The sequence below is a fragment of the Botryllus schlosseri genome, chromosome 13 (assembly GCF_051294905.1).
Source record: "Botryllus schlosseri isolate E-star chromosome 13, Bs_hap1, whole genome shotgun sequence".
In the NCBI taxonomy this organism is placed as follows: domain Eukaryota; kingdom Metazoa; phylum Chordata; class Ascidiacea; order Stolidobranchia; family Styelidae; genus Botryllus; species Botryllus schlosseri.
This window is the reverse complement of record NC_137248.1, coordinates 6,316,876-6,388,964: the sequence shown is the minus strand read 5'-3', so window position 1 is coordinate 6,388,964 and position 72,089 is coordinate 6,316,876. Positions and strand designations below refer to the sequence as shown.

At 40.7% G+C, this 72,089-nt stretch overlaps 3 protein-coding genes and 1 long non-coding RNA gene across 5 annotated transcripts; 1 reads left to right on the top strand and 3 right to left on the bottom strand.

Annotated features, from left to right (window-relative positions):
- The first annotated feature begins 17,900 nt into the window (after positions 1 to 17,900).
- On the top strand, positions 17,901 to 19,286 carry LOC145454578 (uncharacterized). The gene is made up of 3 exons (XM_080332571.1): positions 17,901 to 18,093; positions 18,249 to 18,416; positions 18,736 to 19,286. The coding sequence occupies exons 1-3, from the start codon at positions 17,960 to 17,962 to the stop codon at positions 19,145 to 19,147; spliced, it is 714 nt and encodes a 237-aa protein (XP_080188697.1). The 5' UTR covers positions 17,901 to 17,959; the 3' UTR covers positions 19,148 to 19,286.
- Positions 19,287 to 31,747: 12,461 nt separating this feature from the next.
- On the bottom strand, positions 31,748 to 33,427 carry LOC145454360 (uncharacterized). Its single transcript, XR_013920105.1, has 2 exons — positions 32,707 to 33,427; positions 31,748 to 31,819 (listed from the first exon to the last, which is right to left on the bottom strand). It is a non-coding gene; the product is annotated as an uncharacterized LOC145454360 (long non-coding RNA).
- Positions 33,428 to 35,764: 2,337 nt separating this feature from the next.
- On the bottom strand, positions 35,765 to 42,567 carry LOC145454363 (uncharacterized). 2 transcript variants are annotated; one of them, XM_080332363.1, is made up of 3 exons: positions 41,388 to 42,567; positions 39,241 to 39,410; positions 35,765 to 36,287 (listed from the first exon to the last, which is right to left on the bottom strand). In XM_080332363.1, the coding sequence occupies exons 1-3, from the start codon at positions 41,972 to 41,974 to the stop codon at positions 35,932 to 35,934; spliced, it is 1,113 nt and encodes a 370-aa protein (XP_080188489.1). In that variant the 5' UTR covers positions 41,975 to 42,567; the 3' UTR covers positions 35,765 to 35,931. The 2 variants fall into 2 exon arrangements, with proteins under 2 accessions (XP_080188489.1, XP_080188488.1); XM_080332362.1 differs by having other exon boundaries at positions 41,331 to 42,559.
- Positions 42,568 to 54,500: 11,933 nt separating this feature from the next.
- LOC145453550 (uncharacterized) lies at positions 54,501 to 60,271 on the bottom strand. Its single transcript, XM_080331517.1, has 4 exons — positions 58,626 to 60,271; positions 58,164 to 58,345; positions 56,907 to 57,060; positions 54,501 to 56,188 (listed from the first exon to the last, which is right to left on the bottom strand). The coding sequence occupies exons 1-4, from the start codon at positions 59,437 to 59,439 to the stop codon at positions 55,359 to 55,361; spliced, it is 1,980 nt and encodes a 659-aa protein (XP_080187643.1). The 5' UTR covers positions 59,440 to 60,271; the 3' UTR covers positions 54,501 to 55,358.
- Positions 60,272 to 72,089: the final 11,818 nt, after the last annotated feature.

Genomic DNA, 72,089 nt, shown 5'->3' with positions numbered 1-72,089 from the left:
ATTAAAACTCCAGAAACGATTTCGGACTCCAGTGAAACTCCACGCGCACTTGCTGGGATTGGCGTCGCCACCAAACGCACGACCTTTTACTATTGAGCACTTTTAAGCATTCATGAGTCACTATGAATCATAAATATTCAACTTTTAGATATATCTATTTGATGAAGATAGGGATATGAAATTATAGTAAACCGTATATAATGCGTTAACTTTTTTTATCATCTCGATTGAATTAATCGTGCCGCACCGTACGTGTGTTGGATGTTCACTCTGTACTTACAGCATGAATCAACTAGACACTATCAGCCAGATCCTATATATGCTATATTACATAATGGGTCATAGCTCTCGCTGTGGTCGAATTCGTGGATATCGATAATGTATACGAGCCCCAAGCGTAGGCGCGGAATTACAACAGAAGTTGTGACCTTTCTAACTAGAATGCTTCTGTTTATTTATTTCGGAAAAGCGGCTCGCGTCACGATGTAAGATACTATGTATTCTCGCAATTATGTTGAGGGTGCGGCCTACTGCTGAATCTTAAGTGGCATCGCGGTGATTGCTACCCCTTACGTCAAACGAAACATCGTTTCTAATATCTCAGAGTTGAGACATAATTTCCCTTACATATAATTGATACGTTAGCAAAACACCCAAGGAAAAACTCTTCACTAATTTAAACTTCAGGTATGAACGTAAATACTTTTGTCTTCAATACGTTCTATACATAATTTACGCTTTTAGTTGAGTTAATAAATTCTGTATTGTATTGTATTGTATGTGGGTATTTTAGTTTTTCCTCAATTTTACAATACATGAATGGCATTGGGATTGTCAATTTGTCCATGTCCATTCAACTGCTGGACGACTACCCGGTAAAGCATGTTTACTACATCCCTCAATTATACAGAGATTCCGCGACACCCATAGCCATTACTGTGGCAACATGAAAAAATCCCTCTACCCATGACTGGCTGGCGCAGTTCGAATATGTTAAATCGGTTGAAACACTTGGCTGTGTCGACCGGTGCGATGCTTGATGCAATATCCCATTGCAGCACCCTTCGGTACTACAGTATAACAATATAAAGTACAATGGGAAGGTGCTGATTCAAAAACTAACACCGGGTTCAACCGGCACTTGCTCCCGTCAAGGACAAATCTTGGTGACGAGATTGCGAACATACTATCCACTTTGTCATCGGTACTAATTATAAAAATTATTTTCGTTCATGCCTCGTTCATGAACACCGAACAGATATTCGGGTTCTCTTACACAAAGCGCGTATGTTCCATAAACCAAAGCTAATTTTTGCGTTGGAAAATTTCCGGAGCGTCTTGTCATACTCAGATTATGGGGATATTTCGACGATGTGCATAAATGTCGCAACGTGAAGCAACTCGGATGTGGTCTAACATGGATTTTCACCATGATTTACAGCTATCTGATTAAGGTGAGGCGCCAAGTAACAGCCACACACCTTGTTCGCTACAGCCTGCCTAATTCGAAATCCGCACGTTTAACGGCAATTTCTCAGCGATCGCAAACTGTCTAGAATACCTCAAGCTATAATTAGTTAATAAGGTCATTTGAGATAGTTTGTTTGACAAATATAGCCCATAGCTCGGAATTGAAACGGCAAATATCTCAAATTTGACGCTTTCCAGGGACGTGGGCAAAATACCAGACAAATTTGGGAATAATTTTGTATGGACACGATTCAAATCTCAAGATTTTCAATGCAATTAATAAATATCCGTCCTGATAGGATCCGTCTCCTTTATTGCAGCAGATTGGGATTTGGGATTTTATAACCTTTACAGCGGGCAATGTGCATAACAAAACAACCTCCTTAGCATGCGTCAAACGGTTCTCACAGCATATATCTGGTGGATCACATGAGCTCGTGTCACATATTTTACTTACGATTAGCCCTGTTTGAAAGCAAAAAACAAGCAGATACCGTTCTTCCAACATCAAGTCACTATCTAATCGTTGGCTTTGAAAAGTCGGTAGGATTGGCAAGGCATTGGATTCGAAATCAGCTGGTTGAATTATTGGATCATCGTCAAATATTCGCAAGGCTTGGTTTGCATTTTGACATCTGAGGGTAAATTGACAAAGTTCGAAGAATGTGAAGGAATATTTTGCGATGAGTCTTTTATTGTGGGAAATGAAAGCGCACTGTAAATCCCCAAAGTGGTAAAATGATGAATTAATGGAGTTATTACCTTTCCCTCCGTTTTCTCGCCGTATATATATATTCTATCGGAGAATTTCCTGTGGAAAATGGAAGAAGAGTTTTCACTATTCTGACTAATAAATGATTTAAAACATCTTCCAATCAGCGGGCCCTTTTATTTTAGTTTACGCTTTTCCTGTCCACGGGATAACACCATGTCTATTTTTGAAACATCGTTACTTGTCATTTAAAAATATGCCTCGATTGATGGAATGTCCAATGCCTATAATGGCGCAAATCGCAATATTTTAGTACTACATATATATATATCCTTACTAGAGGTCGACCGATATTGATTTTTACAGGCCGATACCGATACCGATATTTCGACGCTCACAAGGCCGATAACCGATATCATAGGCCGATATTAATATGGAAGGAGCAGAGAACTATTTCGCCAAAAATATTATATATTAGGCAAGGTGGCACTTGTTCATGCCACAGAAAGGTGAACCACAAACGAGAAAACTGAAATCGAAAAGACTTTTGCTTAATTGTGAACATTCGTTGAAATTTGGGATAACCCGAAAATCAAAACATGATACAGAATTGCAGATCAGTTCAGAAAAGGTAGATTGTAGTTATATATAAAATATCGGTCGCGATATCGGCCAAGATTGGCCGATACCGATATTCGAGAAATTTCCAAATATCGGCGCCGATAATCGGCCAAGCCGATAATCGGTCGACCTCTAATCCTTACCACTTCTTCTATATCACTAAATCACGCTCACTTCATTAAACTTACTGAATGCGAGGCTGATTTCACGAGTAAGCGCATTTGATTTATACCCCCAAACATATACGTATCCGGTATCAGCAACCATTCATTATTCCAATTCAAAATCAAGTTGAAGCTATGCAAATAGGTGTTGGTCCTACATCGAGGGTTGCTCCTATTGCGGGAATTCTGAGACTCGGCACTTTTATGATTCCTAACTGCACATGATCAGCATGCTTCATACTATACTATTATCCTGTTAAGTAACGTTTAATTATTACGTTATATTGATAATGAAAATGCGATAACATCGGAAGGCCGATTGCTCGCGAAAAAATCAGTAATTCACGAATTAGTATAGGCTATATTTGCATTTTTCCAAATTCCATGATTTTTTCTGGAAAAATTGCTACAGTATTGGCAACATCGCCAATAACAGTTTCAAGTTTAGTAAGAATGAATTAAATATATATGTCATGACGTAAATTCAGAAGTGGTCAGCCACTTCATATAGTCAAGGTCAAGCAAATTACCTCAATTATCATACAGGGCTTGGCACGGCGATTCGAGCACCCGAATCCGAGTCGAATATCAATTGCAATGGCAAGTACTGAGAATCGATTTTGGCAAGAGAAAACATATGCACCTTTCATATACTATACGGGTTATTTCATCCGCTGAAAATGTAGTTCATATACTTCCCACTGTGGGAGCCGCGAAATCTGGGTTGACCGTATCATATGGTGCGCAAGCCCACGAATATTCATGGAAACAACATCTCCACGAAATAGCGATCGACCCGCGGTATTGCAATAAAGTCAGCATGGCAAAGTAATAAAAAGTATTATTAATGACGAGTAACTGGCATTATTTTCCTTGGGACCGCAAAAAGATACATTTTCGAACATCATTACTGATATGATGTCATAATGAAGGTGTTGGTCGGAACGGATCGACAAATTCTTTGGTCCAACTCTGATCGTGTTTTTAAAGCTCTGGTAGGATTCCGGTCCGACTCCTAGGCCGGATTTTAGAAATGACTGTGATCCGGTCCGAAAAATTCCGATAATAATTATCTATCTCACAGGAGCGTATCTAATATTGATTGAAACAATGCAAAAAGGACATTAAAGACTCAAAGATCAAACCCAACCCTTATCTGAAGTAATTATACCAACTTAGACTTAGAATCTGATATATTTCTGTGAACGTTTCACTTTAACTATTGATTCGAGGGTGGAAGAGGGTGAGGCTGTCATATTCTCTAGTAAAGAGTACTGATCCGGCTACGATACGAATCCGGCCATATAAAAAAGTTTTGATCTGGCTCCGAACCGCCTCCTGTCAAAGATGAGAAAATCCGACTGGATATCCAATCCGGCTCCTGTCCATCCTCCACCCTAGAGGTATACTCGAATGGACAACTTGAAACTTAATGGCATGGTTCATGGTTCCAGCGCAAGTGGCATAAATCACATGCCAGGGTATGAGTGAGGAAGTGCATTTCGTACTGCGGATAACGCGTCTTTGGTTATTTTGAGCTGTTGTTATATCGTAGAAACGACATGTATATGTCTCGATCCCTTTTGTATAGGTCGTCTGGATGTGCGCATCGTTCTGTTGTGTCCAAGTTTGTGCGTCTGCGGAAGATGAGTTGCACCGTGGACTGTAGTTCGTGTTAGTCGGAGTCACGAATCGGTCTCGGACAATTGCGGTACAAACATATCTTGTGAACCCCCAATGAACGTGAGAGGTTTATTACCCAACCCATACACCACGTGCATTGGTGTGTTACTGTGTATATATGACAGGGACCTACCCATAATGCGAATTAAAGCCCGTCTAATATCTTTGACTACGTAGCCCGATTCCTGAAAGTATAAACCATTATTGGACATTTTAAATGCAACCACTTGACCTATAATTGGCGACGGTACCGTACTTGCTTCGCTTTTCCGGGTATATAGAATCGTTGCAGGAAATTTTCTATATCGATGGTAAACTATAACGGGCAAATGTTGGATTATTATATTCATGACGCACATTCATTCAACTATGCGTTACATACTTTTGGGAAATTATTTGAACGAAAACAATCCGAGAACCGCTATCGTACACTGTAATTATCTTAACCCGGGATGGAAAACAATCGCTGGAAAGAACAGAAATCGATAGCTAATATAGGGTATTTCAGAATTCGTAATAGGCGAGCGTGGTATTGTATTATTGTATCATGCAAATATACATACAATATACATATATATTCTTTATGTTCATCCAGAGGTGGTCAAAGTAGTCAAGAAAGCTACTCAAATAGAAGTACAAGTAGCGAAGAAAAAATCTACTCAAGTACGAGTAGAAGTACTTCTTACACAAGCAACCTGAAACTACTTGAAGTAGAAGTAGAATTGACTGACTTTCAATCTACTCAAGTAAGTAAGTAGTTGTGAAAACGATTGTAATTCGTTCGCATGGATTGTCAGAAGCTGCGAAATTGAGCTATGCGGAAGGTGTAAAGAGCTTGATTCATATTGATGCATCCCAGGAGGTGTCAATTTTTGACATAATAAGCAGTCGTGCACATCATGGGATGTAAATGATAGTATTGATAAGGAAATGCGATACTAATCCTTTGTGTTATGTTCGTGCATTTTACGTTGGTATCGGTTGTCTCTTATTTGCCCATAACAATTGTCACGGATGGCGGGCCGCAATTCACATCGAATGAATTCGATACGTTTTGTTCGAATTTTGCAATCAGCCATATCGTATCACCGTCTTTTCACCCTGCCTCGAACGAGGAAGAGGAGCGTTTCGTCCAGACCTTAAAAGTTGGATTGATAAAAAATTGCGACGGGGGAAAAGATAAGATCTTAACTTCTCGCTCCAAACACTTCTCGCTACTTACCGATGTGCACCGCACCCGGGCATAGACTGGAAAATGCCTGCTGAGATTTTACATGGTCGGCAGCCGCGCAATTTGTTAAGTTTGTGCTCGCCCTTCGATAAATCGAAACCCGTTATGCCTGGACAATCAGTCACCCATTTCGAGATTGGTTCCTCGGTTTACGCTCGCAGTTACCGATGCGGACCAAAGTGGGTTGCTGGCGTGGTGACGGAAATACTGGGACGTGTTGTGTACATTGTAAAAACAGATCATGGGTATTGGAGAAGGCATAAGAACCAACTCCAACCAAGCTTGATTTCAGCTTGCAATAATACAGCCACACAGGAAGTTGCTCAGCCTCGGCAACCACAAGTTGAGCAACCATTGGTCAGGAATAGGCCACAACGTCCTGCAACTAGTCCTGCTCGAACGTCGGGCAGACGTTATCCGCTTAGAATTAGAAAACTAACTGAGTTCAATCGGCCAACGTGAATCACCTTGTACCCTGTAACTTACAGGGGAGGACTGTTATGTTCGTGCATTTTACGTTGGTATCGTTTGTCTCTTATTTGTCTAGGATTGATAATTACCGCCAATCATTATTTCCTCGTGTGTCGTGCTTTGTATTTATACCCAGTTTGTTGGTTTGTTTTGGGGTATTCATGGTGTTTGTCGACTACTATGGTCATTTACACCAGGCCGATATTCCTCTTATTTTCCGTAACTGCCGACTTATAGCACGGCCCACCTCTAGGCTCACCGCTGACGCGGATGAGGTGGCGAGGAGGAGCCTAGGTAAACCTCCAACACTTAGGTATCGGAATTCGGAAGTCGACCTCGGCACCCATTGGTGTTGCAGCCGCGGATTATACCACTGCGCTATCTCGCCACATTTATACCCAGTGTTCTGTTGTCTACTGTCTTTCGTTTAACTGAACTCTGGATCGTGTCGCCTGTCTTAAAGTTATTCTGCTGTATAATATACTGATTTCATATTGCAACCTCGTCGTATTGAGTTATTGTTCAAACAAGATCAAGAACATAACACTTTGTTTACTCGAAAACCCCGTTTTAGAGAATATCATGGTATGTCGCCCTTCCCCATATTATAACGCCCCTAGTTCAGTCGAAGAACAATACGGAGAAGTTGTGTCGGATGCGGCTTTAACACTTTTCGCGATTAGTATACAATAATTAAAAATCTGGCAGATTGTAAAAGTGTCATAATAGTATGTATACTGTATAGCTTTATTTTCGGAAAATACAAGGCATTACTACACTTGCTTTTATACTTCAACAGGTATGTTCTCCAGACAATAGAATAGAAAATATAATTAGAACTCACCGTATAATACTCGTAACTGAAAGAAAAATACAAATTATACTTCTAAAAAGCGTTAAAATATATTTCATGTCTTCTGTCCAGGAAATTTCAACGGTGATCTGTTAAAACAGGTCCAACGTTAATAAAGTCAAAGTCCACTTTTCCATATTAGGACACGTCATGGGCTGCTAGCTATAATGGATAATTGCTAGATTGCGAAACGATAGTTTCAAGCGTTATTGGGGGGGGAGGCATACTTACTGTGATATCTGTTGCGCACGAAGCGCAGCGAAAATTCTGCGCATTACATGACTTTTATGAAATTAAATGTTGGTACTACGTAAAAACAGCCCAGAAATTCATTAGGCTATCTTCCTTATTGGGGATTAAACTACTTCAACTTGACAAACTGAAAATAGCGAAAAGTAAGTAAGTAGTTCACAAAATATTGCGAAGTAGAAGTAGCGAAAAAACGATCTACTTGAGTAAGTATCAGAAGTAGAGCAAAACTACTTGATTACTTCGAAAAAGTAGAAGTACTTCGATACTGACCACCTCTGTTCATAACCAACAGTCCTTTACGCTATTGGACCCCAGTTCTCCCCGGAAAATTTCGAACGAACCTGATGTGTGCGTGTACTGTGTAGTCACGTGAAACGAACATACGAACATTTTCTGGACACTATAGACAGGCGTCCGTGCAAACTCAATGACGTCACGCGTTATTGTTGTATCACAATTGCTATTGCAACATCACAATTTCTAAATTCGGGGCTTCAGACGCTGTGTCTAATAACTGTAACTCCCAAACTTTTTAGAGCGCGAGTCAAATCTGGAATATGTGGACGTCTCGCGCTGGCCTCAAACTTCGAAAATCACGTATTTTTATTGTTGCCATGCTGCGTCTTTTGGGCCGTGCATGAAGTAAAAAGCGTGGACAGCCAGTTGTAGACGGCTAAACAGTGATATTACAAATAAATATTCGTTCGGGGTGAGTGATATTTATCGTTGTATTTTCCATGCACGACTTTGCTGTATTGAGGACAATGAGTACCTGTATCCTATAAAAGGAGGAAAGCAGTTTAGTTTCGTGTGTATACCATTGTAATGCTTTGGCGATGGCGATGCAAAGGAAGAGTTAGGTAAACGTACACCTCCATTTTGCCCGTGCAATACCGTTGTTGCGCGCAGCGCTAGCGGGGAAGCCATGGATACCAGTTTCACAGGCAAGTCTTTGGCCTGTTCTGGGAGAATTGCCCTTTTCCCATCTTTCGTTGTGGTTAGCTGGGCATCATTGTAATTGTGTTTGTATTGTGATGTACGTTTTCATGTTGCCAATACGACACCGAGAGCAATTAAAAGTTAAAACGCAATAATATATAAAAAAAAAAATGATAAAAAATTTCGCAACGTCCACAGCAGTAAAAAAACTCTTGTTAACGCAAATCTCTAAATTATTCTGGTTCAATTATTACCCGAATACAAACGTAACCATGAACACACCATGCCTACGGATCAGGATTGTAACCAAGTCACAAGGCTCCGAGTCACAAGTCAATCTCCCTTTTATAGTTTTGACTCGAGTCAAGTCGAGTCATTTCAATTCACCACCGAGTCAAGTCCGAGTCCAAGTCATCGAGCAGAGGGTCGAGTCCGAGTCATGGAATTATGACTCGAGTCCGAGTCCAAGTCATTGTGTTGACTGCTCAGTTTCCAGTTAAAATCTTGTTAAACCCACTTTTTATAACTCTGTTTGGTGATATCGAATGGTTCGCATTTATAATAAAACAATTTTCCTCACTTTTAGCAGTTTGGTCGCATTTTCAAGTACCAGTACCAACAGACGAAATCCCAATAGTGTGTTGCTTCGTAATTACAATGAAATGTCGGTCTTGGCTGTCTGAGTCTCGAGTCAGTGACTTGGTTCGAGTCATGCGCAATGACTCGAGTCCAAGTCGAGTCAATACACAGATTGACTCGAGTCGAGTCGAGTCATTTCCGTTTTTTGAAAAATGACTCGAGTCAAGTCGAGTCAACAGAAAATCGTGACTCGAGTCGGACTCGAGTCGAGTCATGACTCGAGTCATTACAACCCTGCTACGGATATATAATTTTGCACGCAGTGACTTGCTTCCGTCCATTTAGCACTCACTGTCTTTACGGTACGGTGTACACAAATTGGCAGGGATATGGCAATATGATAGTTGACGCAGTGATGGGGATATGCTGTACTATAATTCACTATCGGGCCATTCCCAACCTGGACAACAAAAGTTGGAACCACTACATTCCCAAATCTTCTGAAATTTGGTACATGCATAGATGAGTTAATTTCGAACACAATAAAGTTTATTTGAGGAAAATTGATCACCGGGGTCAAAAGTTATGTCATTGTGAAAAATTGACGATTTTCTGCTCATTTGAGCTCTGCAGCATTCAGGTTTATCAATATAAAATTCAAAAAGGTGTAAACAGATGTTGGATTACAGTTGAGATTTGGCACTGGGTTTTCTGAGTAGCTAGTATATTGGTCTATATTACCATGTGGTATTAAATGCCATGCGGTGTAGTGTTAAAGGTTAAATTGAGGCGAAACTTAGTCGATGGTCTGAAATCGGTCAAGCGTTACCCAATTTAGAATGCGAATTGAGCAAAACCTTATAAGTATATTCAAGCGAGTAGGGTATCATATGAAAGCTGGTTACAAAGACAATTTTCCATAGCTTTTTCATTTTGGTTTTTTGACTCTAAGGTGGGGAAATCGCCATCTCAAGAGTACACTGCATTTGTACATGGATGTGCTTAAGTTTGGAACATGGTAAACCGATGGTTCCCTTACTTTTTTGACTCAGCACACCTTGTTAAGCTCAACTTATATTAATCACTACCCCTGAAGACTATATGTCAATTTCCAACAACCTATTTGAAACCAAGAGCTGTTCCTTGGGTATATATTAATGAGAAGTTCAAACAATAACCTAACCGTTAACATCGCTGGTCAGCCCGTTTCCAACACAGATCATGCCAAATATCTCGGGGTTTTATTGGACTCGGACATGTCCTGGAAGAGTCATATTCGGTCCCTAGACACTATATTATCACCGAAGTGTGGCCTGTTCTACAGCCTTGGACGCTTCATGCCAGCCTGGGTTCTTCTGATGCTCTTTAAATCCTTAATCCAATCGAAGTTACAATATGGCCTCCTTTGTAGTGGGGGGCTGCCAATAAAACTGCACTCAAGCCACTGCAAAAACTACAACATAAAGGTACTCCGTATCATAGCTAGAGCCCCACAGGGCCTGGTTGTCCATCCAACAAGTCGCTGCTGAAGAGATTCGGTGTCCTAAACATAGAAGATATGCGGAAACTAGAAATCGCCAAGTTTATGTATCAGTTCCACTGCGGTCGTTGCCCCGAATATTTCAATGACTTTTTTTCCTTCGGAACCAAAAGCGCACAAGTACAACACACGCGCGTCCACGTCGTCCAAATATCATATGATTGACCGAAAAGATCATCGCTCCATCAAATATGCCGGACCTGATGTGTGGAACAGTATTCCACCGGCTATCCGACAGTCGACGAGCATGTCCAGTGTCCACATTCAAGTCGAAATACAAGCAATTGCTACTAAATGAATACTAGTCCATCCCCAAGATTACCGGACCACGACTGACCTACAGATCTCGCCTTCCATGACATACCACCCCATTTTTTTCGCTTGCTTTTTCTATACTATCTTCTCTACTTTTCATTCAGTGTGCAAGCCTCCTCTTCACATCGCCTAGGCCCTAGGCCAAGGTGGGTGTCCGATTTCATAGACTACTCCAAGTCGCTTCGACACCTTCCTATCTTTCATTGTATAGCATTTCTGTGGTGCATTGAACTGATAAAATTGCTAATAAACCAATGCTGATGATGATGTTCATGCCTCCTCTTTACATCGCATAGGTCAAGGTGGATGTCCGATTTCATAGATTACTCCAAGTCGTTTCGACACCTTCCTATCTTTTATTGTATCGCATTTCTGTAGTGTATTGAACTGATAAAATTGCTAATAAACCAATGATGATGATGAGAATAGCTATCCATTGCTCCCGTCGTTTATCCGTCCGTTGCTAAGTTTCTCAACTTTGACATTCAGAGTTATATATTTCAGCAGAAACTCTACCTATAGTGCTCTGAATGTCAAAGTAAGGAAATTCAATATAGGTGCGGGTTAACGACGGGAATATGGGTGACCCAGGGGGTAGCCAACTCAAAACGGGTCGCGGGCAACTTTTCAAAATTCCGTGAGGCCGCGGGCTTCATTATCGAGATAAAAATAGGCAACGCCGGGGCCTCGGCCACGCAGTTTATTAACCGCGTTTGGATAACTCTACGTCAGTACAACGCTGTGCTAACATGGGCGACGGGCATAGTTACCACAGAAGAAATAATTTGTTATTGAAGAAATACAAATACAACAAAAATTATGATCATCACTTTCATTCTATTTTGAACTATGAGCTGCGCACGATACCTGACAAAACTTTTCAGCAACTAAAGCACGAATGGCCAAACTTTTTGCTATTCCCGGCTGCATTTCGATTACTTCTGTAGTCTGGTCGCATTCACATGCATAGTCGTAACGAACTAGCTGAAGGCGAAATACCCCCGTTGAACTGTCCATATCGATAATTGTTTAATGTCCATTGCCAGTGAACTCTGGACTAATCCAATGAATTTCCATACTTTGAGCACTATCGATAGAGTTTCTGCTCTTTGCTAAAAAAATATATAACTCTGAATGTCAAAGTTAAGAAATTTAGCAACGGACGGGTAAACGGCGGGAGAAATGCGTAGCTATTCTCATTAATATATACCCAAGGATCAGCTCTTGGTTTCAAATAGGTTCTTGGAAATTGACATATAGTCTTCAGGGATAGTGATGAATATAAGTTGAGCTTAACAAGGTGTGTTGAGTCAAAAAAGTATGGGAACCATCGGTTTACCATATTCCAAACTTAAGCATATCCATGTACAAATGCAGTGTACTATTGAGATTGCGATTTCCCCACCTTACAGTCAAAAAACCAGAATGAAAAAGCCAGCGAAAATTGTCTTTGTAACCAGCTTTCATATGATACCCTACTCGCTTGAATATATTTATAAGGTTTTGCTCAATTCGCATTCTAAATTGTGTAACGCTTGACCGATTTCAGACCACCGACCAAGTTTCGCCTCAATTTAAACTTTATCACCACATCGCATGGCATTCAATACCACATGGTAATATAGACCAATATACTAGCTACTCATAAAACCCAGTGCTAAATCTCAACTGTAATCCAACATCTGTTTACACCTTTTTGAATTTTACATTAATAAACCTGAAGGCTGAAGACCTGAAATGAGCAGAAAATCGTCAATTTTTCAAAATGACATAACTTTTGACCACGGGGATCAAATATCCTCAAATAAACTTTATTATGTTCGAAATCAACTCAACTATGCATGTACCAAATTTCAGAAGATTTGGGAATGTGGTGGTTCCAACTTTTGTTGTCCAGGTTGGGAATGGCCCTATCATGAATTGGTATACGGATTGAAACTTTCTTTTTCTGCATGTGCAAAATCTTTGTCATTCCGACAATAAGATAATTATTATCTGTGGTTTGAAACATCACCGGTTTCCGCAAGTTGGTGGCTCCTGATATTATTTTCCAACACCGGACAATCACTGCGGGTTGTGATTTTTAAAAACGAAAATATGATGACAAACGTGGAGGCACAAACTAATTAACAACGTGTTGTGCGGACCAGATAAAGTCGTTCCGTGGACTGGTAGTTGAGAATCGCGGCTTTGCCTGACTACATTTATACGGTGTATATGCTCATTTTGATATGGAACTGATTAGACCAGACTATACTATACCAACAAATTACGAGTGAAAACATGATTCATCATCATTATTATACAGATCGTGAGTGCGACCCATACCAGGGGTCTCAGACACGCGGCCCGCTCATGACTCCACCAAGTCATAAGACTCGGAACATTATGTATGGCTCATCAAAGTCTCGTATATCATGACAGATAATAGAAAAATAGGCTCAGAAACTGTCTTTTATCTGCTTGAATATACATGTTTATAGTTAGAAGACTGAGTATATTTTTAATTCGAGGCCTTCTATATCACCCGAATGTTTCACAGACGTGAGTTGAACCTTACTTGAACTCGATATTGAACAGTAAACACTATGAGTAGGACTCGATGCGTTGCCTCCTGACTTGGACTCGAATTTGACCCGGTGGTGAATTTAAAAGACTCGACTTGACTCGAATCAAAGCTATATAAATCAAATTGACTTGTGACTTACAACCTTATGACTTGGCTCAAGGGGTTCGAGCGCTAAAAAGGTTGAGAAACACTGTCCTTTACGCATGTATCTTACTATGTTGTCCTGATTGTTACTCTATATGTAATGTAATATTATTATTCATCAGTGTATATTATCATTCGTACATATTGTACATATGTCAAAAGATAGGATGTCTCAATAATTGTAACGCCGAATCTCCTTCATTTGACCCCCTCTACATCAAGTGAAACGCTATAGCGACTTTCAGGACATCACATGACCAACCCAATTGATACTGCAGCGTATTTACGACCGCGCTCTCCGAGAATGGGATGAAAGTCATTTATCTCGCCGTGTAGAATATAGCGAAGAGTTCCTGTTGTGATGGCATCCCAAATGTATAAGCTCCTTCGCGTACAGTGTAGCTTATATGCGCTCACATAGAACTATATGAATCACCAATAGCGTATTTTTTATAGTGATCGAGAGCCAAATAGGATAACTAACTAGAAAATAGCTCACTTACTGATAGTACGATGTAAATTCCGACGGATTCTCAGAAGCACTCTGCCGACAAACCGCTACAACTTCTACAAGAGTTACAGTGTAAATATGCCTTCCAGTTTGTAACGCGCGTAATCACACCGCAACGATTACAATCCGAAAATGGTATAACGCTACTGTTTGGTAATTGGTGTACCAGTGTGAAATTTATCATCTCTGTTTCGGAAATGACGGTACTTGGTTGTCACTCTGACGATCGATAAAAAATATCAAGAATCATATACAGATGTTCCGATAGGAACGTGTATACAGGAGATATATTGTACTTCTGCGCAAACCGGCCGCGCCTAATCTTTATACTGTCCGGAGCAGTTACGTGTTCGATTATGTGGATAATGCATATGACGTCTATGCTGAGACATTGTCTGACCTAAAAATAAGTAACTTTGGCCTTGATTTCAGATGTTAGCATGCTGTTTATCTACATATTCCCTGATGATCTTCGATTGGTGTGTCGTACATATGTTGATCATCGGTAACAGCCAGTAATGAAAACCACTTTTTGTTGGTGCAAAGATGCAAGTCCAGAAATATTACAAAACCACAATCGATCAATCTCACTTTTGTAAACAGTTTTCCAATATGGTAGGCTAAATGTCATTTGCCAACAAGAAGCGTTCACAAGTGACTCGTTCATATCGTTGTTGCACGTGTGAGGTATGTTTGGGTATTGTGGCCCTATACGAATAAGAGAAGCCGCACCTTTATACAAAAACGCAGTTTTGCAAAACTTCAGCCGTCACACAATAGTGTTTGGTTACATGTTGATTTAAGGCGAAGTTTACTGAACTCACGTTGAACGCGTCAATCAATCAGCTGGCAGAAATCTCAGCGTTATCTCCAGCAACTCTACCGCAGATGAACAATCGATTTACAACTGTCCTTATCTCTGGCAGATATGATTTTTTGTAATAATGGGTGTAGACTGTAGAGTCACGACCTGTAAATGTTTATGAAGAATGATACGTAGACGGTATTTGAAACGTGCCCTAAATTCAAAGAGAGATTCCCGTTTTACCAAAGCTCCAACATATAGCGCATCGGGTAAAAATGAAAGTGACTTCATTGGTCTGCGTGATAGAGGAGCTTAACAAGCATCGACGGAGTAGCATCTGGGTAGGTTTTTTCACATGCAGGTGTGTTAAAAGAGAGTCTAAATTGAGCAAAGTAAAATCCAACTACGCATATGCCGGCGGTCCGGAATTCAAAGCTTATTATGGCATGTGTGCGATGGAGAAATCCGGATAACAGTGGTAATTTGGATTTCATAATTGTAACGCCTCGTAACTTCGTGACGTCATCATACGAAGCGTCGGGATTGTTGCTCATAGCTGTGAGAAATGTATATTTGTGCCAATAGGATAAAAAAATTGTTCTGTAAATACTTTCGCCGAAGTAGGGATTCTTGCTATATATCTAAATTCTCGAGTGGACATTTCACTCATCAGTGGTGGAGTATGGTATATTCCGCTTTCGTATGCAACGTGGATTGAATATACGTACCCATCGTAGCAATTTAAAAATGTCCTCTCGAATATAAAAGTCGTTAATTGCCGATGAGTTTCCTCGATGTAAAGAATGCGAAACTAACTATGTTTATGTCATGTTTGATGTAGAGGTAGGCGAAACATGATATACTTGTCACCGAAAAGGCTTTTAGGATTGCATATCTGCTTTCGACAACCGAAAAAAATAGGAAAATCAATCACAACAAGTTATCCTGATTAATATCAGTAATGGGAGAAGTAACTTGAATAAGTGGCACGCTGTCCAGGTGGAGATGCCTTCTGTCGGCGCACGCAGTGCGTGTCACAAAACACCCGTTTTATGACATGTCAATGTGGTGGGACTTGCGGTGCGCGCGGATCGTAAGATGACAAAACATACACAACAATGGAATTAAGAAAAGCAAATCAATTATGTTTGCTCGCGCCGCATGAGACAGGCCTTTATTCGGCGCAGCAAAATGTCGTGACAAGGCTAAAGGGAAAAAGCATTGCTAGCAGTGTTTCTCAGGCGATAGGAGTGTATATAAGAGAAATGATTTCATAAAACCAGGGTGATTAGGTCTTGCACTCTCCGAAGACAGGTGTGATTAAATTCCGGTTGAAGGCCAGGGAACATGTCGCATCTTTACAATATTTTTTCAAAAGTGATATGGAAATAGTTAGTTGTAACACCGGAGGGGGAGCTGCAGTCATACATTTTAGTATACGTTTCGATATACTGTACGATACAGTTACAGCTGTCGTAATAGACTCCTACCGTATTATATAATTTCCGCCCCGTTAGGATTTACTACACGATTGTATTGAAGAGAACTTTGAGGACCGTGATGCGCGCGTAGCGGTGAGCTTATTTAATTTTGAATAAATAATCAACTTTCCTGATGGATAGGCCTCACGTGAATATACACGGCGCAGTATCTACATGAAATACACAGCGTTAGTATGCCATATATTTAGCTACATGCCTACAAAGTAAACGAACAGATATACACCATAGTATAATGGTTACGGCTGCCATCCGCATTCATCGAATGAGACGGAGTTATCGTTACTGTAAACAAATTGTAATATTTCGGATACCGACGGTACCGATGAGTAGCCTACTTTAAATAAGGCACAGATCAAGATCATCGGAAAATCTTAATATTACCGCAACGGATAGAAACATCGCGACAGCCCGAGAAAATCTATTTTTTGGACGTTCCGAAGCAAATTATTTAGTACCCTACTTTCAATGACTATTCTATGGTTATTCTTTTTTTGGTGTGAAATTCAAACGGCAATTCTACCAATTACATTTGCTATTGCGCAGTTAGCGGTAACTCTCTTACTCTTCCGATATGCGAGTCCGCGTGTACGTGTGTGTGTGTGCCTTCAGTTTTCACGGGACAGAGTATATAAAAATAAACACATACATATTATAGAAGATACGATACGTGGCGGCAACGAGTCGGCTTCGTAAGGTAACATCAAATGACCTAACAATATGATTTGACCATTATTCTAGATGATCTGTTCGCGATCTATTATAATCCATGTATCAAAGCAGAAATGTACGTATTTTAGTCATTTTTTTGTACTAATACGAGCTGATGGACATGCGTTTGAGGTTAAAAATATATTCATTTACATTGTGTCCCCGACATCAAAAGCACTCTTGTGTGTATAGCGAAAACCTAAAAATTAGTAATAGGTAGTCTCGCGACAACAAAAAGGAAGTTCGTAACAGGATTATCCTGAAAGTGATAAATAAAGAAACACAACATTGCAAATCAAAACATAATTAAAGTATTAAAAAATTTCTGCCCTTATAAGTTTCAAATTAGCTGGGTGTGCACACAAACATTTATAAGATCCCGAAATAATGAACTTCGCATACAGAAATTCGGAGAAATCTGTCATCATCATAGCTTCGATTTTTATATAAAAAACGGACAGACAGCAGAAAGCTTCAAGTGATTTATTATATTTAGCTCAAGAAGACGTAGGTACATCTAAAGTCAGTTCCGGCTCGATGTTATACCGTTCAATGATAAGTATAAAAAATAAACTTTGACTACTTAAATTCCAGGTTTGTGTTCTCAGTTTTTTCCCTGTATCTTGGTAAATTTACATGCACCTTTAAATATCCTTAGCTACTATTATAGGTGCAAGAGAAATGCATTTAAAATTGCTGTAACGCGCTATATATTCTGAGGGGGCAGCACCATAAACATGACATTGAGATATCTATGTGCACTCTAAACGACATATACGTTCACAAGTATTTGACACCAAAAAGCTGTTTTGAAAATAATCAATCTATTATGGAAGTTGTTTGCAATCATTGAAATACTATTTTGCTTACAGGGTATAATAGTTTTAATAATGACAGAATTACCGCTTACGAATATGTCTACACAACTTGTTAATGCAACTACCATTGGCGAACTCATGCGAAGGAGAAATGTGTGTGGATGTATTTTTGGAAGCTGCGTTCAAAGTTACAGGGACTATTGTCGGTAGGTTAAGATTTTTCAACCCCACAAGTTAATAACATTTGATTGAAAATTCATTGAGACGTTGAAGGAAACTAGGTGTGATAGATAGTAAAAGTAGCTTGCAGACCAAGGTACCCACTACTAGTGGCTAAGATTCAGACCTTGAACTATTGTAGGTGCTGGAAAGGGTACCATGGACGGCGGTGCAGTCTCAAATACATCGACATGGAATTCAGTCAGTCGCAAACTGGAAATTCACAAAATGGTTCTTCAACTTCAGCAGAAATAGTCGCAGGCGGACTTGTTGTGATGGCGATCGCTATAATAGGCGTGTTTATTTGGAGGTAAGTGTGTTATCAACAAAGTGCATGTCGCGTAATTGCTTACGTGACAAATGTCGGGAGGCGCAAACGATTTGACGTCTATCGATAAGTATATTGTCGTTATGCTACATTGGAGGTTGATAGTAAATCATGTGTGAACATTCCTATAGTTGCAATATATTTCTAAATATCCATCGTAATGCTTGAACAGCTCAACACAAATCAAGAGCTAAAAAGTATCAAGACTGTATCTCCAGAGCATATAGATGATATTGTCAGGAAAGGTCTCAAATATCATTTCCATCCACTATATTTCATCTGTGCATCTGTATATTCGCAGGAGATACAGACACCGACAGAAATGCGACACAAAGTATGCAAGGCATCACCGAGGCTCGGATAGAAGTGCCGTGGAGGGTTACTCAACACCGGACGGTAGAAACATCTACTTTATCCAAACTCCAAATGAAAGCGCATCGCCGACGGGACACCGCAGAGTGACGTCTACGGAAGCCGAATCAGACCTTGGAATTCGAAGCACCGACAATGCCAACTCAATCCAAACCGTAACTAATCATCGCGAGATATCACGTACAAACATACCAACAGGTCGTCGGACGAATGCAGTTTCGAATCCTAATTATACGCCGGAATATGACATCCATAATGAAAGACTTTCATTACCCGCTCTGCATGCGGGCGAGATTGTGCAAAGTGTTAAACTGACGCACTCGCAGAAAATACTATGGTAACTGTTCGAAGTTCTGGATGAATGAGTTTTGCTATCATTGTAATTTACCAACAATGTTATCAAAGCTGTCGAGGTGGCGTGCAGCTTCGTTGCGGATCGATCAAATCGAGGATGAACATGACGATCAAAACCAAGGTGCTGTTGTCGCCAAACAATTTATATTGGAAATCAACATTAATACTGGAGCATCTCTTTCAACAGTCGGTAACAGAAGACCCGTGTTCTCAAACTCTTGTTGCGATGAATAGAGAAAATTCTTTCACATTCGCTGGCACAATCAAAACATACCAAATATGATGTGCAGTATCTCATGTTGACATCCCCGATCTATGTCGGAACTCATTCTGCCATGCATCAATGATCAGAGACATCTTGAATCAGATTGCAAGGCCGCTATATTTTGATTCCTTCAATGCATATACGATCATGAGAGCAACTATATATATATATCTATGCTTTATGCATTTTACGAAAAGCCTTTATGACATTTTTAAGCGTACTTATATCTATTTCACCTCATATAATTTATGAAATCGCGCCATATTTGCTATCAACGTCATCTACTGCAGCGTATATTTAATTCTAATATACAAGAAAAATTCTGCGTTGGACATATAGTTATAAATTTTATTATTGGCGGATCGGGACCTTGCTTCAGAGTCTCAGTTATACAACGTAATAAATTCTACGAAGTAAGAGCGAGCACTTATTACCAAAGAATTTCTAAAGGTGAACACAAATCACTTACTTAATTCATTAAACAATACCATAAGACGGAGTTCAAATCTACCTGCCACACTTAATCATTAAAAAGTTATGAATCCCAATCAAGTTAAAATGCTTGGTGACAGGCAACAAAAGTACATCACACGGAAAAACCATCATCGTTCCTCGAGTTGGAACATAACATAACATGTTTATGTGCTTCTAAATGGACCCGATTGATGGTTAACGTTTTTGCAGCATTCTTAACTTTGAATAGCTTCTTGGCGGTATAGAACTTCAATTTACAATTGGTTAGTATATTCACATTGAAATGAATATTCTATTCAATTGTACACTTAACTTCAGCTGTAACTTTCACCGTACACATGAATCGACAAAGCGCAACGACTGATGCGGGTTTTTAATCGCTAGTAGAGTCCCAATCTTTGAAAACCCACATATTTATTTCAGTATGATATTTTCATTTTGACCTCGAGATGATACATATCGAATGCTTGGCTTTGCGATATTCACAAGTTATATTAATTTAACTCGCAGCTGTACCAATAATCCTAAAGCGATTAAGGTTTTTAATTCTTCCCGATCGGCTCGGAAATCGGGTATCATCTGACGAACTTCTAGGATGGGCAGGAAGATGAAGTTTAATATTTCGACCTTAGAAGGCTTTCTCGTGTGACAAGGCTATTACCACAAAACAACTTGAAAATGAATAATTACGATTTCGCCGGTCTTAGGCCTCATGTTACTCATGTTAATGACTCGTGATGTCGGATATCCATGTATAAATCTGAGCCTATTTTAGGTTTACAACACTATTACTATAATATTTGAGCTACGTGCTCCGACAGGCGTATGAAATCATGACGACGGTCATACGTAAAGTTATTATCGATTAGTGTGTGGTTGGTGTGTGTGTGTGTGTGTGTGTGTGTGTGTGTGTGTGTATGTGTCGTTCTATTGAATGTTTCTTCAAAACGGAGACGCTCCCGTGATTATGATATTTTATCACGTATCACAGGTGATGCACTAGAGCGCCATTACCAGTTGGTGTTCTGTTCAGTAGCAATAAGCTCTTTCGAACTTCGCAGTTTGATGTCACAAGTTAGTAGCACCAACTCCAGAAAGCATAGGGTGTTTGTTTGTTTGTTTCATTTTCGTGACTTTTCGGCTACTGTGGTCATTTACACATGACTCGTGCGATTGTTGCTGACCGACTCTGACTGACACACAGACTGCACTTTTTACGCAGCAGCATAATCAGATTATGATCATGCCAATGTCACCAATCGGGTATATAGCGAAGAGGGTTGGGTGCAATAGGGAACCCAAGTGATTCGACAACGTCGACAAGGATAAGCGGAAATGGGATTCGATCGAGGGAGTAAATATGAGACCGATCGAAAGCGAGCTCATGCGCGCAAGAGCCACATGTTCCAGGAAGTTTACCAGATGAAGACGAGTTCACTCATCTGATTATCTGTCGATGACTACAAACCCCTAGTGACGTAACAACCGAAGACGTTTTACCATCGTTACTCGTGTCTAATACGCCCAACGTCAGGGTCGGCGTTCTCGGCAACTATTGGCACGCGTGCCAGTTGTGGTACGCGAGATAAATTTCCTCCCCGCTTTCCGCGATTCAGGGGAACCAGATTTGTTTTTAATGTGGATACCCCCAAAAAATACATCGGAAAAATACAAAATATACTTAGTATACAGCAATGACTCCAAACCAGGGCTATCTAGATATCCATGCCCCAAACGTATTAGCAATTATGAGAGAACGGCATGCTAATATCGTCTATGGCTGTTGGGATGCCTACTGTAATCAAGAAATTGGTGCTGCTATCGTCTCCTCCAAATCATTCAGATACTTGCTTCTTGCGTTGCAATGTGATGGAAAGTAGCGTGCCCTGAACAGTTTAGTGGGAAATAGTGCCATGTCGGACTGAAATGCCAAATTAGCCTAAATCAAGTTGATAGTCCAAGACTAGCTAGGCCACATTGACGGGAAGCAGTTTTCGCTGAGGTGTATAGTGAAAAATAGTGCCGGGTCCGGCTGAAATGCTATAAAGATACGAAATCAAGGTGGTCCAAGGCTGCGAGGTAGGCCGCATTGAAGGATAAGGAGGGCCTTGCGGACCATAATGTCGAAAGCTCCATAAAATGACTCGCGAGAAAGTAGGCTACTTATGATATTACATATTACATGGATTTTTCGTGCAAATTTGGCTTGCCGGTGTGCTGTATGAAGGAGCTGTGCTCGATGTAGGCCTACCCTACATCTTCCCTGCACAATGGGATGGTTTTCAGTTGTGACTTTTCTACACAAGTACACATCATGTGAAATGTTATCATAGGATACTATAATGTCATGCTATCAATAATGTGCTTGCGCCATCTCGCAGATACGAAATATAAGAAAAGCAGGCCTATGCGTTTGAGGCAACACGACAAAATGAATAGTCTATATCAGTGCTTCTCAACCTTTTTGAGCTTCGTTCGCACTTTTTTCGGAAAATAAATTTCATTCGCACAAACTAACCGAAAATTGTGATACAAAAAGAAGATGAAGATACTTAACAATATTTTTTTCACATTAGCTACTACAGCTTGAATAAGCCATCAAGTGTCTCATTAAAAAGGCAACTCTTTTCCCTCGCTTTGATTTCAATTATTTCACTAAAACCCTTCTCGGCCAAACAAGTTGTTGGGTTTTGTACAAAAACGTCTACTATAGTGCTTGGACGGCCAGGTCTTAAAAACTGTTCTGCACTCCTATTTAAAATACAGTGTCTTTTCCGCGCTTGCTGGCAGAAATCGTTTTTAAAAGATGACACCAAGGTCCCGGAGGCTCCAGTTTGTCGAAAGGGGGAAAAACCACATGTTTGTGTTGAGGCTTTTGCCTGATGTCTTCGAAAATATGCTCCAAAACGATCAAGGAGACTAGGCACATTAGAGCTCGCTACCTTGAAACGTTTTTCCAATTTTGTTTTTTCGATTTCCCATTTTGTGTCTCCCGAGTAAATGAGAAGAGCAAAGGAAGTCACGAAACCGTGTGTTCGACTCTTCAGCTCAATCTGACTTGAAAGCTCATAACAGTTCGCTAATTGTAAAGCAGCTTTTTAGACTACGACCCAGTCTGACGTTTTGTAGCATCTTGCGACACGAGCCTCACCCATGAAAAAGAATTCATTTTTAACATTACAGTAGTATACTACGATTTTACGGACATGTATAAATGACATACAGAACGCTCACACCACAATTATACCCAACACAGCTCTACAAAACATGTCTGACGCTGACGCACGCGATTTCAATTTAGGGTGTTTATCTTGATTAACGAAAACCTTTTGAGCCTACTTCAATCCTTCATAATTCCGGACATTTAGGCATATTTCAGAATTTCCTCCCGGACGCAGTTTGAACAGTGAAATTCCGGACATGTCCGGACGTATGGCAACCCTAGCGGCTTAGTATATTGTAATATTGGCCCCAGACGGATAATAAAATCCATACATTGCCATACTGGCATGATAATATCACACATCATCATTGATACGAAATCATTTCTAAAAGAACGAATACCGGGTGCTGGACGGATATCGCGGAGGTAGGAGCGAACACTTACGGGCAGCTCTAAACAGCGGACCGTGGAACAACGGAACATGTAATACTAAACGGCGGGCCTAGAGGAACTGCGGACCGAGCGGACCATAACAAAATAGCTCAAATCTAAACGGCGGAACGGGCGGACCGCGGAACAGGCGGAACTCGCAATACTAAACGACGGGCCAAGGGAAACTGCGGACCGAGCGGACTATTACAAAGATCGTATACCACAGTGGTTCCCAACCTTTTTCGACTCATCGCCCCCTTTTGAAGCTCCACGCCGATCATCGCCCCCCAAATATTGGGAACCGAAAAATGGGCATAAAGAGTGGGATCACCGGCGAGTTGACTAATTAAAAAAGGTCAACTTTTCGGCTCGAACTCGAAATTTAACTTTTACAGCTAAATTTTCGTGAGTTGACTAAATAAAAGGTCATTTCTCTGACTTGACTCCAATCAGGACCGTAACAGCACTTCGCCAGCCCCCCCCCCCAAAAAAAAACGACGTTGGTCTTTGGTCCCATAGAGTGATAAACCAAACCCCAGACCTCCCTCAGCTAGTGGGCGTTTTGTCGCTACATATCAGCTATACCCTATTTCATGTACTGTTTGGTGAGTCACCGTATCTCGCCTACAGGCGCGAAGCGCGAAAAGTTTATAAAATTCATGTTTGAATCGGTCAATATGGTCGGGAATTGCATATATATTGCTATCAATTTTTTATCCTCTTTCTGCTCACGTAATCAGATTTACCGGTAGAGCTGAGTGTGGTATGTTGGAAAAGGTATAGGACCCCTAAATAATAATTGAACACCTTGGGGCGGAATCGTTGTAATATTGACTTCGTTACATGATGCTATTTCATGACCTCATATATTTGCTATGTCAGAAGATATGGAAATCGTCAAAACGTACCAAACTAAAAGACGACATGATTGCAAATTGGTATTTCTTTACTGGCAAATAATTTTATCTTTTGCGGGTTGGCATTTGTCCTGTAGGGGTAAGATCGCCAGGACAGGACCATTAGACGCCAGCCATATATAGACGCCTATCGACAATTAAACATATATGTATGTATATATATCGAAGTTTTCAGTCAGCACAAGACCATTCCTTTTCGGCCAAGGTCTTCTCGCTGAAGACGAACATGATTTCAAATTGGTATTTCTTTACTGGAAAATAATTTTATCTTTTGCGGGTTGGCATTTGTCCTGTAGGGTTAAGATCGCCAGGACAGGACCATTAGACGCCAGCCATATATAGACGCCTATCGACAATTAAACATATATGTATGTATATATATCGAAGTTTTCGGTCAGCACAAGACCATTCCTTTTCGGCCAAGGTCTTCTCGCTGCTGACTGCACATTTCTCGGAGTCGCATGTTACATGGCCTCTAACTTCATATGTCTTGGTGCGTCGCGGCGCAGTAATGGCCGACGCTGAAGTCTCCCACTTCCATAAATCATGCGTATGTTTGTCGAGTGACGGGTACCACAAAATCAGGATATATTAGAATATGAATTCGCGCGCAGCGCGAAAAATCTTTTAAAAGGTTACATGAATTTTCTAAAAAAATACTGTATAATTTATGTTAATTCACGAAACAATTTTGTGCACCCTTCGAGTTCGGGTCCCCACCACCAATTGAAGGGTTTGAGTGCGGCAGTTACGGTCCTGACTCCAATATAGCCGTTTCAACGCGCCATCGCCCCCCTATCGCCCCCTTCGTCAGATTTCGCCCCCCTATCGCCCCTTCGCTATTTTTGCCCCCTAGACCGCCAAATCGCCCCATGGGGGGCGATATCGCCCACGTTGGGAACCACTGGTATACCACCTGAAAATAGTACATTGAACGCTCTCTAGTTTGAAATTTCATGCGTCATATTTTGTGATACGATTGTTGATATACAATGTTATTTCCAATTCTCTACTAGTTGCTGACGATTACCCCTGACGAGTGTCAGCCGACAATATTCGGGTTTATTTCAATATGAATATACTATTCAAAGATCACAATGTACACGGCGGACCGTGGATCAGGCGCAACTCGCACATATCCTAATTTCTCAAAGGGTACCTTTCATTTTGGCAATAAGGAGCATACTAATTACAGATTACAATGTAACGACAATTTAAAGTTACATATTAATACAAAACATAGAGTGCAGGGATATCTAGTTCTAGATATCCCTGATATATCACTGTAAGTTGCCCGATATATGACCATGCGATACAATGGAAAACGACACTTCAGCATGTGACTTTATAAGTATAACACAAAAACTAACCCTCATCTGATACATAACCCTGGAATTAACTGCTAGATATATTCTGACCCCGAGCCTTACCCTAACCCAACTCCAAGTCCAACCCTAACCCACCCATAACTCGTGATTCCACCCACATGCTCACGTGTCGCATGCCCGATAGCCGCATGGCCAAGTGTCGTATGCTATAATGTCGCATGCTGATATGTCCACGGACCATCCCTGTATTGTACAAAACGACATGGAATAAAGAAAAATTGTGTCATTACTATATATATATATCGACTTTTCAATTAGATAAAATAAAAAAGGGCAAAAGAAAACAGGAGACAAAAAGAACATCGAGATAATCAGTTTTGGGTTCGTGTTAAGCGTCTCCAACGTGGGCGGTCGTGGGCGTCTTCAAGCGACAGCCCGCGTTGCGCTAGATCAGTCTCCATTGTCGAGCGCCATGTTCTCCGATTCCAGCCACCTCTGCGCCATGGCTCCGTGGGAATGTGATTAATGATGGCGGCGGCTGGTTGCTCGTCTTGATGCCGCACTAGATGGCCGATTAGGCGGAAGCGTCGTTCAGCTGCCAGTAGACGGCATGGGACCGTTCCTGTGAGTTCTCGCAATGCGTTCTTGGATATATGCTCCGGATGGTGAATGCCGAGTGCATAGCGGAGGAGTGCGTCATAGTTAGCGTTGAGCGTCTTAGCCAGCTTCTCTGTCAGCGTGAGTGCCTCTATTCCGTAGAGAAGAACCTGCTCGACAGTGGCACGGAAGATGCGGGTCTTGAGCTGGGTTGAGGCACTTGAATGGAAGAGGCTATGTAGCCGTCTTGCCGCGCCCCAGGCCTTCGCTCGCCTCGCCTTGAGCGCTTTTCCAGAGTCAGCGACGTCAAAACTCGTTACATACTTGAGATCGATATCTCCCAGTCGAATTGGTGTCGCGTTCTCCGGTAGAGCTGGTATGGCCAGAACCTCAGTCTTCTTGGCGTTGATCTGGAGGCCAACAAGAGCGGCGGAGGCCTCTAGCTGGTTAATGAGGCGCTGTGCCGATGCGGTGTTCGGGGCAAGCAGGGCTAGGTCGTCTGCGTAGGCAAGAATACCTACGTGGATTGCCTCGCGAGTCGTACGCGTGCGCGTTCCTTGCCGTGGCCGCCATTCAAAGAAGTTCGTAGTATCCGGGAAGGCCGTTCGTAACACGAAGTCAAGGATGACCACGAACAAGAATGGTGCCAGGGTGTCACCTTGAAGCACACCAGCCGAAGTGTTGAAATCTCCGCTTGGGCCGTCATCTGTTCGGACTCGCGGACTCGGAGTTGGAAGCAGGCCGACCAAGAGCAGCCTGGAAAGCCATCGGTGAATTAGTTGGCTTCAAGAGGACCCGCGTGAAGGCCTGTACGGAAGACCTCGCAGCACACTTCGAGACCCTGTTATCTACACCTGCACCAGACATCGATGTGCTCGTTGCATCGCCTTCACTAGCAGCAAATCCTCTAGCGATGAATACAACCCTGATCACGCTAGGTGAGCTCAAGACAGCCATGCGTGGAGTACCACAATTCAAGGCCACCGGCACGGACGGCATCCCAACGGCTGCTTACACCTCGGGCGTTACACCTGTGCTCCTCGACGTCATGAATGGCGTCCTCGAAGGCGGCCCGGTGCCCCCCGAGTGGCTCGAGAGCGAGATCGTCCCTATCTACAAGAAAGGCGCTGCGAATGACCCAGCGAACTACAGAGGCATCTCCCTGATGCAGACCGCTGCCAAGCTGTTCGACCGAGTACTGCTCCTTCGCATACGTGAGCAACTCTCTACCAAGCTCCTGAATGCTCAGAATGGATTTCGACCATCTCGCGGTACAACAGAGCACATCCTGGCACTGCGCACAATCATTGACACCTGCCGCTCACACAAAAAGAATGTTGTGGCCGTCTTCGTTGATTTCGCGAAAGCCTTCGACTCGGTCTCGCGCCCAGCCATGGCGGAGATCCTCAGATTCTATGGAATTCCTGAAGTGATTACGTACGCCATTATGGCCCTCTACACTGTGTCGTTACTAGACGTTGGAGAATGACATTACTAGACAAATTTTTTAACAAAATATAGGCTTCTACAAAGTCCAGGAAAGAAACACCTGAGAAAATTGCGAGATGCGCCTAATCCGCTCGGTCCGCAGTTTTGTATTGCGGGTTCCGCAGTCCGCTCGTTTATAGTTGACCAACGCTTACCCGATATTTCCAGCATGCTGGTACCATGCTGACTTTTACATCCATGAGCGCTTCGAGCAGTGGTGCGCTGGCTGTACCCGCATAAAAAATAACCTGCATCAACTGTCTGCTTATCCTACAAGCCCAGATAACGCCAATAATAACTGAGGACAAATGTTGTTTCAATCGTGTTCATTTAATCAAGCATCACATTAAACATATTGTTGGATGTTTTCGATGGCTATATTATCGAGTAAGTCAAGTTGAAAAACACTACGAAATCATGATACGGCACTTTTGCATCCATGGCAGAATACATGTCGTGAATGTGAATCCATCGTACCTCGCTATTTGATCTCACACTTGCCTTGCAAGTGTGTGGAATTTTGTTGGTGATGGAGCCTAGGTCGACTGATAACTTGGGACGGTTGACGGGCATCGTATGTAACTTCGTAGCGTATATATAGGCTTTCGAAATCTAGGTAAATTAAGGCAAGGGGTGTGTGGTGTGTTGTGACTTGTGACCCATCGCAAGGCTTTCGTTCATGACTGTTACCGGGTTCCACAGTCTACCAACCATAACGTTCATGGAATGTGCGCAAGAATGCTAATTTTGCGAAACTGTTTGAATATTGCGATGAGTTAGGCCTATTGATGTTCATGATGTGATAACGGTCGAAACCTTTCCTCAACGTACGTAATCTGGCATTCCATTCCACCGAATAATTCACAGGAACTCTGAACAAATCTTTTCTGTCGGTTAAATAGATCATTTCACGTATCATGCGATAATTGTCTTGGCATTTTGTTTTCTCTAGCGTCACCGTGACACATTATAATATTGTCAGTAATAAGGACTTAGCCTGTTCATTACTTTAGAACAGGGGCTGGCAACCTTTTGTGTTCAGTACAGCGTGCGAAAATGTCAAGAAATGTCCGATTTTTATCGGCTTGCGTGCCATACATTTAATTTATTAATATTTGACGTTTCCAGCAAGGAATACGACCAACCGTTTATCTGCAGCTAGCAACGGCATCCGTTACGCCAGTGGTTCTTGGATTTTATTGGACGCGAAGGGAATAAATTTTGATCACTACCGCACCCGACCTATCGCTTACATCAGGGACGGGCAACATACGGCCCGTGAAATGATTTTGACCGGCCAGCAGAGAGTTTCTACCCTGAAAGTGAAATTATATTCTGAAAGTATTGACAAATTTGATGCGTCACAGAATCCAAGTTTGCCAACCTGAAAAAGATGGACATGAAACTATTGATCTGTTCGGGTGTACATGTATTTTCGACCATAAAACTAACGAGACAAGGCTACTTTCCAATATAATTGATGTTCACTTGCAGTCTAAGGGTTTATAGATACGACATGCAGCCAGAGTTCAAATAACTTGTTGACAACTTTGACCGACCGCAGATGGATTGACTTCAACAGCTACTGATTTGTTTTGCTTTTTTTGTGTTATTCATGGTGTTTGTCGACTATTATGGTCATTTACACCAGGCCGACATTTTTCATTTTTATTTCATAACTGCCGACTTGTAGCACGGCCCACTTCTAAGCATTTTGAGAGACGCCACTTACGCGGATTTGGTGGCGAGGAGGAGCCAGGCTACAGCAGCCTCAGCTACTCTTAATATATTTATTAGATACTATTTTTGGTGTCTATGCCTTAAACTCAAAGATTACATTAAATACGATTTATTCCTTATGTAGGTGGATAACATACGCGATTAATGTATGTATTCTGTGATCCGGCCCGAGAAGTACTTCAATCTCCCGTATCCGGCCCGCCGACCGGAGATATTGCCCGCTCCTGGCTTACCTGTACGTATAATATTTACATAAATTTTTTCAGTCGCGCAATAATCGATCTTCTGTGGTCGATTTGGTCGTCTCCAAGTCCACTGTGTTCGGTGCCATATCCAATAAGTGACAGGCCAATCAGTGTTGTTACGATGATACGGTCTTATCATGATGAAAAATATGCCCATCCCTGTATCATTCAAGTCGGTTTGATGTCACATCAAGGTTGGTGTGACACTAGATTGGTCTGCAAAGGCCGTGGTAAAGCGGTAAAAATTGTAGTTGCTCCAGATATATTGGAATCGCTTGCACACCAGACGGAACTAAAAGAATATCTCCTTCCGAGAGGCGAACACGATTCCAAATCAGCGTTTAGACACGGGGCTCATTATTTATCTCGGCGGGTCTGATTTGATACGTGTGGCTCAAGCTGCGAGCGCTGGACTATTCGGCGCTGGTCACTTCGGCGCCTTGACAGTGGACATATCAATGTCGAACGTTTTGGCCGGCATGCGGCGGTTATTTTGTTTCAAGGTTTTATCGCTGCCAATCATTTTGGCAAACCATACACCGCACGGGAGTCGCATGGTCGCATGTTGTCCGGAAATTCATTTCTAGGCCGTGTCTTCTATAGCGTGAAAATGCCCTGCGCCGGAATGCCGGTTCATAAGTTGCGCTCCCGTAGGTTGCACAGTGCACAGCGACACTCCTAGACTAAAGCGTCCAATTAGTTTCATATGATATTCGGTTCACGTTCTTTCATAACGGTTGACTCATTTCTGTACATTATGCATACCTCTTAAAAACAGTTTCTATATGCGTATATATTTATTAATTTATATATTTATTTATTGGGGATTCCCACTTATAATGAAGACATCAGGTTCCGATAAATCGTGCGGAGCGCAGAAAATAATTCAAAATAGGTAAAATATACTCTAAAAGACTTTAATTTATGTTGATTTACGAAATAATTGTGGATCGCCTACGAGTTTTATACATTTTGGAAACTTCTATTTCACTTTTTGCAAAAAACATGGTCTCAATACGTCGTTTGCGTGAAATCATTTGGCGTGCCATGAAAAATCATTTCGCGTTTACCGACCCCTGCTTTGGAAATTACTAATGCATAAAAAAGCTTGTAGTACATTCTAACGAATAATAAGCGTGGCATTAGGAATTCATTTGCGTTAAGTGACTCGTACAGGAAAATCATTCTTTTTGGGACTGCTACTATTTCCCACTTGGTAGGAGCGAACAATAGTTCTGACGCGACACATTGGTTTATATACTGAAACCTTATAATAGGTTTCAATTACCAAGAACTCACGGCGAAGCAAAATTTTGCATCAAGGAAAACAAATTTACAACGTGTTTTATTTTTGCGCCACGCTCACAAATGAGCTATATACCTTTATCCAATATCCAAACGGTATCTATCTATGCGTTCAAAACTTGTTATGCACCGGCGGTACGTATAGGTCTAGAGTTCATGAGCTATCCGCTTCCAAGCCATATTCAGGTAATTATCACTGTGAGATTGGTCATCACATCGTGAAAAATACACGAGGTAACAGACTCAACACCTACAAAGAAATAGATTGAAGATCTGAATCCATATGGCGATATGAGCAGCGCCCCAACAGATATGGCCATTGCCATATAAAAGGACGATTCGGTATTGCGTTGCTAGTACTTATCAGCGACTTACAGACGGACACTTCGATTCCCGGATTTTTTAAACAGAATCCAGTCGGCTCGGGTCAGACTCAAAATTCGCACCCATCGGTGTTGCGATAGCGAATCTCATTATTACGTCACTCCAGTTTGGAAATATGCATCCACGGTAGTTTCTACCGACTAAAATATTCCGATGACTGTCGTGCTGCCGAAGATAAGACATCCAACTCCCGTCCGGAGAAAGACGTACTACTGAACGTATACACCAGTAGGACGATCAACTCCGAACAAAAGTCAAATTATTCAACAAATCAAAGAGTTTCTTCGTTGATGGATAAATGCCGATAAGTCGAAGCATGAACTGAAAAGTAAAATCAAAAAATAGAAACACGGCAAATTCAATATAGTCATTGTTAATTGGGAAAGCTGTTTTGTTGACATAAAATCATCCGGCTAATAGACTGATGAATGAGCGCTGTCAGTGGTCTCATGTGCGCTGCTATAATCGTTCATTCGTATTGGCTATTGCAATATGTAGGCTATACTAGAGCATAATTGTCCTGAAATCTTATACCCACAAATATACCAGGATACTTATAGTCTGTTTCTGTCGATGAATCCATTCAATTTTCCGAAACACATAGATTGTATACAATACAGAGGAGCACAAGTGCTATTTGTGTGGAGATTGTAAGCAGATAGCGCCATAAGCCCCACGAAAAGTTGACAATGCGCGCCGTCACGCAAACATGAACATCCTCGACCTCGATCCAAATCGTGTCGGGGGCATTGAAGCAAGAGGCAACGCCGCTCAGAAACGCAAGCCAATAAATCGCAGACGAAGCTTGAAGCGCGTTCAAGCATACCGCGGATATTTCAGTTTTGGGCCAAGTTCAGAATACATTCATATCCAGTAAGCAGTATTCAACTAGAGTACTCGGAAATATTTAGAAACTTGCAAAATCCATTTGGGAACCCTGACCTGTCCGAATTTTTTACGCCATGTATACAGTAAGCCTCTTAACAATGCATCAACAAATACCGACTATATTCAAATCATTTTCAAGACAATATCAGAAGTGTATCAGAATTGAGAACAATCGAAACATACTATCAATCATCCAAAGTGTGATTAAAATTGATTTATTATATGTAATCACGCGATTTAGCGACAATTTTGCAATCAAAAAGGTCCACCGATCTCGATGCAAGCAAGGCAATTACTACCAATGACTTTATTAGTCTTACCGTGAGCATTTACTCTGTTGGAGTTTCCACATTAAACCGACGATGCATAAGTAGCTCCTCAATCGCTGGCAACCAATTGCAATCTGCCGCCACGTTCGCCGTCCTCAAAAGCTGAGGTATGTATGATACAGGTAATGGATACTGCTTCGCAACACTGCACACGCCGAATTAGGCGTTCTTAACTCTCTTGAAACTAGACGTCCACACGGTACGAATCAACAAATGCTCTGCCCCAGCTTATGAGGGAAGAAGGAGTTAATGTTGTTGGATTTTTTCGGGGTGATGTTCCGCTTCGTCCATTTTTCCGTCTCTCATAGACATTGAGTAATAGCGAAAGACAATGTTAAAACCGATAAACTCTTCAGCATCAATTTTGTTTCGTTGTTAAATGAACACCCGAATCCCAAAGAATTACAATAGAAAATCGCCCAAATATTTCACGAATGAAATACAATACTGAAATGCGTTCCGGCAGATTGCCACTCACACATATGTAGGCCTACTGGCCATGAAGAGGAATTACTGCGAAATTGTTTTAAGATTCACTGCCCACGCCCATATCATGCTAATATACACTAATCTGAGATCTATGGAACAAAAGTATCCTATACAGGATTAAAAAAATATTTAGAGTTGGGCCATGTTCAGTTAAAAGCAAGTGGAGGTACATAACATACATCTTAGATAGAGATACTGCAAATAGACTATAAAACGATTTCCAGACGAAGAAACACTCTATATACAGGCGGATCTGTTTCATACCGCTATTATTAAAATGGTTTTCGTCAGAAAAATAATCTATGTACTGTATAGTATCCTAGTGTTATAACGTTTGCAGTCCTTATTCTCTGACTATGTTTGTCGGATAGCAGTAGTTCCGTAATCAATTTATTCCTTACAAACCCAAGGCAACGATTAATAGTATAAACATATCTAAATTAGGTAGCAGCACCATATTTTGGAAGTCCGTATTCCCTAGTTTGCAGGTGTAGTTTTGATAACAGCGTAAATTATATATTGCCGGAACTTTCGTCGACTTCTGGGGCTAATGCGCTCGGCTGATTATTTGACGGATCGGTGCCTCTATATTCTTCGCATTGGGGTTTTAAAACAAAAGACCGCAAAAATGCGAACCAACGAAGCGCGAAAAAGCGGGTAAAGTTTTGACCCGGCCGTACCATATGAAAATTCAATAGCCGATACTTTTCGGAGCCTAAAATCTGAAGGGCTTGTTGCGTTTCTTGCGAGCTAAATTGAAACCGATCGACATATCTTTCGGTTAACGCTATTGACAATTGGAAATTCGTATTCGTGCATTTCGACGCGCGTGACTGCAACCAACGTACTGGCTGCAAAATTCTGTTAACTATGTGTTAGTTAAAGGATATGTGTCTAGCAATCGCAAAATCGACCCTGATGCATGTAGGCCTCGCCCAAAATGGATGATATATATTATTTCATCATGAAGATGCAAGATCCCATAAGGATCCGGGCACGATGAAGAGCCATGTCCTATAACAATGAAACTGATCGCCGCTAATATATGCGATGTCCTGACAAACGGGGAAGCAAACATGAAAATGTCTCAAAGACAACCATTTCAATATACTGTGATGTGATTACGCGACACCTCAGCGCATACGCTTTCCTAGTTTTTGATATTGAGCATTGGTGACGTGGCACAGAGAATATTCCGGGCAAGCTCGAGGTCACAAGTAGGCCTGCTTGAATTTTTCATTGGCTCACACTATAGGCTCACATTTATAGCTGAACCATCTTCACGGACGCGTTACAGCTCAGGCACACTACATTTCATGCCAAAATATTTAAATCATACCATGCAGTTACTTTGAACAGGCAATTGAAGCAGTTAGGGACGAAGCCCTTGCATGAGCTCGCATAGGATAGCGGAATGAAGGATTTAACTGTATTGTGATCTTTAACATGTATTGAGTGGACTGTCAGTTTGCATCAACAAATATCTATCAATTTACACATATAAATTATATCCGTGTAAAATACTATAATATTGAATTGACATGAATTTGGCGCGAATGACCATGGTCGTTCGAGCAAAGGCTGTCGGAACTTTCAGCAGGAATATTTTAGGCTTCAAGTGTCAGAACAATGAATATTACAAATGTTCTCGATGCGTGGGACGTAGCTGGGATGAAAATTAGCTAAAATAGCAAAACGATTACAGCAATTACATACCATCGGATTTAGACAACAACGTAACTAACAGGCATGACTCCACAATATCCAAACCGAAAATTTGAGGGTAGAGGAGGCATTTTAACCCCTGACTGTATAGGTGTAATTATGAAGTTATTTTCGATCATATGCCTATACTCACTTTCACTGACAATCGATTCAGTATTTTTTATGAGAGAAGCGTTTCTGTATGTTACTTTATATTTTGCCACACGAAATCAGAGCGAAAGATCAATTATTACTATCAGCTATATAAAGATTTTTGCCGTTTCCCTTTTTCGCGCATTCCATGTTTGGCGTCGATCTTACCCGTTGGTCTTCAGACGCTGACATTGATTCTGACGAATGATGCGAGTCTTTCAGTCTTCAAGCAACAACCGCACTGGAGTACAACAGGCCGTGGCCTTTACGAGGGTTAACCCTCGCCAGTCCATTGATATTCGCAAGTAGCGCGCCCCATACTCGCGGGGTATGTGGGGTTATATTTTTAGAAGATTTATAGGGTGATAAATTATTGGGCCCAAAGCGCGAGAGAGTGAGCGAATTTTGCAGTTGTCGTGGATACGTGACCTTCGCAAACGTGAATAGCAAGACTTACGAGTCAGAATAGGCGGATATGCATTTCTACACTTTTAGCCAAAACTGACGATGACCTTGATGTATATTGGTTGCTCGCTGGAATTTCATGCTGAAGGTTTTACCATGCATGATCACGGAAAAGCGTAGTATGCCTTCACATTATTCTAAAAATCTAATACGTTGCACCCGGAAAATTATCGACGTACTGCACATAAGATCTTGAAAAGTTCCTAACTCCCTTCAATAAATCATCCACACTCGATTATGTTATATACAACTCTTGTAAATGAACAGTTACATTTGAGAACGAAGTGATACTTTAGAAATGGAGCTCTTGCTCCCGCTTTCGTTCGACGCGACGCGGCATAATAAATATATTACTTATATCAACAAAAGGCTCGCATGCACATCAAGAGGTAATTTTCGGACATTTCAATGTACTTCTAACATGAACTTGTCCTCTGGGAAAGGATTTCCGATGTTCATGTCATTCTGCTGTGTGTTGTATCGTTGCTCCTGTCCCGCGGCAGTGCAATCGTCTGATGAAGTGGAGTGAATGATGGAGTCATTCTTATTGCGTGCGGTGTTTTGGTATGACGCATCATGGTTTGGTCTCTCCGCGCTTTCCCAGTCGGTAGATGCGAATATTTTCTTTTCCTTGACCGGTTCAAATAGGACCCCTTCCGCGCCGTCTGGGCTGAAGGAATACGGTGTTTCCTTCCCGTGCATGATCACTGATCCTGGGATTCCGTTACCTTGAGTCCAACCGGGGCCACGCATCCCAAGATCTATTGAATTATACAGACACCAGGCAACGAAGCATGAAGAAATCGCCATTTATACATATCGTTATGGTAATTACTAGGTACGAATATCATATGGAAGTCATCAGGTAATAACTATGAATCCAAATATTCCGATTCTTCGAACTCCTGATTACAGCTGTGTAAAGCCGGGGCGTACAGGGTGGATTCGGTATTGAAAATTAAAAGATATGGTCAAATCAGGTAAAGCCTCGTCGTCACTTATTTTCAGCCTAGAGCTGGATGGATAGGCTACGTACCATCCTTTATTCTGACCTTGAGCCACCTCACAATGGGGACATATTGACTTGCCCTCAGGAAGCCGACGATAACTTGGTACTCATTAACTTATAGGCTTAATCAGGCACGCTCGTGTCATGATTATTAGAATGTCACTTGCACGAGATGAGTGAAAATAAAAACAAATGGGTCACGTGACTGGCTATAAGATAATTGTCATTACCAAAAATAACACTAAAGTCAGTCGAGGCCATCAAGTAACTGGGTTGCAAATGGGCGTTGGCGTGTCTGGATACGGAAAACGTGCTATACCTCGATTTACGGAAAAGCTGCACCGGCAGCTAGCATGCAATTGCGGGTCAGATCTCTAAGTAGTGATATTTGTGACACATATTTAAAAATGAAAAAAATATATGTCTCACTGTCCGCCAACAGGAATTGTTTGAACTTGAGTTCAAGCCCATGCTCAAAAATGTATAAGAAAATGTCTTCTTCGGGGTTTGAAATACCCTCCGAACCAAGCTCGAGTTGATGAAATATAGTTCATATAGTACCCCGTAAAGTCCGATCATATTCGCAACTATAATATCCCTGGTTGTATGTATATATTTTAACGAAAATCCCACGGAATATAAGTTTATATTAGATGCAACAGATCCCAATCAGTTACTAACCAGTCAGAGTCCACAAAAATTCGTTAATCGGCCAGATAAGGGAAATTCAAACATCTATCTATAAAACTGGTTGTTCAGAAATCAAACGCGAGCTCCGTCTGGTGGAATACGTTACGCAACGAAATTACTTTACGTGAGTCACCAACCACACGTCAAGTCTAAACATGAACGTTTCTCAGAGTAAGAACATCGCCACTACTTTAATGAACTTGTTGACCGATAATGGGTATGTTTCCGTACATTTGGGAATTGCGACTAAACCATACGCTTGATTTTAGGGATTTGTATTGTTAGACGAACCCCTTAAACCCCCTATATCAGGGATCACCAACGCGGTGCCCGCGGGCCCCAGGTAGCCCGCGAAGACCAGATGAGTAGCCCGCGACCCTGTGCTAAAATAGATCGAATAACAGTTTTTACCAATATTCGTCAGATTATTACCAGTGAGCTTTTAAATATATAGATTAATTTAGCTATTCTTGTTTGAATCACACTTAACATGTAGCTTACAAATGACAATACATATTATATGTAAACACTTAAAATGATGATATCAAATATCCTCAATTACAATTAGTATTATACCAATATGTAATGGAAGACATAGGATACGGCGCACTGCCCATACAGGTGACATGACGGAATGGCATCTACGGTCTTCTTGAAATGTCGACGGGGTTCGGTTATGGTAGCTCGACGTCAATGACAATACCAAAGTAGTAAACAACATTACTATTCGGTAGCATGTGGCTGTGAAGTACTAGCAGATATTCAATATCTGTATACCCATTACGTATTTCATCTTTTGACACAGCTTGTTTCTCTTACACTCAACGCAATTTAGTACCATATCTCTAACTTTCTGTAATCGTTGCTGCTGTCCGGTATAGTGAAATCTGTCATGTCTGGATGCTGAACAGTTGGAGATTGGAATTGTAACTCCGCAAAATGACTTTGACTTCAAAGTCCCCCAGGCTGCAGCAAACTTTTGATGCCTAGTCGACACGGAAAAGTACAATGGTGTATGCGCAGTGCGCACTTGCGCAGCAGCTATAAAGGTTGCAAGCGCGTTTGGTTAAACGTATCGTTGTGTATCAGCCTTTTCGGGCATGAAATTCATCAAAAACAAACACAAAACACGCCTCACTAATGCACATCTGGAACACTCACTCAGAGTTGCAGTGCCAAGTTGCATACCAGAGTACAGCGCACTAGTTTATAACATGCAATGCCAGGCTTCTCACTGACTGATATAGAAATAGATAACGTGATGTCCAGTCTAAAGTGTGGCATGATTTATTTTAAAACTTGAGTTTACTGTTGTGTATAATATATACCAACATGAGGCGAAGTAATTCATGATTTCTTAAAAAAATCCTAATGGCGAGCTAGTTGAAATGAGATGTTTTGGTATTGTTTTGTGGTATTCATTGGTGTTTGTCGACTACTATGATCATTTGCACCAGGCCGATATTCTTCATTTTTCCGTAACTGCCGTCTCATAGCACGGCCCACTTCTAGGATTTTTGTAGTACATCGCTTACGCGGATGAGGCGGCGAGAAGGAGCCTAAATAAACCTCCTTCTGAAGTCGACCTCGATTGGATTCGAACCCGCATTCATTGGTGTTGCACCCGTGGATTATACCACTGCGCTGTCTTCCCACATAAGATGTTTTGATTCAAAAAACTCTCTTACAAGTCTTACCGCAATGTGATTCCTGCCCAGTGCTATGAATACCAAAGCGGAAATACAGTCTGTTCCGGGTAAAGGGCGGGAGTAAATTGTAGCCTGTCGCTTCAATTAGTACTCAAGAAGTAGCTCTTGGTTGCAAAAAGGTTGGTGACCCCGGCCCTATATCATATCTGCTATGTCATGACGGCAAAACAATACTTGGATAAGGAAAACAAAACCACCTGCGTTGTAGTCGCCAAACAAACATTATTATCAACAACAGCAACAACACGCCATGAAGTCGTCTATATCTTATCTTCATGTTGTTCCATTAGATAAAACAACATTTACCTAAAATCCCTGGATGTGAGACGTAATTCTTGCAGTCATCTTGCTCTATCACAGACCGTCTACAGTCAACAATTGCAGAATCTACCGAAGAATCCGACCTCAAGTCACAGCTACTCTCCGTGGTTTCGGAGTACTTATGCGGGAGATATGGAACGCAGCCGTAGCAGTCTCTGCAACAACAAAACAAGGTGCGGTTGTGAGGTCTCAGAAATGTGTGAGCTGTTCGTTGTGATGCGACCATGACTTTGTTTGTATAGTTGTGAAACAGTTTAGGCAATTTGGTGACCTTATGTATTGGATGTCAAGAGCTTGAAAAAATGTCTGGTTTTTCTAAGTATGGTTTGATGTTAGGTAGCGGAATGATCCCATCTATCAGACGGAGCCCTAGATATGACTGCAGTAATAATCACAAACAATTAGATGCGGGTGTAAGATTGAATATATTTGGAGCCCAACGTCTGAGAACACTGGACAGAAAGCTAACGGAAAGGACGTTTAGGACACATCGATAAGACGATTTTGTAATAGGCAAGATTTTCTGCTTTCATCTATTCGTCTACGTATCCATGTTGCGAGTGCCTTGCAAATTTGCAAAAATTATTTCAGATCTTCAGTTTTTACCAGATCAGAATACGTTATCAATCATAAATGGCAGTGGATATATTCGTTTGAATGACTTAATCAAACCGAATCTATAAGAGAGAAGAGAACGTACAGCAAAGTAGCCTTCATTGAAAAGTGAGATATGTAGACTATATCTTATGTCTTTCTTAGTTGGTTAATATGTTAAGATTTATCTATAGATATCCTATAGGCTGCGCCCGGGTTCGAAGAAATTTCAAACCAGAAAAGTTCAATTCACATCATTTTTAGGTAACACCAACTGCAGCTTGTACATAGGATATCGATATTTGAAGATGACGTTAAAATCTCAGTGGTTGCATGACATCTAGGGTCCTTCTATGGAAAGATAAGGGACTACAGTGCATTCACTTCTCTATATAGCATGCGAATGAACATGAATCATAAATCGGATCGTAATCCCACTTTGAAATGAACGTAATCACAATTGTTTTCCGTGACGTGAACACCAAAGCTCACCTGTGTATTGTTTCTGCGCGAATGCACTTGTCGATAATTTCCTACTTATTAATTTCGACCACTTAATTACCGGGTTCCCGAGACATGTCTCTAGTTCAGATGATCACAAGTTTATACACTCGCCACATAGCTCCATACCTCTCACTAAAGTTACGTGTGGCCGAAATATTTCAGACAATCACAATCAACACGGGAAAGCCCCAGAGAGTGATCAAAATAGATTTCCCTTCTTGCCGAAGTATTTTGTTGTGGCGTAAAATATTGCTTGACAAGCCATTATCTCCCAAATCTCAATTTTTTGTTGAGTCAGCTATCTACAATCACAGAACACGGTGTTTTGGTTTACCCGATCGGGGAATTCGTATATTCCTTCAAGCTCGTAATAAATATACTGGGGGTGAGGTCACCTTGTATTAATATAAGATAAAAAGCAAGCATTTTGATCTGTTTTGGGCAGGTCGTCGCACAAAGTAAACTGTTAGCTCGTCGTAGGTAGCAGGACGACTACACCACGATCCACGAGTTACCTAATTTAACTAATTGAAATGAATTTTTTTCAATATCGATCGAACAACGCAATGAACAACATTCCACTTGATATGCCACACTAGCGTCAATACAATACAATAGCATCAGTGCGAAAAATGAACATGTTATGTAGGCAGGCAACATATAGATAATGCTGATGAAATATATTGGGTTATTTGGAAACTTGACCCAGAGCTTTCTCCAAATATACTTTATGCGATTCATTGGAGCATGTGGGAAAAGCAAGTAGATCTGGATACATTGTCGTTATCGATATGAATATCCATTAATTATAACTGATTCTGAACAACAGAAATTGCCGACAGCGTGTCTCAAGTATCATCTTTACTCTAAAATAAGGTAAATATCTATCGTCAATCTCTTGATTTTAATATATTCAAATACAGGCGTCTAGTAGAGGTAATCAATAATCACCATCTTCGCTATACCTACATACTCACTGCGACTGCGCATAACCATGTTGAAAATGTGGCGGATCTCGCAAGTCTGTTCCTAACCTGTTTCCGCCCTCGGGTTGAATACTCCCACCGTAATATATCTCTTGATCCAGTCTAGCATTCGGGTATTGTAGTGTATTACAGTCAGCCAAAGCCATATTTCTGTTCGATTCTACCGCGGAGGGGTGATACTGTCCATTGTAAATAGCCATTTCTTCTTCTCCCTCTTGGTGCAATAGTCCAGTTCTTGCTTTTATGCTCATGACGTATTTTAGCAGATTTTCGTTTTTGGTTTCTAGAAATCGGTTACGTTCGACTAGCTGGTTGACTCTATTCTCCAGAAACATCATTTTTGCCTTTTTCCGATCCCTCGCGGCTTGAGCAGATTCCCGATTTTTCAATTTCTTGCGGAGCTCTTTGTCTTTTATGTGGTCGAACGTCTTTCGGGGTGGAATCTGGTAATGTCCGTATTGTAGCATGGAGATATCGTCCACCTGGTAATTCTTGAGGGACGACCAACACTGACTTTCTCCAATGTCATTCCTGCCTGAAACACCATCTTCGATTTGGAATTGTTCTCCATGGCAATTCTCGGGATAATTAATACTCTTCGAGGTTTCCGGAGAGCTGTCTAAGCAATCTTCCATAATGAAACGTGGATCATTCTACTTGCGACGTGGATTTGTTAGCGCTCATATGGGATTGGAAAATAGTAGAGATGATATTAGATAAAACTCTCTGTGAGAATGAATGCATCGCAGGCCAGTTGATCGTTATCAACGAGAAATGGAATTAGATGGAGCGACTTTATATAAACAAATTTTTTCTAAACTTGTCCGTATGACTTAGGTTTGGGAGACAAACTATTTCTCAACCCAGGGTAATTTCTATCACCGACACCAGGCTGCAATTAGTAATAACTTAAATTCAAGTTCACAAACTAAACCCATAAGGGAGTAGCATGCATCCATAATTTCTTACAGTTCTCAAAATACACATAAATCACATCAATTGCACTATGTTACCTATAATGTACAAAATACCAACTTTTCACGAAAATGAGAATCTACCTGTACCCATTTGAGGAAAACATCTGATCAAGCGAATGAAACTTTTAATCAAACATAGTCCGGAAGAATCATGCCTACGGAACTGTGTACATCCTGCCTCAGTGACACCAAGACTTGCCTGTATTCGCCTAATTCGTCCAAGACAGTGATTTCATTATTGATGCATGAAAACTTTTTCCATCATTTTGATTTACAGACATGAAATTGAACTCACTATAAGAAAGTGATCAACGGCGCAATATCTGAGAAAGAAATGAACATTGATATACGTCATGGAATTCCGTCCTATCAAATGCGAGTTCAATCCAAACGTTCACTCAAAGTAATTATCTCAAGGGTCATTTTACGGGGGAAGCAACTTCTAATCTGATTTCTAATAGCACTGAGCTATGACGCGACTTCTAAAAATACTTTGCCATCATATTCTAAAGACTTTTCGCAGGGAAGCGACATGCAAACATAATAATTGAATGAAATGATTGGTGGCTTCCTAAGCCAAATCCGTTCCGCTGTGTCCATACAAAATGATTCCCATATATTTATGCTACATTATCAAATCTGCAGTTCTATTTAACCGGCCTTGTTGTCGATCCCAACATGTTTTGAGAGGCTTAAACTGGCCTTGCAGGTCGCATCGTCAAATGTTAGAGTGCTTTTTGTGAATACTTTCCCCATAAAGATTGCATTGGAGGGTTTTTCGCGAATAAAAAACGGAGTAATCGTTCTTGTGTCAAGTAAGTTCACAATAAGTAAAACAAGCTCATATCCACCGCTCAATGTTTCCCATGCGGTAAATATGGTTTGTGTGGTTTGTGGGAACATGAACTGACGCAAAAGTTCCTCCATAAGCAGCCAGAGATTTTGGGAGCTGGGCTCATACCGTCACCTGCAGCGTAAACTCACTACTCAGTTACTGAAACATGATTATATTTTCTACAGGCGATGAAGGTAATGAGTTACCAATGCACTTCTTCATGGGGGAGAGCCTGACATTTGAACAGTGCAAATGATTAGGCTAAATGCGAACTCGAAGTATGAAAACCATCTTAGCAAACTCGCGAGCCTGTTACCGCAACAGTCACAAACTGCGAAGTCGCGAATCTGATGTGTTGCTCCGTCAATCAAGAATGATAATAATCTGTCGCCGTTAGCCAGCTGCTGCCGTTAACCAGCTATTGTACTCGTAGATGACTTTAATATAGTTTAAAAATGGACGAATGCGGGCGAAGGGTAAAAAAACCCTAACCATACATTCTATATCAGCAACTGACAATTAGCTTACATGAACAACAAACTTGCAATTACCCAGTAGGTTGAGCCATAGTAATTACTCTGATGATGGAACGTATCGAAACAATAGTCAGCTATAGCTGAATGAAACTATATTACTATACTAATTGCACACTGCCGAATATACATAAATATATTTTATGGATCACATACTTATGGCTTCGGGTTAATTGTATATCCTTCATAAAGCGAGAATGAACGGGGTCCTGCTAAATTTCAATCTCCAGCGTAATATTCAAAAGACAATTTCAGCGAACCCAATCTTCACTGGTCTGTACAATTCATTCCTTACATTTAGCCGACTACTTCTCTCTGCTCAGTGCTCATTCATTCATTTGTTCGTTTATTCATATTTTTATCGATTCAAAAATCCACATGATTGCGATAAAACAAAAGGATGGGAAGGGTGTACGACTGTACGTACGTACAAACGACTTGGAGTAGTCTTTCAATCACCCAGCCACCTTGTCCTGTAGAGCATATGTAAAGAAGAGGCATACACGCTGAATGTAAAGTAACAGGTATAACATAAAAAGACAGGAGATAAAATGAAGAGGTCCGCTAAGCGAGCACTGGCCAGGAGCATCATGTCAACCTGCCTCTTCAGCGATAGAAATGTCATTGACGTTATCGGCTCAAACTTCTCCCGGAGTTCCTCCCGTAAATTAGTTACAGGGTCACCGTAAATCCATTATGCTTGAATTTCCATCAGTATGGTTGAGAATATTATACGGAATTTCTTGCACGTAGGCTTACGCACTCAATTTCGAATCAGTGTTTCGTTCCGGCTATCCCTAGTTAGGTTTGAATTTGGATTTCTGTCACCAATCAATTTTTTTGCTTCGGTCAGAGTCAAGCTGGTGATAAGGAATATAGTTAACGCGCATACTGCGTAATGTCTTTGCCCGCAATTTTCTGTGTTTGGCCCGCATTACAAAGAATTTGGACAAACCTGGTTTAAATGAACGTTAGAACTTTGCAATCAATATCTATATATCAGTCTCTTTCACAAGGATCCCCGCATTTTTTCAAACTTGACACTAGCAAACATTTAAATTGAGACGATGAAATCTGAATTTCTCCTGGCCTAATTCTGTGTTAATGGATTGTGACGGGCCGACCTTGACGTTCGAGTCCGGCCTAACCTTAGGTCCACACAGAGTCGTGCTTCAGGGCAAATAAGCAAACGAAGACGTTTTCTAATCTGAAGATATAATTTAATCGTAGTACGTTGAATTGAAGGTATAACCTATATTTCTATTGCAAGTCTTGCAGTATACCTTTGGAGAACCCCAATTTTTCACTGAGTTACAAAGTCTACCACATAACACATAGTAGGCGACATGACTATAGAACAGGTCTATTCAACCGGGTGTATCATACACCCCAGGGTGTATCATAACATTTAAAGGGTGTACCACTTTGATGGGGTGTACTGCTGGGGTATACCCGATAGGCCTACCGCATTACAAAAGACCAATGACTAGCTATCACAATAAATAAGCAAGTTCAGGCTTCACAACAGGTTGATTGGATGTACACTATCGCGCAATGTTCATATCAATTGTAAGCTTGTAAGTAACATTCCTTTTGAGATGTCACCAGCAAACGTTTTTCCTCATCTGTTGGTCATTGACTAACTGGTTCCTTTTGGAGTAGAACAGGATTGAGTTAACCAGACATGGGGTGATTACTTTATGAATGTAATTGCGATTACGATTATTTCTGAATATCGCGATTACGATTACGATTACGATTACAGCAAAATCAGGAAATAGTCGATTACGATTACGACTACATTGGAAAAGTAATCACGATTGCTCACGATTACATTTATTTTGCTTCTTAAAATTTTATTTGAACACATATTGGAAGACAATATAACGATTTTGATGTAAAGGCCTCATCAGAGAACAATTTTATTTTTAGATGAGACGTCATGATGTCATCTTTGTTTACGTCATAATATACCCATTGCTCAACTATACAGCTAATGATTTCTTGCATCTAAATATTTGCATTCTAACCCGGGCCGTAAGCAAAGCTTCCAATTGGGTGGGGGTGGAGGGCGAGCTCGAAGGGGACAGAGAATTATTTCCTAAATTAACCTAAATTATAGAGTATTTTCGAGATAGTTGATGATTTTGAAAAAAAAATTCTTCGCACTCCGCGATTTAATGTCGCTAAATATCTCGATTTTGGAATGTTATCACGTTGTTCGCTTTCGCCACTTAAAAGCTCGAAATATTTAGCGAGCCAGCGCGAAAATTTTCGATAATTCATGATAAAATTGGTAAATAAGATCGGAAATTGCATATATATTGCTATCAATTTCTTGTCCTCTCTGCTCACGTAATCAGATTTACCGGTAGAGCTGAGTGAGGTGTTATGGAAACTGTAGGGCCCGTAGGTATGACTCCGTAACATGATGTTATTTCGTGACCTCCAGTATGCTATATCAAAAATATAGATTCGCCCAAACGTAGGCTACTAAACTAAAAGACGCAGACGATTTCAAATTGGTATTTCTTAACTGGTATATAATTTTTCCCTGCGGGATGGTATTTGTATTGCCAAGACACGAACACTCGGCGCCAGTCATTCAGGCGCCTAGTTAAACCAATATGTATTTTGTATATATATATAACGAAGTTTTCGGTCAGCATAAGGGCAGCCCTTTTCGGCCAAGGTTTACTCGCTGTCGATCGTTCTGGCACACTTCTTGGAGTCGCATGTTACATGGCCTAAAACTTTATATGTCTTGGTGCATCGTGGCCCAGTAATGGCCAACGCCGATATGCCCATTTCTATAAATCTTGCGTATTTTTTCTTGGGGAAGATTACCCCAAAATCAAGATACTTGGCAACTTGAAATCGCGGCTAGCGCGAAAAATTTTTCAAAAAGTTGCATAAATTTTCAAAAAATACTCTATAATTTATGCTAATTCACGAAATAATTTTTGGTCCCCTTCGAGCTCGGGCCCCCTCCAATTGGGGGGTTTGGGGTGCGGCAGTTACGGCCCTGCTCGGATGTGTGTCTTGACCTAGGCCGAACCCTGGGACTTTGTCAGTGGAACTCTGGGGTTTGTGTGAACCCATTTAAGAAACACTATAATAAATCAAGGTGCAGGACACTCTTGTTCTGAGTTGGGAATAACGCGTAATGTTGCTTCGCTTCTCCTGTATAAACCAAACAAAGGCACTTTCGAATCCGCAGTCATATATTTTTTAAACATATATCGAGTTTCGGGGACCGGGACTAAGTTTGATGATCACCATAAAGACTCGAAATATGATTTGTTTATCGGGAGCATGATTAGTGGTCACATGGTTCAATAATTGGATGTATGCGAAGTGCGAACAAGCGAACAAGCGTGCTCAATTTATCAGCGTTTATAGTGCGTGCTTTGTTCGTATTCACGGACGACGGTTCAATGGATCACTTTATGACGTCAATAATCAGGTTGCGGTGATTAGTGATCCTTCGTCGACGAGTCGCGATTGTCGTTTTTGACGCGGCCGTGGTGTTGATTGTTTCGTTGTCGTTTCTTGTTTCGCTAGGAATAGTAATTCTGCATCTAAGAAACTTCCCGTGGTTCTGTCATGCTGATCTGGACGCTTGAGAAACCCATGTTTTAGCCCTAATCAATTTTGAACCAGGTACGTTGAAGACTGAGTATTAGCATTGGCTTGAATATAATTGGGCAACGATCGTGATTTTATGGCTTCTAGTTCTAGTTCTTACAAATTACAGCGTAGTTTTAACCGTTACTGGTTACGGTCAATCGGTCAGTCTTGAAAAGAGTTGGCATCCGTAAGCGTGATCTTCAACGGAGCTCGTAACTGAAATGAGTTGGAAAGTGATTCCCCGCGCATTGAGCCCGCATCAATTCCATATAATATATATATTATGTTAATTGTTCAAGAAGATTATAGTCTAGCTTCGAGTGTTATTGCAACATGATAACATCGGAAATAGAACTATTACATAACAGTACCGTTGGTATTATAATTCTGTTTGTGCCCATTCTGATTGCGCCTGGTATTATTCTTTTCATTGTGAACTTCGTTCCCGCATCAGTGTTGCCAATTTAGCGATTTTCGCGCTAGATCTAGCGATTTTCCATCCGGTTTAGCGCCACAAAATATGGATCTAGCGCCTAGCGCTAAATCTAGCGATTTTTGAAAAAGTATTTAGCGATTATTTAGCGCTTTTTTACCGAAAATAACTAATAAAGATCAGTTCTGGCCGCCGACTGCATTGGCTATACCGGCCACCAGAGTGCGAACTCCAGTTTTCCAATGTTTTCCAGTTTCCCATGTATATAACTAACCTACGATACGCAACTCGTGGCGGTTACGCATGGGTAAACACTCTCTTTTTGCTCAGTAATCTAAAAGTAGCAGTGCTACATCTGGCGACCTGAGCGCTGAAATTTAATGTATTTGGCCTTGATCTAAAGCTATTGTCGCAGTGATTTAGAAAATACAAAATAAAATCTCGTCAGGACAATGGAACCATGCACCCCGAAGTCGTCCTCAAAGTCTAAAAACCGACATTGCTCCAACAATGGCACCGCCGCAACACTACGAACAAAACAATGACCAATTTCGTCTAGCGATTGTTCTGATCAATGCCGATTTTCAGACTTTGGGGGCTGTTTGATGTCGTTCCATTGTCTTGACAAGAATTTGATTCATATTTTCGGAATCACTGTGACACTAGCTTTCGTTTAAGACCAGATTCGGTAAATTTCACACCCCGGGTTGGTCCTAGGATTATTTTCTTAAGGTCTCTACGTATAGTGGCTGGCAAACCCGGTTCAAGTCGTGTTGAGTCGGGATTAGTCGCATGTCGTGTACAAGTAGGCTACTCCAAGTCTCCAACACACTTTTTGAAGTCAAGCGCATTTCCACGGTACATCGTATCACGTATTCACGGACGCATCGAGCAAGGCACGCTTATTATAGTGAGCGGTTATGCCTGCAAAACTGGTCAGTGGTCACGTATAAGCGATCATTGCGGAAAGCGATCTGCTTTATCGAAATGCACTGCACGCTTTGTCCCGCTTGGAGATGACTATTACGTATTATGAACTAGAAATATGATAAGTGACTTTGGCCCCATACGAGTAAAATATAACTGAGAAGAATGTATTGATATTATGGTTCAATTTAACACCTTTAGCAAAATGCAAATTTAGCGCTATTTTTTAGCGCTTTTTTCTGAATATTTAGCGACATCTAGCGATTTTTGACACCAGTTTTAGCGATTTTCTTCCACCCGGAGTTGGCAACACTGTCCCGCATTCTTCACACGAAACTCAGTTGGATAAACAGCGTCCGGATTGCGGCCGTAGAACTGCCACCAGACGGAATGTATCTCCGATTTAATATACTATGAAAGTCGGTATGGTAGCGCCATCATGCGATAGCATTCGGTTACACTGCTTTCGAAGGGAAAGTATCAACGTATATGGCGTACAAACGAAATGATGTCTCTATTTATTCTCGCGTAGTCGGATTTAAGCCACAGTCCTAAGGCGAATTTATACAATAACCACCTGGTAGCTGATCCACCAACAATGGCGACCTCGAGACTAAAACGCCCACCCGTGGGGTAAAACGCTCCACCCCTTAAAGTCCAGTAAATATGGATTGAGTAGCCGTTTATGGGTTCATCAAGGATGTATTCTCGGGGAACGCCATTTCTATTAAAATTGCGATTCAGTAGCGAATTTAGGCTATCGCTCGGACTGTACAAGATACATTTCAAGAACTTCCGTTTTTTTTTACTTATCAACAGGGCATGTTATGGTATGATATGGTATGGAAGTATGGTATGGTATGGAATATGGAAAAGCGCAAGTATGGTATGGTATGGAACGTTTTTTCCTTACTTCCATACTTTGACAGTATTGCCAGAACCATGACAATATTCATACTTTCGATTTGTCCAATTGATTGCATACCACAGAAAATCGCTCACTGTCATGTTCATGTTCACATCTCAAATTGTGATTCATGAGTCACCCATCTCGGTGGACATCTATTTGAAGACAACAAAGTTGCGCAACGCGCATATGAATGAAAATAATATTGATAATGATTATTCCAATCTAAATATCATAAAAACGAATGGTATTCGACCGCTGTCGCTTTACCAATTGCATTTCGCTTATTGTAGCTTCCACACCGTAAACAATCAATGGAGTCTTAAAATCGTAGACTCTGAGAGGACGTAACATGAATATTTATATCAATTTGTTGAACTTGGAAATAATTTTCTTCGATTTGATCGGATGAGCATCACGCAATATCTATTTGACATAAACATCATTGTAATTAAAAAAATAAGTAGCTTGTCTTGGAGCGACATTACGATATGCCGGCCTACAACACGCATCGTAACTTCATGAGATCTGGTTATCTCTGATATAATGGACAGTGGACACTGGACACCCTGATGTTGGCTAATGAAGCTAATGAGTATGACCCACAGATTGGAGGGGAAATGAACATTTGATCAGCTGTAGCAAAATGATTGTAGTGTTGTAAAATTACATTTTATTATATAGGCTATTCCAGTGCTTTTCAACCTGTGTGACGGTTCCCACTTGTGCGAATGAAAAAAATTTCAGTGCGAATGGCGAAGGTGGTGCGGATATGGCGAATGAAAATCCGGTTCAAGTGCGAATGGAAATCGTGAATAATTGGTAATTTTTCTGATGTGGAATAATTCAAATAAACCTAACAGGAAATTTAAGGTCAGTGTGTAGCTTTCGTAGTGGCGACGCAGTGGTAAAAACTTGTTTAACTTACGACGCACCACTAAATCGTCCGTCTGAGCCTGCGACAGGCTGGAAAAATGACGTCAAATTGACTTTCTGCTTTCTTTCGCTAAACAATCATCATATTTTAGTAATACTATTCGATTAGCGCGAGGCACGAGGATACCTCATTACAGACTCACATTTGCTAGTTCCTGTAACGCGAATTTTCACCCCTTCAAGGGTTATTAAAGTATGGACCGCAAAGGGTATAATTTTGGGTCGACACGGGCGGTGCCAGAGCTATCTGGTAATATGTCTGCAATATTTGTTGAATTTATTGCAAAAAATCCTGCGCTAGTTTTTACATATCCAAGGTCACTGTGTTGGGTACTGTAGCCAATAAGCGAGACACGCATAAAAGATGGCTTCATCATGAGAATTCATGATAGGATTTGTCCGACTGGTTGTTCTGGAAAAAATGATGGTCAAAGACCGTTGGAATGAACTAGTGTAGGGTGCAGCGAACGAGTTCAGGCCTATGAGACTCATTCATTTCGGGGCCAGCCCTATCTGCGTCGGGGCACATGAAGACGTAAAGTTTTGGCCAACAAACCGCTGATAACATGCGGTGCTAAAAACATAAGCGGCTACAAAACCTTGGTCTGCAGAATGGCCAAACCTTCCGATATGGATATGCTCCGTTGTCGGCACGGAATAGTCCCCCTCTTGCAATCTATGAGTAGACAGTAGTAGCCTACAACTGCGACACGCACAGCAATTTAATTTTCCTTGATTTGAATTCGCGTGCGTAATACATGTTTTGTAGAGCTGTGTTGCGTAAAATTGTGGTGTGCGCGTTCTGTATCTCATACATGTCCGTACAATCGTAGCATAGAACTGTAATATTAAATATGAATTCCTTTTCATGGGTGAGGCTCGGGTCGCGAGATGCCACAAAACTCAAATTTTGGCGGTAGTCTAAAGGCTATGCTTTACCGTTATTAAATTGTAATGAATTCTCAAGTTAGATAGAGCTAAAGAGGGGAACACACAGCATCGTGTTTATTTGCTCTTCTCGTATATACTGGAGCAACGTATGATAAAGTAGTGAGCTCTAATGTGCCTATACTCTCCTTGATCGTTTTGCACCTTATGCTCCAAGACAGAAGGCAAAAGCCTCAACGCAAACATGTGGATTTTTCACCCTTTCGACAAACTGGAGCTTTCGGGACCTTTGTGTCAGCTCTCGAAAACGATTTTTTCCAGCAAGCATTTTTCACTCGCGAAAAATACGCTGTATTTGGGATAGGAGTGCAGAACAGATTTTAAGACCTGGCCATCCAAGCATTAGTAGACGTTCTTGTACAAAACCCAACAACTTGTTTGGCCGAGAAGGATTTTAGTGAAATAGTTGAAATCAAAATGAGCGAAAAAAGTTGCCTTTTTAATGAGACACTTGATAGCTTAAGCTACATAGTAGCCAATTTGCTGCACACCTGAAAAAAATATTGTTAAGTATCTTCTTCTTCTTTTTGGAAAACAATTTTCGATTAGTTTGTGCGAATGAAATTTATTTTATAAAAAAATTGCGAATGAAGCTCAAAAAGGTTGAAAGGTACTGGGCTATTCTAATGCAGGTGTTTCCAACCGGTGGGGAATTCCCACTTGTGGGGAATGTAGGGGCTTCTGGTTGGGAATAGACTCACTTGGGGGAAAAAATTCTATACACTTAACCTCGTTTATTAAACGTCTATATGAAATGCCGATCGTATCTCTATAGTATTTCTTAGCTCATTTGAAATTGAGCAATTCGTATTACGGCCTCCAATCTGCGAGAATCGATTGGACAGCGACACGCGATCTCCCTCATATAGGTTGTTATTCATTCGGATCCGAAATGGTGTGATTGAAATCACCTGATTCGTTATAATAAGAGTTTACATGTACATGAATATGTATTCACGTGAGATCGTGGAATCGCTAATTGATAGCATAGCCGGACTCGCTACTGATGAAATGACATATTTCTTTCTGTTCGAGTTATAGTAGCGTGCGAAAGTGTAACTGAAATGGGGGCTTATATCTACCATACGCATAAGTTCGCCAACACCAGGAAGTTTATACGACCCATGCATTATATTCGGCATTTACACATGTAAATTGATACTACCTGGGTAAATTTGGAAAAATTTCAAACCCTGCCCATTTTTTTGTCGGCTTACCTTACATATACATTATACGGATGCGCAACATTGCGTTTGCGGTTACCAGATCACTGCTCATTAATTTTATTGTGTGCTGTTCAATTCCGGGGGTCTTAACTTTCACCAATAGCAAGTTTTTACAAAACTAAGTGTTACCAAATTTTATTGGAGGAGCAAGTTCAAAGGATTTAAATATCGATTTCAAGTACGTTGTGTTGACTGAAGAAAAAAGGTTGGGAAGCTATCTTATAATTTGATAATACCTTTGTTTTATGTAATTTTGTATAGATGATGTTACGGCTAGCAGTGCGTTACCACACTAGATTCAGATGTCGTGAGATTATGTTGTGATTTCCAAATTACCCCTTGTGTATTGTATATATTATAGGTTCCGTGTTCGATGATTAGGCAACCTACATCGCTGACGACAAATGATATAAAGTAACTGGGGATATCAGGGCTTTTTAAATGAAGAATTTCATCTAAAATAATTAGAATATAAACGCCGGAACATTTCCACACATCAAAAATAGAATATCACTTGAAAGTTTGTGCAAGTTTCGAAAGTATGGAAAAGTATCAAATATGGCATGGAAGAATGTTGCTACGGTATGGAAAATTGTCAAGTATGTTATGGAACGATCGGGCGGGTATGGAGTATGGAAAATTCCCATTCGATACCATACCATGCCCTGCATCATAATCAGTTGATATGTCTGGATGAAATTTGTTTTCAAAAGATCCGGTACGCCATATGATGAGGCGGAGAAGCATATATAGTAGGGCTCTTCAAAAATGACTTTTTTTCTCAAATCGTACTGGCTACTTGATAAATTTGTTAGATTACCTAATTTAAGCCTACACACCAAATTTGGTTCATTTCCAACCAGTAGCCGCATTGCTATAGGAGAAGATAGTTTCTATTTATTATATAAAAATAAAAGGAAAAAAATTTGAAATTTTCTGTTCGCCCCATGAAAGTGTTAGGTTGTGCATAGAAACGATGTTCACCAAATTTGGTTCAATTCCAACGAGTGGAAGCGGAGATATTGCCGTCGAAAATTTTGGATTTGAATAAAATAGTATTTACGGTGGGCACCACTATATTAAATAATTAAAGAATTGGTCACCGTAAATACTATTTTATTCATAATCAGAATTTTTCGACGGCCATAACTCCGCTTCCACTGGTTGGAATTGAACCAAATTTGGTGAACATCGTTTCTATACACAACCTAACACTTTCATGGGGTGAACAGAAAATTTTCAAATTATTTGCTATTTATTTTTATATAATAAATAGAAACTTTCTTCTCCTGTAGCAATGCGGCTACTGGTTGGAAATGAATCAAATTTGGTGTGTAGGCTTGAATTGTGTGTCCTAACAATTTTATCAAGTAGCCAGTACGATTTGAGAAAAAAAAGTCATTTTTGAAGAGCCCTAGGCCTGCATATGGATTAAATATTTATCGGTTACTGAGTGGCATGCGATATTTAGTAGGGTAAAACGGGGTGAAAGGCCGATGGAGGAGGCGTTTTTCCCCACCCTTGTAGCAAAACGTCAAATTGATGGACATGGATGAATGATAATTATTCATATGATATCTGATACTTGGACTTTCCAGACGATCGTGGTACAGTGGGGACGATATCTTGATGGCAAATTCCGAAATTCAATCCGTTTCGACTAGTTTGGTGGATATTATGACGTTTCCAGCTTAGGGTAGGCGTGTTGCCCCACTCTACTGCGGAAAACCAATGAGATGAAACTTAAAATGCACATCTTCTGCAAAGGAATTATTGCATACCTTCCCTCAGAATCAAGTACCAGAAAGATTGCAAAATACGTTCTGTTTTCATTGAAAATACTGTAGCTCGTAAGTAATAGATATAGATATATAAGATATATATTATAATATGATATGATCAATAGATGAATCCCATTAGCGCTAATTGAACATAACACTACAGCCTTTGACCACATGAATCAAGAGTATACGTAATTTGAAATTGCTCCATGAACGAATTGATGCCGAAATAGCCTAATTCAGCGTCGGGAATCATACACGCGCACTTCAGTATGAGCTTGCACCCGATTGTTACATGAGAGTCATTGTTTTACAGTGCTATGAGTTCCTTGTTCACGATTCAATTCACGTCTCAGGATTGGTAACTCTAGTTCCCATATACTGCAATAGCCGTGACCCGCTATATGTCACTTTTGCAAATATGGTTTGGAGTTTTTCGCGTGAGAGGCCCAGATATATACGAGGTAAAGCGGTCATATATTGTCTTACTGAGCATGAAATGTAGAGTTATAGTTGCGGTGCTGCTGAAGATGGTTGAAAAAAACATCTCCATTTTCAGAATTTTGATTAGTGAAAACATTCCAGATCCAAACTTTACGAACAGCCCCTGTTGGCCGTATTCGTACAATGGTATATAGTATGATCTTTCTGTTAGTTTTCATGGGTTTCGTCGCAATCGATATTCACACTGATTAATTTAAAATTTAAAAACTGAAACGCGCGTACATTCTAATTTCTCGAAACTTCCCTTCAAGATTGACAAGACAGCATGCCCTCCGACCTGATAGGCGTTGAAACCCCAGCGCATGACCCAAGAAGCATTTACGTTTCCACGTTTAAAATGCCATCCCGTGTCTTGGGTTCACAATTATCAAATCGTTCATGATCATTTCGGTGGGGTTTTAGAAATTTCCCGAGCAGTCGTTTCTACTAATACTGTCGATAAAATTGGCTCAGTTTCGGTTAAGTGGGTACCGGTATCATCATCGACTGCCGAGAGCAGATTTAAATCCGTCGCGGACGAATTTGAATCTTTTCCCGATGACGAGATGCAATTCCTCATATAGACCCCTTCGGGTACGGTCACGAACAGGCTTTTTGATCGTCTTGTGCAGATTTGATGGCGCCCATTCGTCTTAAGATTACCGTTGCTAAGAATCATATCTTTGGGTAGAGAATTGTCGCTCTTTTCATTCTGGGAGTTGCTATGCGATCCGCACAGTACAGTAGGAGAATTGTTAGCATTGAGATTATTGCTACCGTTATGGATCAGGTTTGCTGCATCCTGGGATTTCTGCCGTGTAGCATTAATACTAGTATTAGAATTTCGCATTATTGGATAAAAACTGTTGTCAAGAAAGCCGGCACTTCGCGGTGAGCTATCGACTGGCGTATCGCGATTAGAGTCCTTCTTGAATACATCGTTATCAGAATCGTTGTTATTGTCTGTAGTCTGTACTAATATATAATCACGGTCGTCCGAACCGATATGAAATCTTGTGTTTCGTAACGGGGATCGGTTGGGCGAACGTCCTGAAGTGGTGGAATTCCGTTGCAGGTTTGTGGAGATTGTGCTCTTGGAGGTGCTTCGTTTTCTCGAGGTGCCCCCTGACAGAAAAAACGAGGAAAACGCAGAATGGATAGTACTGCCCCTGGAGCCGGTGCGATATCGCGGAAACGAGTCGGATAGGGATGCTCTCTTTGTTCTCTGGAACCCTGGAAAAACATTGTTTGTCATCGCGGGACGGAGTGTGAGTGCCGGTTTTAACTTATGTATGGTGTTTCGTTGTTGCGCTATATGGAGTGTGAGATCAAATTTAAATGACTAGTAATGAAGGTCTAACATTTTTATTCATAATATCACGCCAACATCGTCCTGAATGATACATATAATTTTCAAAATGCCATTCAAATATTTGTCAAGGTCAGAATTCTATAGATAGGTTTTACCTGATACTTAAGGGACAGCAAGTCCGTTCATCAGTTACACTGTTACATGAAATAAAGAGTGCTTTCGCATTAATTAAAAATACACACGCCTATAGAAGAGCTTTCTGTAGGTGTTAGGAATAGTAGCTGCATAGGTAAACTGCAACATACAGCGAATTATACATGCGCCGGATTCTATTATGTCCGATCAACTGGAATATTATGGGAACAGAGGGGTGAACGCTATAGGATCCAGATGTCTTCTTGTATAAACCTGTAGGATTCCTACTCGTGCAGCATAGTAGGATTTGAAGCGGCGATATTAGTGGGGCGTGCTGAGCATCCGTTTACCTAATAATCTCTAATCCGGTGCGATACAAAAAGCGAAAGCCGTACCTTGATTACATCAGGCCATCGGGTAATTCGCCACATAAGCTAGTTCATCATGGCAAATCCCCGTTGATGACGTTACAGTGTTATTAGCAATTGAAACATCCATACCCACCTTCAGAACAAGGCAAGCAAGTTAGCAGTCGTAAGAAAGCTTGCCTGAACTGCGCGTTGTGTGAGTATATGAATGGATTGAAAAAGCTGTTTGCGTATCCGAGCCAGTTCAGTGATGTGAAAACACCGGAAGGTATGATTCCCGGACTTATAGCCTTTGAAAAGAAACCTCGTTATATCTTTGTTATTGGATGATTGATAAGTATTAGTACAAGTGGCGTTCGATTCACAACGCCATCTTAGAAAGTCAGCAACGTTTTTCGCGGGTGATAGTCATATTATTTTGCGATCATTGTAACCACTAGGTGGACAAAAAGAGTCGATCGCAAATGCCCCATCTCAAGATAACGATACCGAATGATTGCCGGCTACCGAAAATCCCATGCACCTGAACAGCCACATACAATTCCGCGGGTTTAGTGAGAATAATAATAGAAAATGTATTATCTATAGTGTACAAGTTCGCAATAGCATTGAATACACATCCACATTGCCATGGTATTATATTTCTTCATGCTGGCAATTCGATCGCTACTTCCTTTTATGTGTGTCTCAATCACGCGAGGGGACTTCAAAGACAATTCCGAAATAGTCGGCGTGAAGTATGACGGATGAGTGGTACCACGGTCAGGGCGGTACATAACAGTAAAAATATACGTGTCAACTTTCAATCCCAGTTCTAATTACATTCAATGAATCCCTACACTCATTTAATGAATTTACATGCCTTTCTGACGTATAGGCATTGCAATACAGCATAGTCGTGGATTACCATCAAACGAAAAGCGGATTGTTGTGGACCATATGGAAGTCTGGAATTGGTCGTGTAAATAATAAAGCGACGTCACTGGTTCATTATGACGTACAACTGTTCAAATCTTACATCGGCTTGGCCAAGGACACATCCCCCTTATTTACTGTTTCATTCGGCACTTCGGCACACAGAAGAGCGACCAAATGAAATCAATAACACCAAATCACTATGTGAGCCAGCGAACACATCCCGATGTGTTAGCGACAACTGCTCTATGACACGACATACAAGTCCTAATCTACTTTGAGAGATTTCTTCCTGCGGTCTAAGAGATCTGATACATCATTAAATTCGAATAGAACTAATAAATCAATATGCCAACTGGGCTTGAAAATTGGTCTAACATGCGTCATCTGCAAAAGATTTATCGGAGCCGACTATTCAAATAATTATGTGCTAGAAAAGTTGATGCTGAATGATAACTCGATGAAAAATTATCATCACCTGAGCCGGGTTAATAATGAAAAACGGCAGCCAGCATATCGTGAATATGCCCATGATGTAACCAAATGTAAATACGGTTCTTCTCTGCTCTTTACTCCACAGCGGTCTGTTCGTACCCGGCATTGAGGCTCTACGAATCATCCCTGACTGGCCGTCAATCTGAGAAGCCAACCGGATCGCTTCTAAAACATGTAGAAAATAAACAATTTACGGGTATATTTGACAAGGCTGGAGTCTAAAGCCATGAAATTAAAAACCTGAAAAATAATATATAAATTGTGGATCATTCAAAGTAAGCCTATACGCGACACACGTCAGATGCTTTTGAAATCTATGGTACGCCGAAGTCGCCAATATATTTGCCTCACGCCTTTTAAAGGCCAACAAATCCAAGCGACACCGGACAACCCCCAAACTTAGAGTAGCTTCTCAAGCTTATGTGAAACTTAACCTGCTGTTTACCTTTGAATACAATTGCGTAGCTGAATATCATTAATGCTGTCGGTATGTAAAACGAAACTGCTGAAGATACGATTGCGTATGTTTTGTTGGTCATGAATTCACAGCACTCTGCGGTTTCATAGCAGCACTCAGCCTCGAACGAGTCCACTTTCCACCACCCCAACTGCACGGGAATGAAAGCGATACTCGCCGCCGTGATCCAGATGAAAGCAATCAAAAATCTCGCTCTGGAACGAGTCACAGTTTTGGTGTACGTGAACGGCTTCGTTATAGCGAGGTAGCGATCGAGCGCTATAGCGCATAGAGTCTCAATGCTGGCGGTCACAACGAGAACATCGATTGATATCCAGATGTCACAAAACAATGAACCTAGCCCCCATCGGCCGTTCGTGACGTAAGGGATACCGATCGGCATGACGAAAGCGCCCATAATAAGATCCGCGCACGCCAAACTGGCGACGAACATGTTTGTGATTGTCTGCAATTCGTGAAATGTCGACACGGCGATGATAACTAATAGATTTCCGGCTATGGTGATGAGCACGACTATGCTCTGAAGTATTGCGATTGTATATTGCGCGACCGGGATGTCTTCAAGGCTGCTTCGTCCTTCTTTCTCCCACCAGCCTTGGCAGGAGTTCCCGTTATTCACCAAAGTCGCGTCTGTGACGTGCCAAGTGTCAGATGTGTGGGTGAATACTGCAGTGGTTTCGTTCAACTGTCCCCTCCCGAAGACGCACAGTGTCGCTAGGATGAATAACTTCCCGACCATATTCTCTGAATAGCGGAGTCTTCCGTAAAAATATCTCCTCATATTGGGATTTCGTACGTTTTACGCAGTTCAATTGAAATTAGACGTAAATACATAACTGGCAGCTCTGAAATGTATAAGATATGAGTGTCACACCGGAATACATCCACAATTACCAAATTATGTGAAAATACGTGCCATATACTCACATCACGTGACTCGTGGTGCTGTGTTAAAGTATAATTACAGAGTTTAAAATAATCATAGGATCCAGGTGCCTTGATCCCTAGGAGTATGTATTGTTATTTTAATCCCCCCTTAGCAAAAGCACACATACAAAACTAAGTGTGCGCCTGTCGTTAGGCGCTTACATATATGTTTAAAGCCTTATTGGATACGAGTTTTTAATATTTGATAAATGACAACGGAATATGCGATCCCATTACCGGTAATACATGGTTGAAATATTAAAAGCGTTAAGTTCACAACTGCAAATGCTGCATATTTTTTCTAAAGAAATTCCAGTCATAATTTTTCATCTCTCTCTCAATCGTGACTGAGGCACTAATTGGCAATAGTAAAACAATAATTTCACTTTCACCAATAATTTCGCGAAATAAAGAACCAATCGACTTGATTCGACCACACTAAATTAAATCCGTAACTGTGAGCTCTATATTCGTAATACCACATACTGTACTTTGTCACACGTTACGGCAGCATGAGATGAAACACCACGAAATCATAGTATTTAATGACACTATACCCGGTTGGTATCTTCTTTTTCACCCATCAACCGCAAATCCAGGCTTTTTTCCTATACTATTTTGAATTGCTCACTTCCACAACAACGTATTACAACATTATTCACCTCCACTAAAATTTCACTAAAATCTGCTCATGTACTAGGTCCCTCTTATAGCGTACAATCCTTATGTATTACAAAATAAAATGACTTGCAAGGAATATATATACAGATACATAACAATTGTTGTGATGCCAATCTAACGTTTATGGAATGCACGTATATTAAGTGAACGAATTGAGTGGTCCGTCTCATCTGCTCCACAGTCCCTCCGTAATTCTTCCGAAAGTCGTCAAATGCGGCTGGCAGTGATCGGTGCAACTTTTTGACACTAAAAACCGCAATGGTGGCATGCAAACTGACATTTTTTCGGATAGTATTGATTCCGTAACCTAATTACAACAATCCTGCAATGAATGCGCTACAGGATGTCCGCTATCGGTTACATATCTCTGTCAAGTTCGTGCGTCATCGCAAGCTGGATTTGACTATCCTTCTAAGGCTGTTTTATAGCGATTACATCCGTGATAGACGAAGGTGCTCACTTTCCCTCATTAAATGTCGATTTAGATCGTTGCTGAAGACACTAAGACTAGGATTTCCGACCTTAGTTCTGATAAAGTGATGACAAACTTGCTTCGGAATCTTCTTCATTATTCAAGACAAGTAAATCCAAACTATGATGCAGTCATTGCTAGAGTTGATTATTTTAGAAATAATCTGCTGAAGTTGGCAGAAATCCTGTTACCGACAATATGTTAATTACTAAATTTCTCTCTTGGGATTAATCATTTATAATGACGTTTATCGAGCCGGCAATTTCTCATTTCGAAGGAAGCCTAACTGCAATAAATACTAAGAAACAATTTCGTGCAGGCACCTTTCCAATCCCAAATTATTTACGCCGCAACGCAGCTCAGTTAATTTCGTATTGAGAGTAGCCTAATCCAATGAAAATCGCCACAATTGAACGATATCGGTTTTTATCACTTGTTTACGTAAAGAACTATCAGAAGAAAAATCATATTGGGGTTCACAATATATCGAACCGTGACGCATGACGCAACTTTTTGGTCGCATCATGGTGACATGGTTCCGTACCAATCCGTCACGAACAAGAATAAATTCAAATATCAATACCACAAGTTTCAACAGCAACATGAAACAGGAAATTCGTCGCGAACAGAAAAATAACGGGTGTAAAAGGAAACAACCAAAATTAGATTACAGAATTTGTCGCCACCTAGAAGTTCACACAGCGATATCTTCCTATACGGACCTTTATGGCGAAAGAGTCACGCAAAGTTTGTAAGTCTTGGGGTACGGTCACCATCCTATGACTGCGATCTATGTAAATGAAATTACGGACATTTTGAACTGTAGCTCGGCATCGGCATGCGCGTACCATCAACATCCGTGTTGCACGGAATTTCTTTACTTAATTTCCGCTCTACCTAGCCACGAGATCAGCCATTTTACCCGAGACCAACGCCGTGCGAAGTAGCTGAATCGATTTACTATCTTTGCTGATGCAACAGCGCATCGTACACATTGAAAGTTGAACTCAACTAAACGAGTTTCCCGAAAACCAATTCATATGAGGATAGTATAATCATAATCATATTCAAATCGTTATTGCGGTAAGATTCATTAACAGCATTGTATTTGTGGGAATTGAATACACAGAAACGTTGTCGGCGGTCTAGACGAGCCAGCGTTTCATCGTGTTCACAAACAACTTGTAACCGATTTCTAGATTTTATAAATGTACTTCACATCAGTCCAGCCCTTCGATTTAACCACGCACCGATTCGCGATTACCGAGATATCACCACTTCATAAACTGTTCAAACATGAAGGGGCGCATGGGCTGTATGTTGATGATAGTATAAATTTGACATTTTTGTTCTTTTCCAACTGGTGGCTACAATACATATATATACTGTATATCATAGATCAAGGAGGTCCAAACCCCACATGCTTTTCGCAAGTCGATTTTCTGAGGCCCACGAATACTGCCTTGCAGTTGTCAAGCCGCTCTGCGGTCTATCCGAGCCAGCTCTTCAATCGCTGAAGTTACAAACAGAGGAAATGCTTTCACAAATAGTTTCTGTGGCCGAACATGGAGTACATATTTAACGCAGAAGCGTTTGTCACCACTTAGCGGGAAACCCATTTTTCCTACATGCGTCCAAATTGCGCGTTAACGATCACACCTTCCTGACAAAAGAAACGCACCAGGAAAGACGTGGTTGTATTCCCATGGGCCCCAAACAACGAGCAGTCCGTGAACTGAACTACATGCTAAATATTAAATGGCGCGGCCGTCCGCGTGTCGGTGAATTCTAGCAAGATTGAGACGGAATGTCGAAAAGGTTCCGACACCAAGTACGTAGTGGTGTAAACGAGCCCCGCCGTACGGCGTCGTGAACGATGGTAAAGGTAAGCCCATGCCCAATTGCTCATCTGGTTCATTCTGCCAGTGATGATAACTTTCCCGCAAGCATTAAGATGTAAGTGTTGCGGGCCCGAGAGCAAATCCAATGAAGCCCTGCTGTGCAGCGCATTTGAGTTGTAAAACGGAAACGGCGTACAGAAGGTTTTGGATGCTATTAGTATTATTATATCTTGATTTGTCGTAAACCTTGAAGATAGTGTATTATTACTGGATGCTATTAAGCGAAGAGCAGTTTCCCCGCCTAATGGATTTTGCACAGAAAATAGGTTTCATGTTTGATAGCACACCTAATTCTAAAAATATTTGCTCAGGTACGAAACGCGAAAATAAATATGGACGCCTAGGCCTGTCGGCCACTGAAATCAAATCCGATCTTGTCTAAATAATGGAGAAGTGGTCAGTAACCAAGTACGACTACTTTTTGAAGTACTCAATTGATTTTTGTTAACTTCTGCTACTTACTGAAATGCTGGTTATGATTTTATAGTTACTACTTTGACTTCTACTTCAACTGTGTTTGACGCTAAACTATACTTAGTATTTGCGTTTTAGCTTCTGCCAACTAGAAAGTATAGTATATGAGTAGACAGACACTAGACATTCGTCACTTTCTTGAGTGAAATGACCATGATAGCTTGGAGATGCGAGTCCTGTATTTTCTGGTCAGATGCTAATTTCAAATATCCCACCGCAGCTTCTTACTACTTGAGTAGTTCTTAAAATGTCGGTTTTATACTTTAACTCGAATTATTTTTTGGTGCCTTGAAAATCACTACTCGACTTGTATTTGATCAGATATTTTCGTCATTGGTTGTACTCCGACTCACGTACGAACAATGACTTCTTTGAGCAGCACTTCTTCCAAATTTGGAGCAACACAAGCCAATACATTATTGTAGTGCAGTTTTGATGTTTGTAATTTGCAAACATTACTTTTGCTATAGCAGAAAATCATACTTTGAGTGTCAAATAAGCAGAGGTCGCCAAGAAGTACGCGAAGAACGTAATAAAAATCAGTACAATGATTAAGACAGTGACGTCATTTTGATTATATATTTGCTTTTCCCATTGCGGCCTCTCCTCTTCAAGCTTCTCCTTAGCGTTCACTGTCTTGCATCCTGGACAACCCGGCCATAGACATTATCACTTCAAAACGTGGCATTTCTGCATAGTCAAACATTAGAATTTTCCTGCTCCGTGCATAGAAAATCGTTTTTAAACAATCCTGCCACTTCAATCTCTCGCCAACATGATATTTTATACTATATTAGGAATGATAGGAGGTTGCTATTTTTATTGTGATCTGTCAAATGAATCTGCAGAAACGTCTTGCAAAGACCGGATCTTTCTCGCGCAAAGCGCGGTAATTCAAAGCGAACAATTTACTGCTGGGATGTCTGGCACACGCCATCTTTTGTCATCAAGATGTTATCACAGACTACTGATACCCGTGCCCAGCTACTTTATGTAGCATGCTCTCATACTCCTATTCTGTTGCCCTATTAACTGAAGCTGCTTTCGCTATACATCAAGTCCTTTCAAAAATAAAATATCCTCGCTTTTCGATTTATGGCCATGTCGCGCTCACCACTTTGTTCTGGAAGTAGTTTTTTGGAGTCGTTGACATTACATTTACAGGAACAATCAATTTGAGAAAAAGAGCAAACATACTTTAAATATGATATCCTTTTGTCCGCAAAATGGGCTATGGATAGAGATATGATCGTGTTTGATTTACGGCAAAGCTACAATTCCCAGTGACTCTGCAGACCAATTGGCTTCTGCTGTAGTCATGGTTACACTCGGGCGACGTGACGAACCAACGCGCTGCTCAGCTGCAACCGTATTTAGCTATACAGATAGTTTGGCTGTATATCATGAAGTGACTGCTGTTTACTTTATATATGTAGTTGTACTTATAACCATGGTGGGACGAAACATGAAGTCCGCACGGAAAATTCTTCTTGCCATCACAGTGACGTATTTTATTTCGATACTGACGATCTGAACGCGTATGCAATTAAAAATTAACTTGATGCCCGATACCAAAAGTAATATGATACTGCAATCCAGAAATTACCGAAAGCGTAGGACATGACACTGTCCTCTTGGTACGTATCATTGTTTTCGTAAACTAACCTTGCGAATTGAAAAATGGTTATATACCAGCAGAAAATATGCTGCCAATATATGTGCGTTATCATTATGATTCATTTGATTCTATTGCGACCGGATAAATTGATAGGTCAATGTGTTTTATAACATTGAAAACTATGAAACGTACTCAGTACGCGTTTTTCAAAAACTCCATCTATCTAATTGCAAACAAATCGATCGTTATGCACATTTAAAAGTAATACTTAAAAAGGTAAATTCCGCCATGAACTTGGAAATTTCTCAAGATGAACAGTAATTTAACCCCTGTCGACGTAATTCAACCAATGTTTGGCACCGAAGCGGTGCACAGATTCAGTTTCGTCTCAGCACTGCGGACTCCGACGAAGCGATTCCCAACTGATCGTTGATAATAATACATGGCTTCTAAAATGATCTATGTTGCTAATAATTCGATTCTGGCTGCATTTCATTCGATGCCACCCAATAATTATAATACCGCAATGTGCCTGCGACTATTCACGCAAAGTCAACACGTTAATGTCGTCTATATGGCAGGTTATGTATCAGGTTACCCATCCGCGCACACAAAGCCGTCAACTATAATTGAAATGTAACGCTTCCGAAAATTTCGGTCTATCAAATTATTGGATGAAAGGCTCGCGGAGTAAAAAGACACCGCTTACTTGTAAAATACCTTCAAGTTGGCGCGAATTAAGGTTTTACATGAACTATGTACTACATACGAAGATGTTGCGAATCATCGGTTATAGCTAAATCTATGAGATAAGCGGTTCTCACACATTTATCATAGTCCTCTATGATCCGTAGCATTTGAATCAAATTACCTAATATCTATTTGCTTGACATATCATAAGAATTGTACTCATCTGTCCTACGCTACATACCTGTTAGATTTAAATTATTTATTGCCGTTTGAGGCCATACTATGGACCCCGTAATAATTGATAACTTCCATAAAAACAAATCTTGTAGATGATATTTGGCGGGAATAGTGTGCGCAAAATAAAATAAAAATGCAGACAATAGCTTTTTAACAGTATGTTACGTATTAACCCTTAAATCCTATTCACTCGAACTGAGATCAATAACAGAAATGCGTCACACGAACGTAAAAGATATAGGATGTGGAAGATTATTCTGGTTTTGGATTGGACTATGTTTTGATATTTGATCTCGGCATAGTTGTTACATCAGACGTATCCTACAATAGGCTATCGAATTATCATCGACACTAGCGGCCTATCCGTTTGTGAAGGCGTGATACTTGAGGAAATCGACCGATCAGTGTTCTGTCACAATGAATTTCCTGACACCTTTTGAGTGGATCGTTCAGCCGGCCGACGCAGCTTCATTAAATCCACACAAAATTTCTGGCGTAGTTTGTTGGACAAATATTTTCGCAGCTCGAATTCATTCAGGTGTTACTTTCCGAACGTTCAAAATCACGAATCACACCCAGTAGATAAACTTTTTCGACAGCCTTAGTTTTTACTTATCAGTCAATAGCAGGACATACATCAGTGTTTCAGAAGTTCCTAAATCTTTTGTACTGAAAAACATGTTTGAATAACCGTCGAGGCCACACTTTGTCACTAATGCGCTCGTATTCCGATGTGTATCACCACATGAATCGGATTTCTAACATCGATCATATAGTTTTATTTTCCGTATTTACTTTAACGCAGCGGGGAGCCTTACTGTTGTTGTTCACCACATATAATACATCGCAAATGACACGTTCCGAAAAATGCTTTGGAGTCTATATTGCACTAAAATTCTATGATTTTGGTTTTATTCCATTAATGATGCAGACTCACATTTACTGCATGAGGAATTGAGGAGTAACAGCCGAATATTTTGCAAAGCATGTAAATAGTTTGGAGTTTAATCACCTGCCGTACGTACGTACATGTACATTGTACAAGTACATGTACACCGGTACAGCTTGCGGGTACATTTTTAGCGGCATCGTTATGAGTTGAATGCTGTCAAGCAAACCAAATTATAGTAATATATGTAACAAACCTAAACGCAGAAAAGATGCGTCACTCTTCAGCTGTACGAACACTTCCACATCATTTCACACGGTAACTATGTTTTTTCACATTCAAACGAAAGCATGGTAAAGCTTCACAATCGATGAGGCAATGCGCGGATTAACACCCGTTACCTTCATTCATCCTCTCCACCCGAGTAAACGCCGGCGGGTTTAAGGTCATGTCTGCAAACTGCAATTGATGATTCCACGCAATGCAAGTGCCGTTTATACCGATAGTCGCATTAATCCCCGATGGCAGTAACTTGATAAAACACGGGATTAGCCTGTTATAAGTACATATTTTCAATCTTTCAATACATTTCGCAGTTTTCAAACAATGCCGATTGACAACCGCACATTTCCAATGTCCCATAGCATCTGGGATTATCTTCGCCGTAAGACCCATTCGAAATTGTTGTGTAGAGCTATCCCTGACCAAACCTTCATCCATTGCAAGTACAAGATTTTCGAGTACCCATTACATATGCCTGCCTATTTGCTGGTCTTTATCTCAAATCGACAATGGAACCAAAAGCATTGCTACCTTAATGAAAATACGTCAACAGTTGATTGAATGTACGGTAAGTAACACCATGCACTCTGTCCTTCCCGAAAAAGTCTCTATTGTTCAATTTTGGCTCGGAACGACTATAGAAAGCACTCTGGTGACTACTCAAATGACGTTTCTAATGCAATTTGAATTGTGATTTTCTCAATACAATATCGATTAGGTTCATTCGCAACTCAACAGAACTCCTAGAATCAAAGCGATCTTGAAATATACCATTGTATATGTATTTAAAAATTTGGAGATACATAATTAAATGTAATTATGCTGCTGAAATTTATAGCAAGAAATATGAAAAGTGGCTACGAGAGAGTCGGCGATGACGGAACTAGCTGTATGCCCTAGCTATATACATTTGGATCCGGTATTGTAACATTCATTGTGAGCTGATGGAGAAACGCATTTATATTCCTACGAACAAAAATAATATCAAATGCAACATAACAATAAAGTTTTCCCCGCCCCGTGTCTTGCACAATTGTGCATATGCATATAAGTTTACGTATTGTCAAGTGCTACTACGTAGAAACGCATTAATGGCCTCTCTTAGTGGACAATCCAGTATATATGACATCAAAACCGAGTCAAGTGTCAAACAAAACAACCTCATTAACGGTACGTTTCAAGTGTTCTAGTATCGAATGTGTGAAGCGCCCACGTCTAACTATTTATCAACTCATGATTCTCAAACGAATGCACGGACTGAAAGAACCGATGTGATAATATAGTAAAGTTGCACTTGGTTATCATCAGCTCTCAACTACCGATTTGTTCTAATTCTGCTACGGCTCACCTAAGAATCCTGCATGTAATTGACTATTCTGATATTAAAATGACGGCCATAACACAGCACAACCAATCAATAGCGATGGACCCAGGCTGGTTACGCATTCACTCAATGTGTCTACTTTCTCTAAATATAGCTGTCAGGATGAATAAGCGAGCTACTTTCTTGAAATATTATTTGATGGTGGCGCTTGGAAGCGCATATATCTCATACACGTGATTTATGTAGCACCCTAAAAAAAACAAGTGACAAAGTAGCAAAGCATTCACACCGAAAGAGTTAGTGTTATAGCTTAGGTTAGGGTTAGGGGTCAAAGATTAGCTTTCTTGAGGATTAGGTTGTGTTACATCAAAATAGCGAGTACGGGTTAGCGCTAGCTTGGGTTAGGGTTTGGGTTTGGGTAAGGGTTCAGATTAGTTTGACTATTTTGAATGACTCGCCGTTTGAATGCACCTGCTATATACTAAATGCCTCGCTGTTTTGAACTAGAAGTTTTGACACTCGTAAGCCAGTAGGCCGACTTATATACTTCACAATAACTCTGCAACTTATGTTGAAGATACTCTGTTGCTGAAGTAGCGAAAAGTCGTTTATAATGTGCTGTCATTCGTCGCAGATCAATCCGTACTAACAGTCGTGTCGCGTAGATTAATTTTGATCCAGGTAAATTTATGCACCTCTTGTTGGCATGAGATGCGTTAATTCAGCACACTTATAGTGAAAACTGAACGAGCTAACAATTTCAATATTGAGTCAAAACGGCAACGAATATGACGGAGCCAGTGCAAACAAAATCAGCACGAACACGTTTTCGAGCGCGGATATAGCATGCTATGCGACTATTCATCGTATGGTTAAGAAATTTTGGACTTATCAGAAAATCCTATTCTAATAAATTAGACAATCGTGGATGGTCTCCTGTACGAGTCCTGAGCATTCCAAGCCTATTCACCTGAAAATATTTATTTAGTTGCGTGGCACGTATCGCCGGTTCTTGCATTCTAGCTGCTGCTACATATTTTCCAGCTTTAGCCGATCTATATCGTCCACTATCTTGCGTTACATCCTATGCTACCATACAGTAATTTGTGGAAGCCCTTCTAATTGATTAATTCTATATACATGTGATTTCAAGAGTATGTACTCCAATAACTACTATATATATCTCATCTGACTTTAATTCTCTTTCATCTTACTTATCCAGAGCTTACGTATTTGAAGAGGTTCCTATTAGCATTAATAAAAATATTATGAGAAATCAGCCTTGCCGGAGTCCGCTGGGAGCCGACTTGCGATGACTGCCAGCGCAAACGTCAATAGTGGCTGTCAAAACATGTTTGATAATCCGTCTATACTCTTGAACTTAAAGAGGCCGCATCGACACTAACTCGAATTTGATCACATTCTTATAGAGCTATTTTAGGGGCATTGCTGACGATCCATGCACAACGCCATTAATCAGGAATTTCAGAAGACGAAACGGCATGGACATTGGAAGGTGATGATCATAATCATCAATCTTAATTTCATCACTTTCGCGTTGTGTTGTTTTAGTCTATTGCGGTGCGTGATCAACGAATACTGCAGAGTGTCGTTATCCACTTTTCCGTTAGAGGATTTAATCGCATATACCTTGAATAGTGCGCAACTACAGACTTTACCTTCTGTTTCAAATAACAACATAATTCTACTGATACATACTCTCTATCATTTGATGAGAATCTAAGATCTAAAACAAGGGATTAAACCCTGGACCATACCTATTCCATGCGTTCAATATACTGTTTTCAATACGGTCAATCTACTACCGTCAGTGAGCTTATATGTGCGAGACGTTTATCGCCAAAGCAAATTTATCAAAAGAGTATCTCATATTCCTAGAGTGAAACATTACACCATATTTGTATACGCTATACCCTATGGTTCGAGACTGGATTAAAAGTATGGCGACAAACGAATGATCAATATGATCATATTTATTAGTATTGACAACGATCACACTAAATTACATGATGTGAAGTAATGTGCTATGAACGGCTAGAAACGCGCCAAAGATGGTTTCAAAAATTCCATGCGATTCGTGAAATCAACGCAAGTTCTGTATGTGTTACACATGATTTTGACAAATAATACGAGAAACAACCCGAAAGAGAGTTGCATAACTTAGAATAGAATCCGTCTTTCGGAAAGCACTTGTCTGGTTCTACGCACATCGTCATTCTAGCAAAAACTTACTACAGATAATGCCTTCATGTATGAAGCAATGTATAGTTTATTTATGAGTTGAACTATATGGCCTTGTAGCAATGAATGGAGTCACGTCGCATATAGTCACCGCACTGATATTGTATCCACTCATTATCGCCTAAGCAACCGCAGTGACGAGGTTTCCACGTGTGTATCAAAGAAGAGAACCGATAGAGTTACTGTTTTAAAAGCGTTTCTGCAAATATGTAATCAAAAAGTCTCCAGGGAAGACATGATTACACGAGCTTCGCCATCAAGTCAATGCAACAGTTACGTAAGTTTGTGATAGTCACAAGTCAAAAGACTGCCTGTGGTTGCTTCGCATACTTGTGCTAAATTTTTATAACCTGCATCGTTACCCTAATGCCAACCCCCGTGTATAGTTCCGATCAATGATTACAAATTGACTGTCTTTAAAACCATAACTAGGTTCTAACATCTAGTCTAGAGGTTGTTTAATGACGGCTATGATGGCGTGTCACGGAACCAATACCGCCGATACTGTGCCGAAATAACTATGTGCCACGGATTTCGTTAAATATAGACGCAACTTAGCTCAAACGACCATGTTCAATTTCATGTCAAACATATAGCTCTACATGTAATTTCAATTCCATTTCTAGGTTTCTACAATATGTGAATCCATTTCCTTCTGAGATATAAACGACTCTATACATATACAAGTTGAAAGGCTTCTTGTCTGGACAAAAATCAAAGTCAAAATCAAGTTGACACACTTTCTGTCTCCCCAGTCAAACAAAAATCAAGGACATCAATAAACCCTCTCAACTTGACTGTATCACAGGTCTGATGTATAACACACACCCCAGCATTGAAACTATCTCGCCAAGTTCTCTCACTTCTGCTCCGACAAACCAGCAGTATCGTAGCTGTGAAGTCCTAGATGTAAATTTGATTCGACTCCGTCATTCTATATAATCAGAAATTTCATTACTACGTTTGCGGAAGAGAGCGGCATCTGTCACCGAGGATGGTAATGCAATATAAACCGTAGATAATTTCGTAAGGCAAACGCTTTAGGTAAACGTACGACAGCATCCAAGTCATTTTAACCTTAGCATAGCAGCCTTGGTTTTCGAATTGTAAAGGGTGCCTTCATTGGATTTAAATGAAGTCATGACAATCCATCTTATCGCTGAAGTCGTTCCTTATCATAATTTGGAGGCGTCGATCGAGGCCGCTCAGGTTTGTTGGTACTTCCAGTTGCTCGATGTCACATTTTCAAATTACACAACCTCCTACCAAAACAGAACAAGCATGGATTGTAACTCCAGCATAGAAGCATTCAGTAATCGCCAACCCAATTTATCAATGAAAATTGTAGTTCCTTATGTGGAAGCCGTAAAACCTCAATTGCTCGTATCGCACAAACGAAACATACGGTACAAAGCTACGCACGTTAGTAGAAATGACATGTCTGTGAAGTCGTTATCGACCCCCTTCGTTGTCAAAAAATGGAATGAAATATGCGAAGAGCTTCTTGGAGGTACAGAACTTCAGTATACAATTGAATAGTATATTCATTTCAATATCAATATACTCTTCAATTGTATAATGAGATATACGTGGTCAAAATATCTTTACTGTGACGGAGAGCAGGCATATATAAATATATGGTAGCATAAAAGGTACATATTTGAACTTTCCGCA

What these genes read in the sequence shown, in the direction of transcription:
- LOC145453550 (XM_080331517.1), bottom strand. Translation starts at nt 59,439, where the DNA reads ATGAGGAGATATTTTTACGGAAGACTCCGCTATTCAGAGAATATGGTC. An exon ending in CTACGCAATTGTATTCAAAG is followed by an intron (nt 58,346 to 58,625) that starts GTAAACAGCAGG and finishes TACATGTTTTAG; the next exon opens with AAGCGATCCGGTTGGCTTCT. An exon ending in TTGCTTGCCTTGTTCTGAAG is followed by an intron (nt 56,189 to 56,906) that starts GTGGGTATGGAT and finishes ATGTTTTTCCAG; the next exon opens with GGTTCCAGAGAACAAAGAGA.
- LOC145454578 (XM_080332571.1), top strand. Translation starts at nt 17,960, where the DNA reads ATGACAGAATTACCGCTTACGAATATGTCTACACAACTTGTTAATGCA. An exon ending in AGTTACAGGGACTATTGTCG is followed by an intron (nt 18,094 to 18,248) that starts GTAGGTTAAGAT and finishes GAACTATTGTAG; the next exon opens with GTGCTGGAAAGGGTACCATG. An exon ending in ATAGGCGTGTTTATTTGGAG is followed by an intron (nt 18,417 to 18,735) that starts GTAAGTGTGTTA and finishes GTATATTCGCAG; the next exon opens with GAGATACAGACACCGACAGA.
- LOC145454363 (XM_080332362.1), bottom strand. Translation starts at nt 41,974, where the DNA reads ATGGAAGATTGCTTAGACAGCTCTCCGGAAACCTCGAAGAGTATTAAT. An exon ending in CATGGTTATGCGCAGTCGCA is followed by an intron (nt 39,411 to 41,330) that starts GTGAGTATGTAG and finishes TTGTTGTTGCAG; the next exon opens with AGACTGCTACGGCTGCGTTC. An exon ending in CTCACATCCAGGGATTTTAG is followed by an intron (nt 36,288 to 39,240) that starts GTAAATGTTGTT and finishes ATAATTCAATAG; the next exon opens with ATCTTGGGATGCGTGGCCCC.